Source organism: Caloenas nicobarica, chromosome 3 (assembly GCF_036013445.1).
Source record: "Caloenas nicobarica isolate bCalNic1 chromosome 3, bCalNic1.hap1, whole genome shotgun sequence".
Taxonomy (NCBI): Eukaryota; Metazoa; Chordata; class Aves; order Columbiformes; family Columbidae; genus Caloenas; species Caloenas nicobarica.
The window spans coordinates 118,879,896-118,951,984 of NC_088247.1; the positions used below are offsets into that span (position 1 = coordinate 118,879,896).

At 40.7% G+C, this 72,089-nt stretch overlaps 1 protein-coding gene across 1 annotated transcript; it reads right to left on the reverse strand.

The window, feature by feature from the left end:
- Positions 1-249: 249 nt before the first annotated feature.
- Positions 250-15,623, reverse strand: PAPOLG (poly(A) polymerase gamma). The gene is made up of 22 exons (XM_065631353.1): positions 15,604-15,623; positions 12,429-12,584; positions 12,286-12,352; positions 11,573-11,654; positions 11,380-11,489; positions 10,116-10,169; positions 8,966-9,077; positions 8,338-8,427; positions 7,586-7,724; positions 7,360-7,432; positions 7,157-7,277; positions 6,755-6,839; positions 6,312-6,365; positions 5,874-5,993; positions 5,445-5,554; positions 4,330-4,451; positions 4,070-4,239; positions 3,069-3,175; positions 2,753-2,991; positions 1,779-1,850; positions 1,111-1,167; positions 250-348 (listed from the first exon to the last, which is right to left on the reverse strand). The coding sequence occupies exons 1-22, from the start codon at positions 15,621-15,623 to the stop codon at positions 250-252; spliced, it is 2,259 nt and encodes a 752-aa protein (XP_065487425.1).
- Between the last annotated feature and the right edge of the window lie 56,466 nt (positions 15,624-72,089).

Sequence of the window (72,089 nt, forward strand, 5' to 3'; positions counted from 1 at the left end):
AGAGCTGTTTCAGCTAGTGACAGCTAAGACTTTTAAAAAGACTAATACAGATAACTGTTACAAGAACATGCAAAGAGTAATTCAAAAGGGAGCAAGTATCTAACAGTACTATAAAATAAGACCATGATTTTTAACTGGCCAATTGCAGTATGGCAACAGGAACCTTCCATACTTTGTTAGTAACTGCAATACACATCAATAACATGGACCACCGAACAGGTGATTTATCTTTACCTGAGGAGATACCGGTTACTCGTTAAGGGTAAGTTTGATGGATCTTTTAATAATGCGAATACTATTTGTTGGAACAGGAGATGAAGAATCTGGTAGTTCTTTACTGGAAAGCCTCTACAACACAGAAAAAGATGCCAGGGGAAAAAAAAAAGTTTTAAATTCATTAATTAAGAAGTAGCAGCAGATAAACCTATTCCTAGCTGAACATAACATTATGTACCAAAACAGTATTGCCCAAACCCAAATTATTTACAGAGAATGATTTTTTCACCATACCACTTGTTTAGTTACCACCAGTTTACATAGAAAGAGCATTTTCTCCCCTGCACATTTGTTTCCTGGCTCAACTGAGAGAATTATATTTCTGAGGAGGGGCATAAGTTACAAGCTGCTCAACAGCATAGTAGATGAAGCTCCCATTCTTCTCAGATCCATGGACCAGGAAAACAGTGTCTCTACTCTCCAGATTACTTCCAGTCTTATAACCCTTAACTTCACAACATTTTACATGACACAAGAGTTAAAGCCACTTACACACTTCAAAGCTTTCAAGTCTTCTCACAGAAATCAGCATACAAGTATTTAAGATAATAAGAGCTCAGATCTGCAAGGAGCACAGATCTTTTTGCTTAAGAAAAAAGGAAATCAGGAAATTGCGTCAGTGTTTGAGTGCACAGAAACGAGGTTTCTGAAGTTCAATAAACTTGGAAGCTTTGGCTTCACTGCCGTGAGTAAATCTGGAAGGTTGTTGTTCAGCTATTGAATTTGGTGGAGGCACAATAGGCAAAAGTTTACCAGCTATTTAGAACCACCACATCTAAAATGAAAATACTAGTTTTGCTTTACCTATGAACACGAAGGCACAATATATAATACCTGTGATCTTGATGTGCTGATAATTGGAATCAGCATGGCCTTTCCTCCAAGGACGCCCTAAAGAAACCAGAAGAGATTTATTAAGCAGTATTGTCAAACTGGTGACTTAAGAAACAGCAAGGTCTGACAGTTGGCATACTTAAAAACTGAATATATGCATTGACAATCTCCACCTTTTTTTTTTTTTTAATTAATTTTTATTTTTTTAGGCCCTATAGGCAGACATACAGCACTTCAGGTATTAATATTTCAACCTCCACTCTATCAACAAGACCACCTCTTGATTTGAGGTTGTTCCCTCAAGAGTTTATGCTTCAGTAGCAAGCTACTCTAAATATAAAGCTCTTTATCCTCCCTATGAGAGGGCAAATGCTTTATTCTTTATGGTAGTTTTAGTTTACATCAGTGAATGAAGTGGTTTAAAAAAAGAAGCTTACTTCAATCATGGCAAGATGCTAGATACTACCAGATCACCTAGTAGCAATATTTAAAATTCAGGTCATACAGGTGTAACATTTGGGAAATTAGGACTGAAATAAGTTAAACTAAAAAGCATATTTTGTTTACATTAATATACGTGTAGAGTATTTATGTGAGGTAGTTTATGCAAGAGAACAATCTGTGCAGCTTTTCAATTAGTCCACTGAATAAAATCACTTTAAAATTACATTTTCTGTAGATGATCTTCTGATATCTTCTGGACTGCCACCATCTTTAAATGTTGAATCCTGGCCAGTTAACTAGAAGAACAGAATACACAGACTCAAAGTAATTGCTATACTAAAATTACTTTTATATTTTGGCACAGCTTCCAGTCAACACATTAAACTCTATTAGTGGCCATTCTTAAAACAACATTTATTCAAGACTACCATTACCACACAGTAATCTAAAGTCTCTCAAAGTCTTACTACCCAAACCTTGAAATATTCAATTCTAGATAACAGTTCTGCAAGTCGATTCTTTACAGGTATCAAAATTGAGTTTATTCCTTGCTGTTCTTTGTGCCTGCCTCAAATCAGAGGTCAAGCCACAGGAACAGCTATTTAAGTAGATTTATGTACAGCAATAAAACAAATCGAGCATTAAGCTAAAGCTTCCACAAAACCCAGATTTAATGAGCAACTCCACACTGTCATTTCAGCAGTGGATGACCTCTTGAGTAGGTCGCCGATTTCTAAAGCAGCAAAACTCTCAATAGGCATTCAAAAATCATCTCTGGCAGAACAAATTTAGCTCATACTTTTACATTTATAAGATTAATATCCTCTTCATTTCGACATATATTTTTTCTGAATTGTTTTAAGAACTGCTTCCAAATGAGCCAGCTCATTCAGCAATTGGTCAGTGCAGTAATATATAAGTACAGTGGTATTTAGAGACTCTGCCCACAAGACCAGAAGCGGTCACTAGTGCCAGATCTTTGAAAAACAAAAAAACCAACCAAACAAAATTGTTTAATAGTTATACATTATATTCAAAACAATTTCTCATATCTACATCCTGATAAAACTATCATTATGCTTAAATTTAGATTCCTAAATCATTTAGAAATATATATATACACACACATGCATTTCTTCTCAGTTCTTTCATTCATTCTACATAAATAATTAATACTACTACGATCCCCCTTCCTTACCTTTTCTCTACCCATCGTTTTCCTGGGGCATTCTCCCGATGTAGGTGAATGAGGTCCTTTAGTCGTCAGTGAATAAGGTCGTTTAGGTGCAGCATTCTTAGGATCTGTAGTTGGAGTCCCGCTCAATTCTTGCTGTCCTTGGACAAAATGTGCTCTGAGTTGAGCAATTGTGCTATATCCTGGAATAGTGCAACCAATTGGAGGTCCCAGCGTTCTTAGTGAAACCGTAGCCTCCATTTCTGTAGGAAACACCCAGTTTTTAGAGGTCAGCCATGCAATTAAAGACTGTATTCCACCCACTACTTCTGATAGATACCTGAATCAATAACAGGAACGGAGCATCCCTTAGACACTGATGGCACAGCCACGCAATGTATCTTCTCTCTGTTTTTAGCACTATTAGATCTCTGATATACGACACTTCTGTAAAAGGCAGACACTGGAATTACAAAATGCTAGTCTGTAAAAATACTATGCATTTCCTTTCCAGAAAGTACATGCAAGACAAACATCTACCTTGTTACCTCATTGTCACAGCTCTACTAAACACCACAAATTCACAAGCAATCTAGCACAAGACCTTCATTTTGCTGACCTTCAGACCACAAATTTAAATTTACGCATTTTCTTTAGGGAGTCTCTATGCACTGGTACTGTTTTCCGGCTTGGTATATCCAGCACTCTGTGCTGCTTTTAATGAATGTATCTATTCTACCTGTATGTGCATCCTATTTTTTTTTTATGCTACTCCTACGGTAGCAAACAGCTTGAACACAGCAGCATTACGTATTTGGTAGTATTGGGCTATAATTCTCAAGATTACATATTCCTCCTGTGCTGAAGTAGCTTATGGACAGACTTCCCAGGAAGTGACAGACACTTTTAGTGCCAGAGTTCTCAAACTGCTCCACTAAGTCACCAGCAGCTCTAGAGATTCTGTGAACAAGATCAGCACTTCATCAGAACTTCATACTGCTTGACATTGACCGTACTTTTTGTTAGAAAGAACAATTACATACACATAAAATACTCTGGCTTCAAGCTAAACACTAACCTAACTAGATTTATATTCAAGACCAAATAATTTCTCTGGTATCGAGTTGTTCTTCATTCTTGCACATTAAATTAATTTTTTCAAGGATTTCTTTAACCTGTCTCCCACCATATGTCTAAAAGAAATGTCAACTTTGTTCCTGAAGCCATTAGAACCCTCCACATGCTTTTGATCCACACCAATTCAGACAAGAAATCCTGAACATTCACATTGTGAGTCAGTTAAAAGCAGCTTCTTCACAGTTCTAAGGTTACGGTGCTAACCTTTCTGTCTCTGCCGGAGATGTTTCCAATTTAGATATCTTATTTAACGAAGAGGAATTATACAGTGTTCTGGAGTCCATGTCTCTGGAACTGTCCAAACAGTTTCCATCTGAAGAAGTCCTTTTGCACTGAAGCCCACTAGCATTTTGACTAATATCTGGCATGCTTTGCTGAAACAACAGTTAAAAAAGAAAATGAAGTCTTCAAGTAACTATTAAAGCAAAAATATATTGCGAACAAGAGCCAAATTATTATTATACCTTCTTTCTTTTCTGTAAGGTTTCTGCAGGCAAAAAATAGTGGAGATGTTTTCTCTTCACATGAGCTGCCTCAATCTTCATCCCTTCCTTCAGCACGTTGAGGTTGCTAGCCTGTCTGTAAACTAACATGAAATTAAGTGTTGTAGCTCAGTGGGGATGTTTGCGTTAGGTATTTATCAAAGTTACATATGGTTTCTTTAGAAACAGCAAGCATTTCAGTCCGTCCAGCCTAAACAAAGAGCAAGAAGTTTCCAGCCTAACTGAACATGAAATGCTACCCAAGGACTCCACCGAGTCTCAGGAATATGAACGTGACCCTAGATGCACATTTCACATCCAGTACAGACCAGATATATAACAGCTATTTAAGTGCAAATATATGTGTGTGTGTGCTGTGTTACAGCTGTTTGCTAATCATGCAGCTCACATCCAAGTTGATTTTAACCTGAAGGAGATAATACTCCTTAACCATTAGTTTTCTGGTTGAGAAAACCGCTTTATTCTAGCATTATCTAACAACACTTGCAATATTACTACTTTGCTAGATGTAGAAATAACGTAACAGAAGATGAACATGAATGTTTACATGCAAAACCGCATATAATTACAAAGTGACAACTCACTGGCTTTCAAATTTCTGAGATCATGTAATACAAACTTATTTTGGAAAAAACACTATCAACGGGCATTAACGATGTATCTTAGAGCCTGATACAGTTAATTCCCACTTTCAAAGTCCAGCAACTGACAACTGGTTTTGATGAGTATAGCTACACCCAGTAAACGGCTTCTCCTGGCTTCGCATCTTACTGTCCACTTCATGGAATGCAGCTCCTTTGTGAGCGTTTACAGTATGATCTGCAGAACTATTATTTCACATGTGGTACACACCTGTAGTACACACTTTTGTTTCAAGATGGACTGACTTTGCCAAAGTGTCAAAAGTAGTACAAAGTAGTACGTTTTTAAAGCTAGTCTTCTATATGTTGCTCTCTATAGAAATATCTAATACCAGAAGGAAACACAATTCACTTGGTGAAGCAACCTCTGTTAGATTAAAAAAACAAACAACACACAAACAAATTCTACAAGACTAGAGCCAAATATAGGCTTACCTGTATCTGTGAATGACTGTATAACATACGTTAAATCAATGTTAACACTTTCGGCATTTTCCATTTTCTTAAATACAAGTCCAAGAAACCACATTGACACATAGCCATTCCTAAAAAGACAGATTCACAAATCCATCATTTATGCACAGTTATTTGGATGTAAACATCTACTCTTAAGAAGAGATCAAGCAAAACAGTTTAGTTGGATGCAGCAGTTAAAGGTTAGAGTCAGCCCATATTTAAGTTCTCAGAGTACTTCTCTCTGAAGTTCTCCCTTTTTTAAAAAAACCTTACACGCTCAGAATCTCACCTGTCAGAGCTCATACCTATGGAACTGAACATCTCTCAGAGATGAGCTGAGGTGCATGAATACAAACAAGTTACAATACATTGGCCAAATTGTATGTCCGAAAAAATAATGAAACTCACTGTTTACAGAGTTCTTTGTTGCCAGGGAAAGACTGTGGTTTCACATGTGCAATATTTATAAATTCATTCCTCTCCAAGTTTCCAACCAGCACACGAATTTTAGATTCAACAAGGCCAACCCTAATAATAAGAAGAGATGTTTACTAATTTTTAACTGCATCCAGCACAGTAGTTAATGCCTTTTTATAATACAATCTGCTAATACAAAAATGCTGACCAATCAACAAGTAATAAGTTTCATTCAGCTGAGCAGATACTAGATTTTTGTTTCACACACACTGTAGTTTGAGATGTTGCCTTTTTACGGTATTGATGGTGCTGTATTCCATGCCTAGCTGGCAGGGTTTGATACTCCATTTGTCAATACAGTTAACAAAAATAAAGTGTAACATCTGAGTTTCAATTATGTATTGAACCCACATTTAAAATAAGACTTACCACTCTAAGTGATGCTCTTCAGTAGAGGCACTAGCAGTCAGCACAATGTAATGTCTAGAGGGAAAATTAATATATTAGCTCAGGACTTAATATTTCAAGTGAAACCAAAACAGCCTTAAATGTATAGAATATGACTTCCAGACAAGCCAGATTGTATGCTGTGTAGCATTAATTGAAAAAAACCCTGATTACATCCTTTAGAATTGCATTCTGCTATATTCTAAATATCATACTTGATTTTTTTCTAAGAAAAACTGTGTCAGTCACATACCATACAGTTTTTCTATCTTCCCTATGCTTATCCTTACCAAAATCCATATGACTCTACCTCCAGGTTCTCCATAAACATTAATGCCATCTTCTACTTAGACTGCTAGTTAAAACTCACTGTGCTAACCAGTAGGTAAATCATTGCAAGTTCAGACAACAGATTTCATACTTACTTGTACTTCTGAAAGAAGTTCAGTGGTTCAAAGAGCTTTGACCAGTCTGATTTTCCTTGGAGGATCTCATTTGTCACTTCGAGACCTACAATTAAAATGGAAAACCTTATTAGCATTTTGGTTTTAAGAAAAGAAGAGCATGATCTAAACTTGACAAGATAATGGTTTTGAACAGTAATTGACAGATCAAAAAGCAAGAATTCTCTTGACATGATGCAGGTCTACTACAACTGGTTGTTGTAAAACTGGTCCCTTATTGCCTGCAACAGGTGCACTTCCCAGATATCTGTTCTACCTAGAAGGGCAGAACACCTCACAGAATACAACCAGTTCAGATAATGTGGTTTCATACCGCAAGAATTATCCTTTTTAATCAGTTAGTAAGCATGGAAAGAACTTTACCGTGTTTGAACTCCTCTACCATTACTGCTCGTGTTGATGTAGAGACGTTGTATGTCGAGTTCTGCTGTGGATAGGCTGGGGTGATGATGGGCATTACGTGATGTCGGTCTGATGGGTTCACCTATGATATTAAAATACATTCACTTAGTACCAGTTTTGGTTAGAATAAAGTTTAAAGGCTTCTGAATTTGAGGTCTACGTACCCTAGGGTCCCATACTGGTAAATTAAGATTGCTCTCCTCAGGTTGTTTCAGCAATACAGGATTTGGCCATTCCCTGTGTAAGAAAAGCCAGTAACTAACTGTCCATTTAAAATTCTGCCATGTAATTCAGGGCAGGATTGAATGTTGTCAATGTAGATCTTATATAAAGGACTCTCTCTAGAAGCATTATTTCTTTATATAAATTAAAATAAACAATAGCTCTTACCATTTTGAAAAAACCAAGAAGAACTTGTTAACAAGAGTAGAAGCCAAAGCATTCGGATAGAGTTGACATGTTCTTGCTACTAGCATTGCCCAGGAAACGCCACCAAGAAATCCCATCATGTTGGAGTAAATGCCACGTCCTGGAATGGATACACAGTAGTTAGCCTGTCATCCTTCAATACCCAAGTATATTCCTTTCAATTTACAGCACCAACTTCACAACCTATAGAACACTTAGTACACTTTAGCCTCAAAGTCCGTTATTTTTGCGGCGCAACAATTGGTCCTTACAGTGATGAGAAGAATCATCACCACACCACTTCCCAGAATCCTGCTACTTTGAAATTTGCCCACACGGCTACAACTACTGCTGCACTTCAATTTCCCTTAAGAAAAAAGTTCCGCCATTCTTCTACCACTTACTCTAGCCACATGCACAAACAGTATTTTCTTATTCCCTGTGTATCAAGCTTTTATACTTATCTAGGTATTTTTATCATTTGTAGTCAGGTTCCTGACAAGAAACACATCATCTTGTCTTGTAGGCACTCCCTCCTCTCCCCACTCTACCTCTATTAAAAAACACAAAATCTACCACATGGACAGACCATGAATTTAAACTAAACCTGCGGTTTAGTTTAAAAACTCTCATTTAAACATATATCTGAAGCTGAAGTACTTCTAATGGTTTTATTTATTCAGCATGTGGCGTCTCTGAAAAGTTTAAAGATCACAAACAATCACATTACTCACGTTTGGCCCACAGTTTAATTGCACGGAGCGTGAGCCGGAAGTTCTCTTTGTTTGGCACTAGATCTAGTATTTCATCAGTAACTCTGCAGCCTGCAAGAAAAAAAGTTCAAGTACAGAAGTTCCTAGTAACAGGTACAAGTCAGTTTTATGCGATATTGGATCAATAGATTACAGTTTAACCTTCGAGTCTGCAAACCCAAATTTGGATTACTTGTTCTGTATTACCTCCAAAATGATAGATTACACATAATATTTAGTATCACTTAAGGTAACTGGTGAGCAAGTTAGCCTTCAGGTTTGGTGCGTGTGTGTTTGGTTTTTTGTTTGTTTTGTTTTTAATGAACTACAACTCATCCTTCTCTATCAAGTGCTCTACCTATGCATCTGAAGCAATTTCTGTGGCAAACTGGAGCAACGCACACACCTTGATCAAAGAAACATGAATACAGATCTATCTAAACACACAACTCCTTGAAAAAAAAATTTTAGGCCCACTTGCCACCTCCTCAGATATCAAGTATACAAGAAATCAGTTTCTGCATCTTGTACAGAAGCTTAGGTTGTGTAACGCATATTCTATGCCAATTTTAGTAACACTTTATTTAAAAAAAAGTGTAAATATGATTACCATTTAAGCTCCGTATACATCTTATGTCCAGGCTTCTCAGACGTGAATCATCTCCGAGGTCAAGATTATCAGAAACAGTTTGCACAGACAGTCTTGCAAACACAAGATCAATCTTAAGAGGAAAAAAGTGCCAACTGTGAGTTCGAATGCTGCGCTGTTTGCAAACAGCACACTAATTGGGAACAGTCTAGTCTAAAAGAGTGGTTAACATTGTTATCTATAGTCACATAACTCTAAATACATCTCCCAAGATATTTATTTGCCAGAAAATTCAAGAAAATTGCTAGAAGTTCCATATTTTACTTATAAAACCTTCATTGCACCCCCCCTTTCTTTTTAAGCTAGGAAAAGGAAGAGGGGTTGTTTTAAGTAGAAAAGATACTTCAAACTTAGAATTTCTGTTAAAAGGGAACTTAAAACTATTCATAGAATTAAGACATAAGTTCAATCACCTCAACTATACTTCAGCAAAGGAGAGAGCATTTTCTTTATGCAGTAAGTCCTTTTGATCTTGAAGTATCTGGTTTTTAGTACATCTGAGGCAAGAAAATTATTCTGTGAATGTCTCTACCAGCTAAAGGCCACAAAGAGGTAATTGAATAAGTGTCTTCATCGTAGTGATACCAAGCAGTAACTACACCACACAGGCCTTTATTCGTTGTGTAAGATGTATTCAAGATCCAAGAATTCCTGCAGCTGACAAACCTTGGTGAGAGTCAATTGAGTACCCTTACTTTTCATTTTTCAGATTGTTTGTCTCACGACCGCTTTATTTTTGATTTGTGACAAAACATTTAGCCTGCTCACGTGATTCATATGGTGAACTACAGTACACACATCCCTCTGTAGAAAGCCAGGAAGAGTGAGCAAGGACACTGCCTCTAGTCGCACTCTGCACAACCCTTGTGAGATAAATGCTATTCAAGCAGGTTACCCTGATCTACAGCACAGATTTAGAAAAATATGTCCCTGATGTTCCCGTTCCTGCCAGATTTCCTAGAGGCTTATTTTCCTATGAGCTCCAATTCTACCGCAATATCTTCTTCCGGGATAGGTTACAGTCAAAAATAGCACAGTCACGGGTCCCTGGAAAAGTTGTCCTATTCCTAAGCAAGAAAAATTTACTCAAAGAAAAAAAAAACACGCTTACCTCAATGCCCTCAAACGCAAACTTGACAACTGGTACATACGCATCTTCAACAGCCTGCAAAGGAGAGGATAGCTGTGTAAGAAAACATTTTTTGCTCCTTTAAAGTTTCTCCTAAAATACGGAATTTACACTGCTAAACTACTCAGTATAAAGACTGAGTTGCTTCCAAACCAAAAAACTTGTTAAGAAGCAGCAAGCAGTATAGCGCTAATACAGCACTAATACTAGCTTTAAAAAGTTATTGAGCCAAGAGATGCAGAGGCTCATCATGTATCATAATAAACAAACAACACACAATTAGCCATCAGTATAAGCGGTTGTAAAGTACTTACCTTGGTAGCAAAGAGGAGAAGAGATTTCTGTAGCTATCTTACTACTGGTTAACATCCAGAGAAATCTAAAAAATTCTGTCCACATTTGACAGTAGGCACTGGTCTTCTGTATTTTTTTTTCTCCTGTGCCTGAGATGCTATCAGCTACCTTATGGGACAGTTCTCGGTTTTGTACACCGCTTGTTAGAACTGCACTGCAACCCACTGTGAGCCTGTTTTTAGGTGACAGTCATCTAAACGAAGGCTCATTAGCTATGCATATGATGTCTTTTAAAAATGCCTGCGCAAAGAAGACTAGGCTAAGAGAAACTTCTCAGGAGTTGTTTTACGTGCAAGGTACACAACATACGCACCCGAGAGCGATTTTACAAAGCAGTTTTGTACTTTCACAGCACAGCTGCTATTAGCTTTATGTAAAGCTGATGGTGTGCATCTCTTCTGCAAAATCTCAGGCTGAACAGCCAGAGAAGAACATGCCCAGAGAATAAACTAGAGATCCTAAAGTAGATCCAGAGGAACCCCATGGAAAAGGCACTGACAGAAGCCTTCCCACATCACATTCAGCTTCCTTAGTTTTCAGGCTGACTCCTCCTGCATGTAATTACCTTATTTCCAAGTCCCATACTACACCTAAGATTAAAGTAAGGCTCCTAGGGACAGCCTTGCTTTTTGGTACACCGGACTCATTCCCAAACCATGGGCAGGGGACAAGTGTATCACAGATTCTTATGTGATGTGCAGTGACTGGGAAAAGGAACCCAAAGCTTGACTTCAACATTTTCATGCTGCATAAAATAGTATTTTAGAAGGCGCTCAGAAACAATTTTTTAAAAAATTTTGGCTTGTAAGACATTCACTACCAATATGAGTCTTTAACATTTATATTCTTATTGTAGAAGTTGTATAATCTATCAAGGAGAGAGCTTACTCACTCTTAGATTTTTTATTTCTTCCTGATGTTTAAGTTTTGCAAGGAATGACTGAAAAAAATCTGATCTTTCTACATGGCTAGGCGCAACACAAACTGCATCGATGTCAGCACCTGCAAAGAGATTCCATTTCTTCTGTTATTGTTGGAAGTCACTTTCAAACATTAGAACTATGACCAGAAAATGGAAGTTCTACCTTTTGTGTGTACACCAAGCCTATAGGAGCCAAATGTAAGTACTTTGCCACCAAGAGTTGCTGCTGTTGAAGTGGGAAGTTTCTGTGGGCAGAAGAGAAAGAGTTTACTTTAGAATATAAGATACACATTGATGTACATGCAAGTTTAACTAGCATACAAGTTCTGCAGAAAGACTACAACATCCTCCATAGACAATATCTTTTCCTTTACGGAGTTATTAGTCTAATAGACTGATATTCTTTTTCTGAAGTGGGTGCTTGCAACTCAAAAAAAAAAAAGATTAGTAATGTAGCAGTCCTTTCATTAATATCCACAAATTAAGACCTATTATTAGTCTTCCCTGCAGCAGGCACACATAAATTAACACAATCTAAGAGCTATACAAAAGGCAAGTCTAGGGTAATAATTTCAAAGTAGATTGAGTGCTGTAGGCTGTTTGGGGCAAGATTAGTGCCCATTTACCATCTATCTCACCCCACAGTACATTGTTTCAGCTTTGTTAACTGCTACAAGTCAACTGATAGAGACACTTCACAAATTCATTCAGTGCCTCAAAGACTTCAAGTTCTTGTTCTGCAGTACGTTTTATACATTATTTCAATGACAGTTACTACAGCTCCGTTGAACTTCAGTATGAATCCTAGCAGTATGGCCTTTAAAAGAAACAAAAAGGCTTTAGCTATTTTGGTAAGAACTTATAAAAAGTCCTTACCTTGCTCTCGCCAAGTTCCAAGATCCACTCCTTCACCAAGTTATTAAGTTTTCCCAGGACAACCTGCCTGTAAAGAAAATGAATGTTAAGTGTGCCCTAAAAAAACCCACAAGAGATTAACAAATTTTACAGCCTCGTTATACCTGTGATTCAGTTCTTTTTCGTCTTCAAACACCCCAAACGGTTTCATTGCTTCAATTAACTTCTGCGTTTGAACGCGATCAATGTCCTCAGGTGGCGCCAAGCTAACTGGAGACGTAACTCCGTAGTTTCTTTGCTGGTTCTGGCGCCTGGAAGTACTATGGGAGAAAATAAAATATTGAAGACTTAAAAAAACCCCATCAAAACAAAAACAAACCACAACTGACTGGAAAACACCCTTCAGCTTACAGGTTTCCAAATAAACTTCTGCTCTTTTACCCAGAATTAACATAAATGAGGAAAAATTAAAATCCTGCTTATGAGTTTTAGACAACTTCAAGTTAGAATTCACAACTACTTTTTCAAAAAACATTTGTGGATATAAGAACATATCCAAGTTGCCACCACCTTAATACAACTTATATCCAGACAGTTAGTGGAATTCAAACCTTTTAATTTTATGGTGATCAGTTCTAAGGCTGATGCTACATACAGCAGAAGTTTGGGACACCTTCCAGTTTCCTATCAGTTTTGATTTAAGGATATTCCCATCAGCTTCCCGCTAACATTAAACAAGACAATTTAACGCTGGCTTCTTTTAGTTAAATGTGCTTCCACTGATTCTGGAAGGGCATTATAGTTAATTGTAGAGGGAAGACTTATAACAAAGTGATCTGTTAAACAGAGTTGATACAGTAAATTATTACCTTGCTTTTGTTTATGGAAAATATTAATGAAAACATCAAACCATGCACAGCCAATGTTGCCTCACGCTCTTAACACAGTTCTATCTTTATAGTTCAAAGGCTTAGCTGTACATAGAGAATCATTTTGGTTGGAAAAGACCCTCACGATCATCAAGTCCAACTGTTAACCCAAGTCCGGCACTAAACCATGTCCCCAGGAACCTCATCTCCGTGTCTGTTCAACCCCTCCAGGGATGGTGATTCCACTACTGCCCTGGGCAGCCTGTTCCAATGCCTGATACCCTTCCCAGGAAGGGCTGGATAGGTTGGATATTTTCCAGTATCCAAACTAATCCTCCCCTGTTGCAACTTGAGGCCATTTCCTCTCATCCTATCACTTGTTATTTGGGAAAAGAGACCAACACCCTCCACGCTACAACCTCATTTTGGGTAGTTGTAGAGAGCAAGGAGGTCTCGCCTCAGCCTCCTTTTCTCCAGGCTGAACAACCCCAGTTCCCTCAACCGTTCCTCATCAGACACCCACCTGTTTTATCTAAATCCAAGTGATGTATGTCAGCAAATAAAGCAGCACAAGTTAAGGGAGGTAAGAACTGCACTTAATGTATCAAGGGGCTTTACAGAAACACTAGTAGCAAAAGCAGGAGAAACATTAAAAGGTCCATACAACTCATCATGCTTATCAAAGAGTCCAAGTCCAGACCCCAAGGCTAAAGGGATTAATTATGCCATTATTCAAACTGGATATTTTTCTACTTCACATATTGACAACTTCAAATATTAGCTGGGTTAGTCAAGAGATATAACTATTGAAGGTATCTGACCCATTTCAGCTGGAATGGGATTATGAAGTGCTCACAGGACAGCTTCAACACTTTTGTTGTTGTGGGTTTTTTTTAAAAAACACAGCTTATTATGGCTCCTTATTTCTACTTGCTACCTTTACTCCTCCATTGAAGGAAGGTGGATTTCTCACAGAGCTTACCCAACTGCAGACATAGATTTTAGTAATCTAGGTTTTGGTGGCGTTTTGTTTTCTTCCTCTCTATTAACTCATTTTTCAAACTTTCTCCTACATGTTTTCCAAAAAGCTGGGGGGGTATTACAACTGTAGTCCTATCAATTAGTCTCCCCAGTCACAACAGCTGTTTACCTACAAGTGTAACTAGGCCTTGACCCAATTGCCTTGTTCATAGGCATTGTAAACTTCTACTCCATAAGTAAAAATATTAATGATATTTATGACATATATATAATTTATGATATCATTTTCATAATAAATACAGAAGAAAAGCCCATGTTTAATTGCTGTGCATTACATCTAAATTAAAACACCTGCAGCAGCAACTTCCTACATGTTTTAAGTATTACTTGCATTGTACAACTTGCACTTCAGAAAGTTTGCACAAAACAAGAATGAGGTTTAGACTTTGCTGGCATTCAGAGTCTTTCCAGTGTACAGAAGGCCACCATCTGCTTTTCATTGCCCCATTCTGCCTACAGAGACTATAATTAGAAATTTACCTAAAGAAAAACATCAATTAGATATATCAGATACTATTATAATAAAACTCTTTTAGTCAATAGTAGATATTTTTCAGTTGCTTGCATGTATTACTGAAAGTTTGATCCCACGACTTAAAAGCTGAGGAAAATGGCATTTGGAAAGTTTTATTGAAAGAGTAACTTATGCCCAATAGAATATGCTCCTCTTTTGCAATTAAAAAAATATATATTTAAAAAACCCACAAAACTTCTCTCTGTCAAGGGTAGCAGACTGCCAGGCATATACAAAGAAGGGATCTTAAGACATAAAGGAGCATACATGGCATACTACTTATTCATCCATCCTTCAAATGAGAAATATGTTGCAGTTTAATATTTTGCTAAGTCTTGCTATGATTTGCCCACTGAACAGCTCCAACATGTTTCTGTTCTGATAGATCCCAATTCTACACAAAGAAGTTAAATAGATTTTTTCCCCCCAGGTTTTGCCACTTATTTACAGTTTTACAAAGCCACCAGCATTTCTTCCACATACTCTGAGAGAAAGTGGATAAGTTTACACTATTGCAGTTCAGGGAGTTGCCTTCAGCCATCAGTGCTTATGCTGATGTATGAGAAGTCATTGTAAATGCTTTTTTTTTTAAACTTATGTGTCCAGCCTGCCTCAAGATGAGTAAAAGTGTCACTCAGCCCCTTCCACCCTCACTGCTTGGGAGGAGGAATGACTGGAAACCAGCTCCTGAACCACCAAAACTGAGAGCACAGACAAAAAATGTAAAATAATAATTTTTTAAAAACCCACAAACACAGAACAAAGAAAAAAAGCCAAACACCACACACACACAAGAACAATGTACAAAACCCCCACCCCACAAACAAACAACAACACCACCCCACAAAATACCACATACACCAAGCCAACCCTGCGACCTTCGCTTAAGTAACACCTGCTGCCAAGCAAAAGCACCTTTTCCGTGACGCCGGCATCCTGACAAAACCACAGTTTTGGGGTTTTTTTTTCCCCCAAGTTTAAGCTGGACAGGCAGCCTAGGAGCGGTGCCCAGCCCGGGACCAGCGCTCAGCCCGGGACCAGAGCTCAGTTTAAGAGCAGAGCTCAGCCCGAACTGGGCACAACCGGCCAAGGCGTTACCAGGCGACGGCGACAACACAAAGCAGAGAACCCCCCACAGAACCGCACCGCCACCAGGCGCTCCGACACGCGGGGCTCCCGCACCCCTCGCCTACCACGCATTAAAGCTTTATCATTTATTTGAAACACGACTTTTCCCTCAGGTTCCCGCTCTAACCCCCTCCCCGCAGCCTCCCGCCCCGTCAGGCCGGGCTGCCTCACGGGGCTGCGGCAGGAAAGCCCCTGAGGGCGAGGCTGGGGCAGGAGGGGCCGCCTCACCCGCACTTCTCCTTCATGGCGCCCGCAGCGCTCCCCGCGCAGCCCAACTGCCGCCCAGCGGCGCGCGCTGCTCCCCGCACCGCCCGCGCCGCCTATCCCGACCGCCGCGGGAGGAGCTCGGCCAATCGGGAGAGCGACAGCGCCCGGCGGGGGCGGGGCTTGGCGGGGGGGGCCGCCTGTCGCCCCCTGGCGGCGCGAGGCTGAGGCGCCGCTCTCCTCACGGGCACCGGCGGGGACCAGGCGGGCTGGGGCGCACCGGGGCGGACATCCCCGCCGTGCCCCCGCCCGGGGGATGCACAACAGGCGGGGGCGCGGAGGGGAGACGCCCCGCCCTGAGGAGAGGGGGGGCTCTCACCGCCAGGACGCGGCGAGGACGTTTTCCAGCGCTGAGGGAAACTCCCGCCGCAGCCCCCGCCGGGGGGCCGGCCGGTGAGCGGGCCCGGGGACACGCGTGTCCCTCCTCACCTCGGGGACACGCACCAGCCGCCTTCCCGACAGCCGTTCCGGAGAGAGGAGCGATGGCTTGTGTGATGTTGATTTGTTCGCGTCCAGCGAGTGTGGGACGGCGAGCTCAGCGCCGCTCGGCTCGAGCTGGTGCGGGGAGGATCGCGGTGTAGAATCGCAGGATGGCTTGGGCTGAAGGGACATTCACAGCCCATCCAGTGCCACCCCTGCCCTGAGCAGCGACATCTGCACCCGCTCAGGTTGCTCAGAGCCCCGTCCGGCCTGGCCTGGGATGTCCCCAGGGACGCGGATTGAACGCTCAACCACAGCAGGTAGTTCCGAGTACTCACCACAGCTTATTGCCGTACATCATCTCGGGCCAACAAGGTCCGTTGCATTGTCTATTACAAGCTGCGTATTAAAGCAACCAGAAGCCCCCGAGAATATTCTCCTGGCAATTCCCTGCTCACGATCGAGCCTGCAAAAAGTTAAAGGTAAAAACCAGAATGCTTCTGTAAAGTTGAATAAATCTTCAGAAAAAAATTTACTTCCCAACTGCCTTGATGTCTTGCTGTATAAGCAGCTTTCTGTTAGATCAACAAATACATCACTTCTGTACTTTTCTGGGGTGTCTGTAGTGCCTCTGTCGAACTGAAATACATTTTATCTTGCAAGATATTTTGAATAAACACAAACTTTTGTCCTGAAGCTCCAACAAACTAACAACACAAATGTTTGCTGTCCAGATGCGAAGGTACTTGCAGCAGGATAGCCTTACCTACCCTTCTCAAATAACTTCATGCTATGGAGAGTTAAAAATGACTCTATTTAGTGAATATTTGCACAGCAGTACTTGCACTAACATGCAAAGAACGTTGTAGAAAGAAAGAAGTTGTAATGGTAAAGCCAATTTAAAAAAAAAGTTCTCAAGCAGATTTATTTGGAGCTCTTTTTTTTTTTTACAACCCCTAGTTATGCCCTTTTTATTATCAGAATTTTATCATAGTTTTCTTTAACATTTTATGCTCATCACAACACTACTGTGGTCCTAGAATCAGGAAAACTATTGCTTCTGTGCTGACTCCTGTTGTTTTGTCCCAGTTTGCTACCATCTATTTGGGGTGAGAACAAACACCTGCTTTTATCTTTTACGGATTTAGATGGGTGATTAGTCTCTGCTCTTTTTATTTGTTACTGCTGCATCCTTTAGTGTCGCGACAGTAGCTGGATTTGCCCACAGGTGTAAGAGTTGGAATGTTTTTACTGGAGAGGTGACACCTTTCTCTAAATCACCAGCAACACTGAGGAAAAAATTAACAGGTTTTCAAGCAAACTAGTTTTTCCTCAGGTGCAATTCTGATGTTAAATGGAAATTAAGACTAATCAAGCTTAACTTGATTGCCTCAATCACGTAAAGTATTAAAGAGAAAAGGCAGTGGGTGCCTGGGAAATAAAGGGTGGTAACGATGGGCGAAGCGAGGTGGTCAGGTTTTAAGTTTTTATAGCGGAGAGAGCTCGAATTAAGAAATAATTTACTTTTAATGGAAATAGGGCAGTTATGAAGTGCTCTGAGAGCAACAGTTCAATAGCGTTCCTGTTATTTTGCTCGAGTTTATGTATTTTAGTTTCTAGTATTATCTTCTGAAGACAGTTGAGAGTTTTCCTCGAAGGACAGAACTGATGAGACTGGGTTGGCTGCTCTGTGAGTTATAGTTGTTTTTGTAGAAATCGAGTTTCTTTTGTTTGCGAGCTATTTGCGTAACATTACTTGTAACATGTAACTGTTGCATTCTACTGATAATAGTTTCTTTCTAATGTGTGACTGTTGCATTTTACCTCTGTAGTTTCCACAGTATCATGCCTAACAGTGGCTAAAACAGGTTGTGGCTTAAAATGTGTAGAATTTGAGGAGAATTTAAGGTAGTGTTTTCCTCTGCTATGTCTGTCATAATAACTTTAAAATACTTTTCTATAACTTATCCTAGACGTGTCTGGCAACCAGTTAAATATCGTTAGTTTGGACTTTTTGTATGCGTGTGTTTACAAGTTATCCAGATAACACACTGAAAAAGCGAAATCTGTTTTCTTAAAGTGATTTAGGGGGTGGTTTGGGTTTGTTTTGTTTTTTAAAGTAGTTGGTATGTTCTAAAGGAACATGCTTTGTAGCGTAAACGAGGTGATATCTGAGTAGTTCTAGTCTGTTAGTGATTTTATGGAGATGTGTTTCATAAATACTAATACATCGTCTGTGTGTTTCCGTGTTATAGTCTGTATGTTTTGTATTTTAATCTTATCTGTAAAATTAATGGTAGTGTGATGTGTTTTAGAAAGCACTTGTAGGACACCATGTGTTTGATAGACTTATAAAATTCAACAGCCTAAATACTTATTCTTGGCTAAAAGAAGCTGCATGTGTTCTGATTTTTGTGCTTAATGCACACTTCCAGTAAGTTGTTTAGGCTAATCTTTTAAATTTAAGTCTTTTGCTGTGTTAATTTTTTGGCTAGATATGTCAGTTCGAGTGTCTGATTGTGTAGCTATGTGGTCAGAAGCATTGACCTGAGGGAAGGAGAAATAACATATTGAGAGGACGATGATATTCTTTCAATATCCCCAAGTTAAAATCCTGTACACTATACAGACAAGATACTTCTTGCTTAATTAAACTATACTCTCATAGAGTAGTTCCATTATATTTGAAACTGGTCTAACAGTGAAAAGTTATGTACCAACTACTACATCTGACCCTTTCTGCTTCAACAAAAATTTGGCTGAAAGGTGAAACTGCTATAAAGGAAATATTTGCATGATAATAAAATATCCACATAACAGAGAAAAAATTGTCAGGAAAGATTTTATTCAAACTTTGGATTTTTATTACAAATGTGGAGGATCTTATCTGTGTAATGTACTATATTTCACTAGAGAAAGATTTTGTCAGCCATAGTTTGTTTATATACATTTAGGTACTGATGAATATCAGCTAAAAATAACAGGAAATTCAATTCTGGAAAGCTGCATTTTGTAACAAATGTTCTCAAGGCTTACTAATCTGTCACTTTACGTGGGAAGATATATGGTGAGAGATAACAGTGAACAGTAGAAGGTGAGGTTGCTGAAGACATTTCAGACGAATTTAAACAAGTGGATGAAGGCTTTTTAGTTGTGGTTTTGGGTTGGTTTTTTCTTTGCTTTTCATCAATTTATTTAAGGGGCATAATTCTATGAAACGTCGGGATTGATAACCTAACAAGCTTCTCAGAAATGTAAATATATAAAATATTTTAAGTCAGTTCTAACTGCTGCTGCCAAAACACTAAGCTTGCCTTGAAGGGCAGGATTTTAGAACTCTGTTATGGCACTGTATTTCTTTCTAGCCTGGCTGCTGCTGGCTTTTAGCTTCTGATACTGACAGATATAGCGGATTCCTGGCTTAATTGCCATCACTAGGTAGGATTTCGACTTGCCACTGTGCATCCAGCCAGCAAAACAACACCTCTGCTTTCCCAGGGAAGCCTTGAAACCTTGTGCCCCTTAATGTGAAATTAGTTACAGCTCTTCACCTGGTCAACAACAACAAAAGACTATGAGTAAACTTACACAGGCTTGTAGGGCAGGTGCAATGTCACCAGGAGATGGATGGGTCGCTCCCTCCTCTCACTTCAAATTGAAGCAAAGATTAATTATGGTGTTACCAGCTTCTAAAACAGGTTAGTTAATGGGAACTAACTGTGAGCTCGCTGAAGCATCACTAATCTTGCTGCTCTCAATGAAGTGTCTGTCTTTGATCAGCTCATTCTCTCTCAGCAGGCCAAAAAATAGCCACAGGACACGAGTGCTTAGTTTACAATCATGTTAATTTTGCTCTAGGTTTGTCTTTAGCTGTTGGAGATTAATGAATCAGAATGGTGTTTAAATTTACAACCAGTTCTCTTCTAATCACTTGGCAGTATTATTTCTAGCCGTTTTCTACTTTTGGTTGCCTGAGCCAAACATTTAAAGGACTCGGCTCTTCTGCCGTGTGACAGTGGGGTACAGCCTTAATGTATAGCAACTAGCAGGATGATAGTAGAGGGTGTTGAGGATGTTTTTCTTTGCCAGCTGTTTCCTATGCTGTGTATTTGTTGCAACCAAACCCAAATCTGCTGTTTTCCTTTCCTCCTCACTCATTTTTGCCCACAAAATAATTTTCTCTGAGGGGGAGGCTAAGGTGGTGAGTTTCAGTGTTCTTCTGAAGTGTTTGCATCTCCTATAGACAGCCTAAATGTTTTGGTTCTGTAAAGATTTGATATGGCCAGAATTATTTTAAGATTTGATTTGAACCTATCAAGGTATTATGTGCACGAATTTTTTTGCCATTGCAGTTTACCTTTAAGGTGGTTCCTTTCAGGGTGGAAAGTTGAGAGGGAAGAAGTACACTTTTTCTAGAGAAACAATCTTAAATTACAAGAAGAGAATCTTATGTGGTAGGAGTTGCTTCAGGAAGTTCCTTGGGTCAGAAATAGTTGCTAGGATGGCATTGCCCAAACTTAATGGGCTGTGCCTGTGGGGGTTTTTTTTACCATTTTGCCTTCATTTTACAGGCAATATTAATTTTATTGGAGTGCTGCGTAGGTTTAACTTGTTAATGTTTAAAAAGTGTTTCCTCTGACCTCAATGGAGTTTTCTACAGATGAATGTGCTGGATCTTTGTGTATGAATAACTTTGTATGGAGAGCAGAAACGTTTATGTTTCTCTTGATAGAGGAAGAGAACAAACTTTAATCTTTGCATTGTTGTTTATTTTTATTTTGGGTGGGGGTGGGAACCCAAGTCCTTGGACAGCTGATGTTGTGTAGCGCTGGTATTTGTTCTAGTCCATTATAGTTCGAACGTGGCTGTGAGCCTGGTTTTGGGCATTAAAGCCTGATGCTAATACCCTGATGCACTAACTCCTATCACATTGAGGAGTCTTCTCTGTCATGAATTCATTAGTTTCATGCAGAGATCGTGTATAATTCTGATTGCTGCTTGCAGGGAAACTTTAAAGAGAGGGAATGGATACCGATAATTACTGAAACACCTCAATTCTTTGTGAGAATTGGGAGAAATTTTCATATCCATTAACCTCGTAGTAAGACCTTGCTGAAGTGTGGTGCGTGGTGTGGTTTTTTTTTTCCTCACCTTTTAATGTGATAGCATTATGTTCAGCTTCATGCAGAAAGTTACCATCTGTCAAAAAATAGTCAAATTGATTGTAAACTTGAGTCAATGGCAGGGAACTCTCAGCAGCTTCATCTACCTGGTTTCCCATGTTCGAGGAGGCAGAGGCTTGTTTCTTTAGCTGGTTGTGTAGGACTGCTTCTTTTTAACCAGTTCCTGATATGACCCATTGTTTGAAGGGAAACAAAACAATGTAAAGCAAATAATAACTTACTTGTGTTTCCATTACAGCAGATTTATATTGATCCTTTTAATAATTGCTGCCTAGACAGCAATATGGATGGGCGGTGCATCCAAATGTGTATAATTTTTGTCTGGGTGGAGTTCTGTTGCCTCATGGAGTTCACTGAGGAAAATCCTGTTTGTTCACAGTGTTTATTTTCCCATACTGTCTGTGTGTTCCTGTATTCCTTATACTGAAATAGGGAGGGAGAAAACGAGAGGTAAATACAATCTTGTGATGTTGTCTGTATGCTTGCTTCCATTCTGGACTTTCCATTTGAATAGTTGTAGTGTTTTTCCTGGGTAATTATGAGGGGCAACTCCCAGAGGTTATATGAACCATACTACAGAATGATGAAGCGGGTGAGCGCTTTTAAAAATGTAGTGTGACTTAAACACTGGTCTGGCTTTTCCTCTGTATTTACACCTCCAAATTTAGAGGGAAAAATACTTTAAAGCCTACTGTCATATTCTTCTGAAGTGAAAAGATAATTTAGAGTAGTTGGAGAGGAGCTGGGAAAGAGGAGTATGGACATAGCTAAAGCTCACCTTCTTTTAAAGAGTTTAGTGGGTTTTGGCACCTGTACTCAGCCTGGTGCATTTTTCACAGGGCTTCTACATTGTAGTTGATAAAGTAAACCGTAAATAATTGTTCTTTTTTGTTTAAACATTTGTCTAATCAGGGAATTGGTTTGTGCAAGGTAAGCATGGAAGTAATGGTGATTTTCACATAAACAAGTAATTTTTTTAAAAAATAAATCCTAACTGAAAAGAGGAGAGAATGAAGCAAGGGAGAGTGATGAATAATGGGCTGAAAAACTTGGAAAAGAGGAGCATTACAGAACAAAGTCATTACAATGATGTAGTTCATGTGTGAGTATTCTTTAGGACTTCTTGCATATCTGTACATGTGGATATGCATATCCAATCACTTGCCTTGATGACTGGCAAACAAACATATGGGACAGAATCAACATAACTAGAAGTACTTTCATATTTGTATGTTATGCTAGAATTTTTCTAACACATCTATTAGGTATTCTCTCAGCTACAGGTAAAAATTGAGTGAGAATAGGAAGTGAGAACAAGAGGAACAAAAATGAACAGTGGAAAATGAGTGAAATGTTAATGACAATTGCTTGGAAATAAGGCAGTTCAAGGGCTGCCTTTAGGAATATAGTGCCTGGGATGGGTATTCAAGTGTGTGTGGGGAAAACACACCCTGAATACAGGGTTCATTCTCAGGTGCATCAAGTTTATTAAAATACAGAGGGTTTCCAGGTGGTATAAATTTATCTTACTCCTGGCTTAAATTTTCTCTATGCTGTAAGAAAGAAAATGGCGATTGTGCAAGTAAGCCCCCAGTCTACAGTCTCACAAATTTTTACTTTGTATCTAGCAGTCACGCTTACATCTTTATTGTACTCTCATCCACCTGGTTCCCCTTAAATAATGTATATTTGGTCTTTTTCTATTAACAAATTTCATTTTAGTCTGAAAGGTGTTCCTTCTCTTCCTTGCTGTTTACAGCAATGTAATAATAGGGAGGTATTCACAGGGAAGGTTCCTGTGAAGATTTTTGGATGTACTGTGTTATTGTTTTCTGGGATTATTGAAAACTGATTGAGTAGGAATTTGTTGACGGATAAGTTTTTCCATCTTCAGAGCACTCTGCTTTCCCTGAGGAGCTCTCATTTAATTGATAACTAGTTCTGGTAACCCTTTTTTGCAATGGCTCAGTTCACTCTTCAAAGAGAAGTCTCTAGGTGTTCTTTGCTATTTTGTATAGGAATATTCAATTATTTCAGATATTTAAAAAATAATACCAATTTGTGCAAGGTTTGTTTTAAATTACGCTCTCATCTGCCAAACTTCAGGGACGTTTAGCCTTGGGTGAAACCAGGGACTAGTTCGATCTCAAAAAGTCTTACTTTTAATGCTTAGCTTTACGTGATTTGCTATATCACCTGTGCAAAAAACAGACACAGAGATTAAAGTTACACAGCAAAAATCATACACATCTTGATAAATAGTTCTGGCCACATCAACATGACCATCCTTTTTATTAAACTACTTGTTCCTTCCCTTCATGGATGACCAACAGGTTCTTCGTATGAACAACGCCACTGAATATATTCTACAGTAAGGAAGAGTTAGTGTGATGATCCTAGAAAGCGATGGGTGCTGTGAAGCTGAACTTGTTCATGAATCCACAACAGTGTGTAACACTGTCTCTGAATTGTCTGGTTTAGCTTCAGGATTTCTTTCAATACTCACAATTTCTTGAGGCAAAAAAACAGGAAGTAAAATTATTTTTTTGAGGCATAACGTGATTAGGCATTTAGATGTTTATGTGGTATGTGTTCTCCACCCCTAGTTAGTCATGGCTGTGGAAAGAACCTACTTGATTCATAATGATGCTGTGCAAATCCAGTTATCATGTAATAGTATGAGGCAGAATGTAAATTCTGACTGAAGGTCTCTCCTAAAGGCTGGGTCTAAAGTGATAACATAGACATGGATCAGGAACTATTACCCTGTAACTTGGTGTTTATTTTCACTCTTACAGAAATAGCCTATATTTTTCACTAAGCAAGAGACAAACACATAGACTGACATACCTCTTTACTTGGACAGTAACTGCACAGATTGATTCCTCTTTTTTTTCCGAAACTACATACGTATTCATTCCATTTCTCCTTTCATGTATCCCATCAATGAAGCATGTAGGAAGAAAAAAATATTAATTACCGTCAACTACTCAGACTGCAAAGGTTTTCATAGTGCTGGTTTCATACTGTACTGTAATTAACAGCATTCAGGAGTGCCCGCTGATGGGAAGTGCAGAACTTAACGATTAGAAAAGAAACCTCAGCGCTGTTCAGCCTGTACCTCCAGGCCTGCAGCTTTCCGAAAAACATACAGATTTTTCAGAATGTTTCTTGGCTGGTGACAGATAAGGCTTCAGTTTCCTGAGAGAGGAAAGAGCATAGAAAAAGCAGGTTGCATAGTCACTAGTGGAATCCCTTCAATGCTGGCTAGATGATCTTGAGAATTTTAAAAATGAGGAGAATCTAATTTCACTGGAGCAGAGTTCATTCTTGATAAAGGAATTTCTAGAAATCAGTTCATTGTAACTATAGAGACACCTAAATTTTCTCATCTTTGATGGAGAATGAGAACAGACTTTTCTGAGTTCTTGGTAAATACCTGAGCTGATAGTGAACGTTAAACACATTGAGTGTAGTAGGAAAGAGGCTCTTTGGAACTTGCTTCCAATAAAACATTCTCTAAATCAGAGTAATATCATCACTAAGCTGCTTAATAATGAAAACAGCAGTCAAGGAGTGTAGTAGTCAATATCCTTGGAGGTGGGAACAAAAGGCTGAAGCAATGTAAATTAATTTTCTACACTTTTTAGAAAGTGATTATTATCTCTGATAACAGCCCTGTTTTAGGAAACCAAGTGTACTAATTTTGCATTTACAAAAGAAGAAAACAAAACTTTTGGCAATGCTAAACAGGAGTAGAAACAAAACAGACTGCTATGTAGGCAACTAAAGGTCTGAATAATGCAAGGAAGATGAAAGGCTATTTTAAAACTATATTTTTACTGTAAAAGATAAGTGTCAGGTGGAAGTAACTAAGAAAGTGAGCACCCTGCTTACATTTGAACAGGATTTGATATGGAACCAAATTCAGACTGAAGGGGTACGCTTTGGATGTGAACTAGTTCTCCAAATTCTGCTGGAAAACATGTTGCTTCTCCTTTAGCTCTTGTCAAATGGGAAGGAAAAGCAAAAGATGGAGTAATGTCTCTTAAAATCTCTCGAGGAACTGTATAGGTAGTTAGACACACAGTGACTCTTAAGACATTTTGGCTTTAATAGGGGATATGTGGCTAAATACCCACGCGGCTCTTTGTAATCCAGCGACCATGTTTTCAACAAGCCAGAATGACCCTAATAAACACTTTAAACCCAGTAACTTGGTGCTGTTAGAGGAAACTTGTCTGGTCGAAACCCTGACATTGGAAATTAGTCAAATTATTTTTTACCGCTTCATGCAGAAAGAATCTGGTTTTCATGAGGAAAAAGGCTTCTCTTTTTCAGGAGTATATAGCAGGTTTTTTTGATGTTCTTTCTTTTGAGAGCTGTAAGTTAACTTTGTGTGGGTTTAGTGTGTGTGGTGTGTGTGTTTCTTTTTTTTAAAAAACCAAACTTTTTTGGTCAGGTGAAATTTTTCTCTAATGTTTGACCTGAGATTTCTCCCCAAACTGTAATTTCAACTGTCATTCCATGCTGCTTGCTTAACATTTGTGCTTTTTCAGCTGAATAAGATATTTTGCAATTGCCATAAATCTCTTGTATATTGTTAATTAAATACCATAAGCAACTCTGCCTCTCTTGAAGGAGGCTGTAATTCTAAATAACACTCAGTTACTACGTAGAGTGACTTCTTCACGAGTATAAAGATGAGTATATTCATCTGTTTGCCAGAATCACATGGGTGCAAGGACTTGAGCTAGAGAAGCAGAACTCAGGAGTATGGACTAGGATTCAAAACCCGGCACCTTTAAAACAGTGCTAATTCTCAGCTGGAGTGTGAGAGACTGAGGCTGGTGATGGAGAGATTGCAGGTGCCTCACCTCATGGAGATCTCTCTTAATCTTGTCAGTCCTCAGGAGTCCCTGAGGTGAGAGACAGATCCCCTGGTGCCAGCCTGTGCAGCTGTTCTGCTCCTAGTTCCTCAATAACCATCAACTGGTATCTGACTAGTGCCTTGTACCATGTTATTTTTCTCTCTCTTGGAAATACCTTACTTGATACACCCTATGATTTAATCTGTGGTCTTTTCCCTTTTGTTTTTCAGGTTGAGATCATCACCCTCTGGAAGAGCTGGAAAATACACAAGTGAGTTTTCAGTCTTTTGGGTTTTTTTAATTCTTCCTCTGAGTCACCTTCTGGAAGATCATGTCGTCCAGCAGTATCTGCCTAGGGAGCTCACCAAGACTAGCTTCCTAACACAGGAATTTGAATTGCTTAAAGTCAGATGGTGAATTTGTCAGAATTCCTGAATAACTTCAAGGCATGTTTTCAGGTTTCACTGCAGATGAACCTGAAGAAAGTGTGTGTGTCTGTTTTGCAGCAGCAGTACAAAAGCCTTAAAATTTAGGCGGAAATCAAACAAAATACATATTGTGGCTTTTTTAAAGTAGAATTTGTATAACTAGAGACAGAAGAGTAGCGGGGTCTATTTTTATTTGACCTTAATATCATGTTTTGGCCAGCATCTGCAGAGTTACATGATTGCAGATGATCTGGATTTATGTTGTACCTTCAGCAGGGCAAGTGAGCACAGAGCTTGCACAGATTATCCCGAGTAGACACCTGAGTATCTTTTCATCCATCAATGTGTAAGGTTTATTTTTTACAAAGTGAGAAGCTCTTTTCTGAAGCTTCCTGGAGAGAGAAACAAAACAAACCTCTCTGTGATACTTTAAAAAGAATAATGAACGGAGTGTACAATCTTTGTCTGCTGGGGAACTGAATATAATACTTGCCATCCAGAGTGTTGATTTTTCTGGGGAAAGATACAACCTACTACTCCCTCTCCTGGCTTCACAGGGGAAATATATGGAATTGTCAAAAGGGGGCATTCTTGCTTTTTCAGACAAATGAAAATAAGTCATAAAACGAGTGTTATAGTTAGACCTGCCATTTAGAGCCGAAATTGCTCAAGTTGACAAAGTCTTTAGCCAAAGCAAATTTAACAGATGGAATATTAAATATCAGAAGTGTTTTGCAGACTAACTTAATCTCTTGTTTTGTGAACTGAGGTTTTATCTATCTCAACTAAGATTTACCCAAAGCTTTTATTAATTGATGAAATGCGCACTTCCCATGTGTGTAAAAAATATATACCCCCAGCTGTCAGTTAAATCTCATACAGAACAAGTCTCAATATATCTATGAAAATACATGCATGACAAAGTCCTGCCAGTCTGATATAAGGATTTACTACAACTGATTTTGTGCTTTGATCTAGTGTATGTAGAGTTGACAAGTAATAGTTGGGCAAATAATGCATTCTGATAAAAATCTCTTGAAAGTACAAATCCTTTTGTGTAATCAATCTAGATGTACCCCTGGAAACTGAGAAATGACTGATGCCTTGGGTAGCTCTTTCTCACTGAAACAAGAGCAAATCCAGGACTGACTGAGCAAATGGAGAAGGATGTTGGTGTTGAGAGATGTCAAAAAAGATGTTCACATCTGAGCTTGCCTGAGCAAACCTGTTAACAGGTCTAAACCTGTTAACAAACAGGTTCAAACTGGTGCTGATAATTCCTGTTTATAACTAAATTTTACTCTGCCTCTCACTGGTATTTGTGATATTTTTTTATTTGCTCTAATGAAGAAAATACTTGTTATGGTCTTTATGATTAGGTAAAGTCTTCCTATACAGATGATAATTAATATGCTTTACCATTAGTATTCTGGATTGACTGGGGAAAGCAAACATATGAACTGCATTGAAAAAAATCACATCTGAAGGTATTCTTTAGGCAAGAGAAAAACTATATAATTTCTTTTTCTTTGGAATTGTTTATCTAGTGAATGCGAGTTAAAAAAAATAAAGACTATCTGCCCTAAGCTTGTCGAATATTTTAGTTACCGTGTTTTTAAAATATGCTTTTTTTTTTTAACCAAGATTCTGGTTTTACACTTTGACATTTAAACTAAGTGTAGTGCAGTGTTAGGGTTGGGCTAAAGATGTTTCTCATGCTAGAAGGTATAGGAAGATACCAGCACAACAAACAGGTTAAGGGATCAGATCTCTTGAAGTACGTAGCTTTAGAGCAGCTGTAGAAATGGCCATAAAATAGTTCTAAAACAAACAAAACTTCAATGATTTTTTTTTTCCTGCACTACCAGGTGCCTCCCATGGTCACTTATGCTTGAGGAAAGGAGGTGCAAGGCACTACCAGATAGTACTTACTCAACAAATTTATAAGTAATCACTAAGCTGCAGTGAAATAGACAGTGTTTACACTGACAATTTTCTCATAGTAATGGAAGGAAAGCTTCAGCCTGAAGCACTTGCTTCTGAGCTCCTCATATCTCTACTTAGTCAGAGCGGGAGGTTAATTTGGAGTTAAATATTTGTGTCAAATACTCAGGCTCATTATGCTTAAAATTGCTAGTGTAGACACACTCTTCATAGAGACTTGGGCCTGGATATTTGAAAAAGATGAAAAGAAGGAACAGAACAAAGGGTTATAGAAAAGCAGCTCTAAGTATAAGGAAGAAATCTAAGTGTAATCTGTATTTGTCAACACAAATTAAATGCAAGCAGATAAAAGAATCCACTAAGCGAAACAATGGCAAAAAGGAAGAAAAGGTGGACGGAAAAGAGGAAGGTGGTCAGTCTGCTCCTTTAGAGAAGTGACTGAGTGTACAGTTGTTGGGATTCCTTGCAAACACGTTCTTCCCTAGTGTGACCATTTTTAGGACTGCTGACTGTTGGTGGGATTCTTTAATTTCATGGCTGTTTTGTTCTATTTTGCACTGGGTGGTACTCTTTAGGGTTGACTGCAGCAGGATTTAAATGCAAAGACTAATTTTGTTTTGAGTCAGATGATACCCAGGTGTGTGCTTTGCCCATAGTTTTACTCTGCTGCAAATCAATAGGTCTACTAAGATAAGTGATAATTTATTACTATAACTTATTAGGAATCTATTGTTAGCAATGTTTTGGAAAATGCTGTAGTAGAAACGTGGTTGTGTTTAGAATATGCTTACTGGTATGAGGGGGTGTAAGATATTTAGCCATTAAAAAAAGGCAAACTATAGATGATCTTCACGCAATATGAAATATAAATCAGGTAATGGATTACTTATAGGCTACCACAAACCTATGCTTGTATGAGAACAAATGAAAGTCTCCTCTAACAAGAGACTTGCTATTTCACAGCAGCTGTTTGTTCCTGGTCCTTTTCCCTAAGATGGTAACTTGCCTGTCACACCTGTTGTTGAAACTTGACTAGTTTAGGGTTTGATTCTGCAGGGTGCTGGGTGCTCTTGCGTTGATCCTGTTGTGCACTTGAGGCTGTGGCTCCAGTGGGATAGCTGGTGTACTTGATATCAAGTGTGTAGCGTGGTCAACCTTGGGCAAGTCAGGCTCTTAGTAGGCTTTTTTCAAAGGTCCGTCCTATTTCCTTGTGCTCTGGCTTTAATAGTGTTTTCTGTGTCACCAGAAACCAGTGAAGCTTTTGGCTGCTCTTTGAACAGTTGCACTATTGCTGAAGATTCTGCTCTGAAAATGACAGTGAGTTTGAAACAGTACAGCTGCCTCTGTAATTGTTTTATTGAGCTGTAGCTTGTCATCTCTGAGATGGTTTTGACTGCTTGAATTTGCGCTTGGCTTTAAAGTTCCTGGGGATATGTAGCTTATGCATAGACATGTTGTGGTCTAGAGAACTGAGCAGCTCAGTTATTTCAGCTTCAGGTATGGAAAGAATAGGAACCTTGCACGCTGTCTTTGTAGATTCTTGTGGTGCTTGCCACTGTCCTATACTCAGACCTGGTTCCAAAATTCAAAGGAGAAGGGAAGGAACTTGCTGTGGCTGTAGGGAGGTATTGATCAGACCATATGCTAAGAAGGTAAATAGGCCACACAAACAGCCAGGTCCTCAAAGAGGCTTTAGATGCCTGGTTCTTATTTGTCCTAATCAATGCCTTTTTGAACAATACAAGGGTTAATATTTCTCGGCAGTGTAACATACTCCAGTTTAAGTAAGAATCAGCATGAGAAGTTTCGATACTAAATTTGAACTTGATTCTCTATAGAGTTCAAATTTAGTATCAAAACTACCAAGTTTTGCATGTCAATTTGGCTGTGAATTTCCACGTGGGCTGCTGGACAGGTTTCACTTAAACATACTCTTGTAGACCTTGATTTCACTTAAAGGTTAGGAAAAAACCCAAAATCCTTGATAGGGAAAGCCAGGGAGTTCAAAAACCAGTCTTTGAGCTTGTACCTGCAATGAATATAGAGAAAAAATTTGTTAGGACAAAACTTTATTAGAAGAATCAAGAGAAATTAAGCTGATCTGTTCTTCAAATTTCCACACAGAAACTACTCATCTGATATCTCACAGAAGATGAACACAAGCCAAAATTTCCTCGTCAAGCACCTACTTATCTCACAGGTAAGAGCAAAAACTCCAAAGTATTCTTGGTGTTCAGAAAAATGCAGACTCTGTTCTAGAACTATTGGCTTTGGCTTCAAGTATTTGTGCACATATGAAGTAAAAAATGAAGCAGGGAAGTGCTTTTGGTGTTAGAGTGGGTGGCAAGAAAAGGTAAGCCAGAGCAGAATGATAAATAATGTGTTAGTCTTTGAAAGGAGAGGTGTTGTCTTGTTCCTGACACTTTGGCTGTCAAGACATTTTACTGATTTGACTTTGTGTTGAAGAACACACAACAGTTACTTAGTAAGTGGTTTTATAGGGAATCTCACCTGTGTTACAATAAACTGAGCTCAAAGATAACATATCTTTTACGCTTTTTGGATGATAACTGTGAAAAATTATCTAGTGAAGGTTAGCAAGCTGTACCTGTGGCCATTTTCTCATGACCCCTGTGTGATAAAGTTTACTATCTTGGATCATGATGTGTTGTCAAATGACAGGTTTGCCTGTCTGGCCAACAAAAAGTAATTGAGGAGTGTGATGGTTTCACAATCCATGTTTCACCAAATTTGTAGCTTTTTGAGCTGTTAGACTGAACAAAATAGGTCACCATTGACAGAATAAGGTTGGCTCTCATTTTTCTTCAGTTTTTGACTGTTTCTATGTGTGCACCTTGTGCCTAAAAGCATTGTATAGGAAGCACATAATTTCCCGGAAGTCTTGCTGTTATAATTCCACTTATAGCCGCTGTTAGTATTTTTTGTGGTTGCTGTTCGAAAATCTGTATCTTGAATCCCAGATCTGCATGAATATAAACAAATAATGTGATAGGCTCCTGTAAGTGGGGAATTAGAAAATCCCTACCAGCTGGAACTGCTTAGTTGTGGAAGCTTTGCTGACCTTGGGTTAGCTGTCCACAAGCCACTTATTTTTGTAGGTTTCTGGCCAAGATATAGAGCAGCAAAATTGTTTCTTTCTTGCTCTGTTTCTCACCCCTTTCCCTTCAGCAGTGGTTTCATTTTCTGTACCCACATTGTGTCCTGAAATAATAAGTAACTGGGGAAAAAAAACCCAAACCAACACAACAACCAAACAAAATCTGTGGTGGGTTTTTAAATTTTTTTTTTAAGTACTCTTTGGGGCTTTGGGGCAGCAGCACCTGTGTAAATAGGTCCTTACAGCTGAATTTCCCTGGAGCTATTCAATACCTGCTGGCTGGCTCGCTGATTTTTAGACACCTTCATCTGCTTGAAACTTCTTATCTTGCCACTTTGAATTAATATAGGTCTAACAATAAACCTGTAGTGAAGTATGAAATCTTAGATAGGCTGGTTTATATCTATCATACTTTTCTAGGCAAGATATGTACAGAAAGAGAAAACGTTAAAGAAAAAAGGCTGCTTTGGCTACAGAAGATGACTTATTTAAATCCCGTAAGAAAAAAGATTTAACAGTGGCACTATCCAGTAAAGTGTGCTAAATACTACTTTTTGAATGATGTTCTGACCTCGGGTTTTGGGGCTTGACAGAGAATTGCAGGTGAGGAGGGAGAGGTGAAATTTTTTTTTTTTGCTTATTGAACTGCCACTTCTCTGTGCTTTAGGATATTCTCATGGGTCTCAGAAGCATGTTCTTCAGGAAGTCTACTTTGTCTTTCCTTCCATTGGAGCTGGACACATGTACTGTTTCAAGTCCTGTTTCCCTGTTATAGGGCACAGAAGTCATTATTAGGAAACAGTCTGTGACTGTTCTCAGTCAAATGCTTTGATGCCAGGGTGGTGGCATCCTGTTTCAGGCAAATAATTTGATAAATAGACTTCACTGTAACCCCAGACCAACACAAGCACTGGAAATCCTGCATGTCCATGTACTGGATAAAACAGAGCTGTATTTGTGCTATGGCAGCAAGATAATTTGTTATCAAATGCAAAGGGGGGAAAAAAGCTTTAATTTGAGGTACTGGATGAACTGAAAGCCCCTAAGATGAAAATGTTTTTTCTAGTTAAATATAGTAACTATGGTAGCACAGCTGAGATGAAACTGTTGTTCAATATGCATAAAACAATAGAAAAGGTGCTAAATGAGCTGGAAAAATTAGGAATGATGGAACTGGTGTGGGAACCAAATGCTTCTCCTCGGCATGAAGTGCCTGAACTCCTTGGTGCGGACTCTGTGTAAATATGTTAAGGGCAAAGGAAACAATTATAATATCAAAGGAATTATGAACCAAGATCTCGAAGTAAATGGAGTGCTTAAATATATGCAAGAAGTGAAAATATTATTACATTAGCACTGGTCTTCAGCAAAGCATATACAAGACTGAAGCAGCTTTGTAAAGGAGAACATTTGTGGGAAAAAAAAATGTGATGGATGGAGTTTAAGCTTATACCTTGTGCTTGAGTGTTTTGGTGTGAAATAAAAGAAAGCTGGATTTTTTTGAAAATGTTTTATTGTGTTAGAAAAGGACTTTTTTCCTGCTTCTGTTTTGATATTAGGAAAAGGTTTGTACAGGATACTAAGGTACGCTTTTTTCCAACCTGCAGTTATTATGGATTTTCTTAAATTAAAAAAACCACAACCAAACAACAAACAACCCCAACTTGAAGCAACTCTGAGGGATTTACTAGCATATTACTTTGTCCTGAGGCAGGATCAATTTTAGTCATTATTCAAGACAGAAGTTTGTTTGGCTTCCCTTTAAAAACCTTTATGATAAAAACTAAGTCTTCCTGCCTTCATCTCTACATGTTTGACTATCTTTACCCGATATGTAGGAATCAAAGTCCAATATTTCTTGTCTTCTATGTGTTAAATAATAGGGGAATTTTTGCAGCAGCCTTTTACATAGCGGAAGACTTACAGTGTCCCCTCAAATGGGCTTTATTGCGCTAAACAGCTTTGCTATAGTCGGCATAAATAGAAAAATGTACTTTAGGGAAGATGAAGCTGATACTCGGAGCAAACCCAAATGCTGGTGTAGAAACACTCACCCTGTTTGCTTATCAAATCTTGTTGATGCAAGAGTGTTTCATTCTAAATATCCTCTTAAAGGACAGGAATAATTTTGTGGCTTTGCAGCACCGCTTCTATTGTCAAAGGGCACAGCTTCCTCCGCAATGTGCATGTGTGACTTTTCGAAGTTTGTGGCAAGTGGCTTTTTGCTGTGGTCTGTATTGGCCAGGATACAATCCTATGTGCTTTTCATTTCCACATTAGAGGGGAGGGACTAGATGAGTTGTTTCATGAACTACTCTGTCAAATAGCCTGAGAGACACCTAGCCTCCCTGAGGGCTTTGCACATTTGAATCTCATCTATCAAAGGAAAGTCTGATATTTTCTAGGATGCCGCAATTTGTGGAAATGAATGAGCTTAATTAAGCTCATGGGAAGCTCTCGCAAATGGCTAGAGATAAATATCAAATGGGGTCAATACACTGTCATGAGACTTTTGGCTTGTTACTGGATGTTCCCATCCCTTTGGGATGGCCTAGAGGGCAAGGACTTCTGAGAAGATTGGGGTCGGCCATGATTAAAGCTATATTTAGAAACTTTTTTAATTGCATAGACTTCAGGCACATTAGAGCTGGCTGATTTTTTTTTTTTTTTTAATGGAACAGTTTTCTGTTAGAAAATGCAGTTTAGTGGAAATCAGAATGTTTCATGGGACGACGTCAATCTGACTGTAGCTTTTGACAGGAAGAGAGAAAATTAACTCAATTTTTCTGTGTTGTAGTAATATGAGAATGTGTCATTTGGACAATGTATGCGTTATTGAACTGTTTGACATGTTTCATGTTGAAACTCAAAGCAGAATGAAAGTAATCATACCGTTCTACCAAGATATGAGTTCAAGTGTATGATAAGAATTTTATGTACTAAACATTAATTTGTTGTCGGTAATTCATACTAAAATAGAACACGTGGGTAGCCACACAATTTTTCCCCAAATGTCACTTCCATAGGAAGTTATTTGTTTCTTTTATCCTAGGTTGGAATAAAAGAAAAATTAAAAATACTGGAATTTCTTGGAAAACAAATTCTGTTCAGCTTGAGGGACACTTGGCAGATTAAAACACATCCTGATTGTTAGGGAGACCAGATGAAATAACTTGGAAATCTAACCCTGGGGAGAACCTGGCCTGCTGTTCCTGATGGGTGGCTGGAAATCAGGAGCAGACACTGAGACATGAGGAAATAACCACAAGCAAATGCAATATAGTGGTCCTGGATATACCCTGACACTTTTTAATATAGATAAATTCCACCAAGAAATTCCTCTTGGGTGAATTTGACACCTGTACTTACAACTTGTCTGATTGTGTTCCTTGCCAAGGGGCACTGAGAAATGTTCTTTGGGGTGATGGGATCAGCTCCCAGATTTACTGCTGTAACTTGCCAGCCACTACAACGGGTTGGTTGGTGACACGTATTTATTTACTTCTTCACTGGGGAGAGAAGCGTCCTTGCTGCCTGTCAATTTTGAGTTCACTGGAGATGGTAGGTGAACTGCTTAAGACTAAAAACCAAATGACTAGTTCATTATTGTAGCACTAGAAACAGTTGGAAAAGGAGTAAAAACATAACACAAGATCTGAGAGTATCTTGCGTTAGTCTCTTGTTTTAGCTCGTACTTGGGATTTCCCCAAGGTATTTGTCACAAACAGCTAAGGCTCCACCTGCTAGTGCTGTTTCTTGAGAAGAATTCCACACCTAGGCTTGATTCCTGGTTGGATTGGGGAGTGGGTGGCTGCTTTTGAATTTGCATAGCACTTTTGGACATTCGTGGTCTTGCTTCTAGCTGTGTGGTGTGAGGAAGGGTGCTAATGTGATGTACCCAGGCTGGATTGGAACTGGATCATGCTGTGTCCACACTTGCTAAGTGCAAGACAACCTCGTGGAGTGGATGTCTCTACCTTCATTCTTCTAGAAAATCAAGTGTGTTGCAATTACAAACTTAGTTTAATATGTTGTCAGAAGAGGTATTTTTAGCATTATGGCTTATTTTTGCTTCCCCTTCTCAGCAGCATGATTGTGCTGCATTCATAGCTAGAGTATGTCCAAGTGACTTGCCTACAGTAACTGATGCCATCAAGTGTAGTTTGTGTCTCCAGAATTCCAACAGTTTTCTAGTGTCTAGCTCACGCTCTAGAGCAATGGCCACAGAATTAATAGCATAGTGCTTATTCACCACTTTAAGGGATTTTTGCTTTTGTGCAAATGGTAATGTGTTCTGGTGGGTTTTTTTTTCTCTGAAATGTGCTAGAAATGCAAACAAAATGCATCCTTGGAGTGTGCTCTTTGATAACTAGTATCCACCACTCATGTGTAGCTGTGTCAGCAGTAGCAGATTGCAAACTCCGGTATTTCCATTTACAAATCTACCTTTCAAGCCATGTTCCCCCTTCCCAGAGCAGTTCCAGGTTGGTAACTTTGCTGCTGCTTCATCAGAGAACGACAGAGCTCCAGCCAACCGCTCCTGTTTCTGTCTTGGTAATTATTGGTTCTTCATGCACCTGACTGCAAAGCAGAACTATGTTCTGGACTCACAAGTTAAAGTTCTCAAGTGATACTGTTGATGGAGGAATAATTGCTTTTTGCATTACATGGATGTGCAGGAAGTTTTTTCTTGTTACATTTTTCACATAGGAAAATTTATATAATACAACTTAATATATGCTACTGCGTCCCATCTTGGGGGATAAGTATGTCATTCCATGTGCTGTAGCTAAACATAAATGAACTGTTATTAATGATCGCTGTAATGTTTTCTAGCAGTTAGCTGGCTGTGATTCTAGGAATTTTTTCTCCACTGTGTTTTGAAGGGTTAGGTTATTTAAACTTACTATCAAATAGAATCAGATCAAAGTGAGCTAATTTTTCTTAAACACTAATCATTTTAAGGCTATTGAACTAAATATAGAGGCAGTTCATTAAATCATTAAAACAGCCTGCAATAATGCTCACAAAGTCATTATAGTGCTATTCCCTAGCCAGAGAGGTGGTGTTGCCTTAAGCACAGTTTAATCAAATTAGATGGTGGGCTATGTCCTGGGGTTTCTCCTATTGATATTCATTAAAAATACATGATTTATCACTAATCTCTGTAAGGTATATCCTACTCCTCCAAATGAATTTTGTAAATGTCAGGGGGAAGAAAACAGAATAGTTTATTGTTATAAGAATTTAAGTGTGGTGTGATCACATTTACATTTATATACTATGCAATTTAGTGATAGATAATAATTTTAATGTGCCTTTAAAATTTTTGCCCTTAGTTAAAAAGGTAACAAAAACGGAAAACTCTCAGGAGTAGCCACTTTATATTTTAGTAGTCTATAGGCATGTGAATTAAGTTTAGACTTAATTATTTTACAGATCATCACACAGTTTGCTTTTATGGTTTGTCCGTGAAAGTTCACTGTTTAATTTCATCTGCTCCTTTTGGTACAATTTTCAATGTTTTCTTTTTTTAGAACACCTTAGTGCTCTTTTGATTTTTCTTTTACGTATTGTTTTAAGTTGGCAGGAAACATTAATGAGAAGACCACACACAAACATTCCCCTCTGTACTGTCACGAGTATTTTTTTTGGTGATTTCTTCATTTATATAATGCTTTTTAGTCCTCTAACACTCTACAAATGGGGTAAATTATGCCACCTAACACCTAAATATGCAGCTGATAAATGATGCAGAGTGAGGCTTTACCTCACTTCAGACCAGGAAGAAACACACTTCTGATTACAATAGTAATTTGGAAACAGTACAGTCTAATTACTCAATCCAGAATTTGCCCAAGTTACCCTGATTCTCGATAAGTGCCCTGTAAATTTACATCATTTTGGTGGTGTTGTCACTTAAGAATCTTTGATAGTGCTGGAAACCTCAGCTGAACATCCCCAATGATTCCTCTGCTGTTCTGAGAACTTCTTTGTGTTGAGTCACTTCTTTTGCAGGAAAGTGCCACCTACTGAAGTTGGTTGTGGCTGCTGCAGCACTTATCCAGGATCTGAGTCCACTGGGGTCAGTTTAGAGGGGAAACAAAGCTATGAGACTTCTAGGAGATGGGGGTCAAGTTCTCTGTGTCCTGAAAATCTTCTGTCAGAGCTCAGAGATCGCCCAATGCCACTTAACTTACAGGCTTTGCTATACGGACACAGACTAGTAAAAGTATTTAACTGATTGTTTGATATCAATCATGTTACCACAGAATTGCCACTTCACTGAGACTGACGGTGAGTATAAAACATAATAGTTTTGTTGCAATTACTGAGGTGGAGTTGTAATTACGGAGGTATTCATGTAACAATCTTTGCGCTAGGAGCTTCAGATGTGGTTTTAAACCACCATCCCACTTGCATTTGTCAGATGTACCAAAAGCTATTCTCAGTTACACCGAGGTAAATGTGAACAGATTGCTGTCACTGGCTCTGCTGTGGATTTACACTGGCATGTCTGGAAAAAAGAGCTTATTTCTGTACATTTTAGAAATTGAAAACATTCTTCAAGGCAAATAATTACTCTGCTGGACACTTGAATAGCGGTGGCTTTAGTTTTGTTGGGCTGTAGCTAAATAAAGCTGATTCCAGAGCAGTTGAAGCCTCTCTAAGTTGGTGCTGTTAAGTTCTCTCTTGCCACCCTTACACTGCCACAAGAGTTTGTCTTCTGCTAATAGAAGTAGGTTCAAGAACCTAAACCTGCAGAAAAGCTTTCGGGTTGGCAGCTGAACTCAAGCTGTCTTACTGTGGGATTTGACAAATGCGAGTTCTAGGTGCAAGGAGAACGGGGATGTACAACAACATGGTGAGCAGGAAGGTCAGGGCAGCGCTAGGAGGGGTTGGAAAGGTCATAGAGCTGTAGTCTGGCTTAAAGTACAGTAGTGCTTTTGCTCATCTTATTTCCAAGTGTGTGGTGGTTGTGGTGGTGGTGTTGGGGTTGGTTTGTTCTGTGGTGTGGGGTTTGTGTGGTGTTCTGTGTTGGTTTGTTTGTTTTGGGTTTTTTTTCCCTTCCTCATGCTGAAGCACCAGTTCTTGGAACAGTGAGGTTCTTGAGAATCAGAGCTTTTGTCCCAAACTTTCTAGCCCTGCTGGTATTGTGAAGGAAAGCTTGATACTGTATCCTAAACACAATGTGGCTCCATTGACTAAGACTTGAGAAGAGTTCAAAAGGTACAGTTCAATTAGAAGAGATCCCCTCTTTTCTTGACTGGCTGCTAATGTTATGCTTTTTAAACCAACCCCCTCGTATTTTCTGGAATGTGAGCTGTGATTTCTCTTTTTTTTTTAATGTGGTGGGCTGACTAAAGTGGATTAGGGGAAGCAACCACAGAGGTATCCAAACAGCACAGATGATTTGTGTCTCTGTAGTAGGTGCTGCTCCTGCAGCGTATGTGAGGGGCTCTGGCTGCACACAACCCTGGCAGAGCTTTAGCATAGGTCTGGTAATCAGCCCATGAGCCTTAATCCTGCAAATATACATCACACGCTTCACTTTATACTTGTGAGAAGCCCAAACTAAATGAAATCCTATTAAACTGTGGGTCTGGAGCTAATTAAACCTCTGTCTTTCAGTGGTTTTTTTAATAATCATTATTTCAGTGAGCTTACATATAGTGTACAGGTAAGTACACATCATAGGATGGGTTCTAGCAAATTTTTAAAAGACAATAGAACTTGTGTTTTCCTATAATAAATCAGCATAATAAAGTGTTGATGAAAGACACCATCTAATTCACCTAGTTTTACTTCAGTTTGAAAACTTTTCAAAGCAAAGTGTGAGGTACAGTAGGGCAGCTGTCTATTATCCATAGGATCTTCAGCTCCAAAGCCTTTAAGGTGAAAATGTGAACAAAACTCTGCCTTAATTATTGGCAACAACTAGCTTTGCTTTTCAAAGTAATAAATGGGGGATCCTTACAAAGTCTCTGCTTAGGTAGCTAAATGCATAATCCACCTGGGATATTGTTTTAAAATTCATTTCATCTTCAGTAATTTGATCAGAGAAAGAGTTGTATTGGTCATTTCTCTTGTGTAAGAACTGTGTCGCACCTAGGGGCAAGGAACATTTATTTTTGTGATTAATACCTGCGAGTTTCATGGCCTAATGAGAAAGCCCTAGATGTATATGAAATGAAATTGCTGGTTGGTTCTCCCCACCATTCAGTTCATGTAAACACTTTGACTGTTATCTTTCTCTGTTTGGGTGTAAAGATCCTGTATTACCCACTGACACACCGGTGATAATATTTGTATATGTAGTTGCAATATTAAGGTATGCGAGTTCCAAAGCAGCTATAGTAACTTTAGGTGGACACGTGTATGCAGTTGTGTAACATATTACATTTCCCAAAGATGAATAGCCCCAGAATTGTGAAAATGAAAGTTAATTGAAGTATTTTGCCCTGCTTTCCCTGGCACCCTTCTAACCTGACCAAGAAATCTAGTGCTAGGTTTTGCATTGCTGTATTAAGTCTATCAGGTTTTTTCAGTGTTATGACTTACAACATATAGCACATTTATTGTGGATGTTTATCAGCAGATCTATCTTAGCAAAACTACGCCACTACAAAAACAATGCTGGTGGAGACAGTGCCTCTTGTTTCCATTTAAGATGCTGCTGTTACAATTCATTAGAAGGCTTAATTTTTCTCTGTGAAGAAGAGGAAGCACTTCAAAGACTGTGGTTGTCTATACTACCGTGTCCCAAAAGAAGGACAGAGCAGCAGAGAGAAGCAGAAGCTTCATTTGACCAGCAAGAGGAAGCAGTGATGTTAGAGTCTCTGAGGACTTTTGCCATGAGGTCAAGACCCGAGACTGGGAGTTTAGGGTAAGGTGGAGTTCCCCTCTTGTTTCAGCATACGAAACCTGCTGCTTATGATCTATCACGTAAGCATGATCTGCTGTTGGCTTTCCCCTCCCAAAAAAGCTTCTGCAAATAGAATAAAACATTCTTTCCTGATAGAGCAAAAAATATAAGTATTTAACAAACTTACTTGTACTGTAGTTAACAACTTCTAGGGTAGATTTACCATCCACCCCCAAAATAAAGACTGGTATTTCCACTAATTACATGATGATTACTTACCAGCAGGATAAATTAGCCCCTGCTGAGCTCCAGGCTGCTGCAGCTCCTCTGTTACCTATGCCTGAATTCAATGCTTTAAAGCTTACTTCAATATTTCTTTCACAAGTAGTACCTGTCTGAAGGCTCCTAGATATAACCATAGACATGTATAATTTCAGTAGAATGCTGCCTTCTGGGCAAGTACAAATCTCTTCCTTCCCTCTATATTTACCTGAGAATAGAAAGTAAACATGCTTACAGAACTTTCTTATTGTGTGTCCGTAAGAGTAGTAATATCGTGTGTGTGTGCACACATCTGAATGCACAAACATAAAATGAGCTCAACTTTTAAAGCACCTGTGTATTTGATTGGTGAACTGGATATTTCCCTGTGAGTTTGATATTGTCCTGATTTTATTCTCCAGGGGATTTTGAAAGCGCGTCCAAATGCTTATGAGCATATGGACACCTTATGTCCATAAACTTTTCTATGGTGTGGTGGTAGCAAAAGGCTAACTGTCTAGTTCTCAGAAATCAGAGTAGCCATTTACAATAATTATGACATTTAAATACAATAGGGTCAGTAGTTCTAGTCTTGTTTTACTTCACTGTGTCCTAGGAACCCTGTCCATGTTCATAGCTACTTTTTTGTTGCTTTTCTTGCACTTCCTCATGCGTCTCATCTTTACTCACCATGACATTGATATCACTTGACATGCTTGGCCAGCATGCAGCATCTTTACTTCCACTTTACTGTCCACACTTGTGCTTCTGCTCTAGAACAGTAGAAAAAGGAGGATTCCTTCTTTCTAGTGGCCTATCCCTCATGATTTGACTGTCTTATATATGACTTCATGCCTGCTCAATTCACACTATATTTACACTGTTTCTGGGAAGCACATTCTGAGTTACTGTCTTTTTGAGTAGCCATTCTGAGGGAAAGATGGATATGAACACTCCAAAAACAAAAAAAAAACACAAAAAACCCCAAACAAAAAACCACAAAACACTGCACACTGACCAAACAAACAAAAAACCTGCATTGGGTCCTGTAGAGTTTGTTCTCATGTTCCTTCCATCCCTGTCTGGGGAGTAGCACACAGAGCATCCTGAGCCTACTACTATCTCACTTCTGTTTTCTATATTTGTTGGAAAATCTTGTTTAGGTATTAAATCTTCATGCTGCCACACTGCTGTCAGAAGCTAAGTATGATCCTCCTATTGATTTTATTGCCTGTATTTCAAAACTATAGCATAACTTCTGTATCGCATAGTAAAAGTATTTTGGGTACCTATTTCTGTTTAATTGTACATAATAGGAATGGAACAAGAGCAAACTGGGGTTGAGTTGAACTGACCTGCCACAACTGCATGTGAGCCCTGGCTGAGCCCAGGTTTTAGGCTTCTAAAAGTGCTTGGTGACTTCTGGCTCAGTCTTCCACTCCTGGACTGCAAGTAACCAAACTTTCCCATTCAAGCAGCACTGCAGCAGTTGCCCATTCAGTTTGGGTGGATGCATTTTCTGACGTAAGTCCTGTCCAGCTCTTGGGACGGAAAGTCTATATTTTGCTTCACCGAATGCCCCTTTTTCATGTGGCAGCATCCCAAGGCTGCCGTCCTTGTTCCCTGTCTCCTTAGGAAGGCTGTGCTGCACTGAATTAACAATGTCTGTATTGCAGTTTTGTCTGCTCTTCACACCAGTGGTTTGCATTGACAGGCTCAAAAGAAGTGGTGTCAAGAAATGCTAATAACCTCTGACCTCAGCTGCATTTTTAGCTGTTGTATCTTCTGAGTTGCTTTTCAGGTTCAGCTTGTACCTCCTGCAACAAAAGCAAGGATGGGCTGTGGATAGTTTTGCAGCTGTTTCCTGTTTCAACTTGTTTAACTCTACCATGTTAGTGCTCTTTAGCAGACACCTGAAGATACAACTGTGCTCTGCCACTGCTGCTGCCATGCTGTCTCCTGTGCCCATGCACCAGAGTATCATCAATTTCGCTTCTGAGTCCTTTGGCTGCTTTTGCTGATGAAGTTAATGTTCCTTTTTGTCAGGCTGGGTCCCACAAAGCATTCTTTGCCACCTGTGCTCACCATGCAGTGAGGTAACTGTTTTTCCACAGTAACTCATGCCTGTATCTGTCTTTGGCAATGAGCATGGTGACTACCTTTGCCAAGCCAGGTAGTATTTCTTGATAAGTACTTTTCAATGGCTTTGTAGAATTTGTGTCTATGCAAAAGCACAATTTCTCTGGATTTTTAATAGCCTCCATGCTGCTTATCCAGTTTGCAGGCTCTGACTTTAGCAACGATGCCTTCTTTAGCATTCATTTTATTGCTCCCATTATTTCCCTCTAATGTGATGGGTACTTTGTGAAGCAGGTGTTGTATTGGTGAGATTGTTCCAGTTATTTTCAGGTGTAATGTGCCTGGGCAGCACTCAAATAATTCAGGAACATCTTGGTAATATCAGAGGGATGCCAGTCCCTTCTGAGCTTGGCTTTTTTGAGTGTGTGTATGGCTGGTGATGTCTTCAAAGGTGCTTTTTAACCAGGTGTTCTTCCTCTTTAGTCTACTTGCAGATTGAATGGTATGGTCATTGCACTGCTATGTCATTTCAATTTTGCTTTTGTGGTTGCAGTATTGCTTTTTTTTTTTTTTGGCATAATGCTAAAGAAGTTCTCGTAGCTTAGTACTTTATCTGACCTGTGAGCAATTTGGTGTCGCTTTCTTTTTGTGCACTGTTGCTTTGTCCTTGACTGCTGTGCTATTTCAGACTTCACGAATCACTTAACCTTGCTGGTTTGCGTCACATTAATATCACATGTGCCCAAAAGTTAAAAGCAATTGTTTTAAGAGTACTAGGAAAGCTGTAAGGCTTCCAAAAGTAGAAAAAGCCAGAGTCAAGACTGCCTGGAGAACTTTAATTCAGGCCTTTTGTTAATAACAAATATAATGCATGTTTGAATTAAATGGTTACATGTTTGAGTCCTCCTTGTCATCGTGCTCACCTGTTTCCTTCCTAAAGGAAGGTAAAATATATACAATGATAATTTTGTAAAAATATCAACACTTTAATTTTGCTGTACTGCTACTACAAGTTGCCTAACAGAGTAATTTTGTGGTGAATTCAGGATATCAGCCTGTTTTTAGGGCAGCATTAATTGGCTTTAATCATGTAAAAAGACAAAAGAACCCAAATCTTTGAAACCATGCTTTGCTTCCACAGCTCATGAATAAGAGAAATCTGATGGTGGGGATACAATAGTATGTGGCCGTGTAATTAAAGACTGTTTCAGAATGCCCCAAAGGGCCAAACTCAAGGAATTACTGGTGATCTTCATCTTTAGAAGAGTGATCAGTATGTGTTGGCAGCCCCTTCCAGAACTGGGAAGACTTCTGGTCAAGTGTTTGCCTACCAGATTTCTGGTGAGAGTATCATTCTCCAGTGGGAACACTGAGAAGAATAGCTCTTTGTGGATTTTAATCTGCAGTTGGGATCTCTTAAGCCAGTGGTTAAAAAATGAAGACAACTGGTTTCCAACTTAACTAAATTATGCTGCTTTTATCTAGGTACAGCAGAGTCAGTATGACAAAAAAGGGAAGTGAATTATCATGTGCCCTAGAACTATTGTTGGGAAAGGAAAAGATTTGTAGATGCTAGTTAACGTACTTTGACAACTGTTTGCCAAAGCCATTCATTACATCTGCCTCTGCATTAAAAAGGGCACAATATTTCATTTTCCATTTCCTTTCACAAATAGAAAATTAATTGCATAGACTTGCAGAAAGTGCAGATATAACTCGTTAAGTATTGTTAAGGCTGTCTGTGATAAATTTATCAAGCTGAGACAGAAAGTACTCTGAAATCACCATGGATCTGTCTTAATTAACGTTCTTTAAGTGACAGGTACACCTGTTTGGAAATGGGAGGTAATAGCAGACAATTTTCTAGAAGTGCAGTAATAGTGGTCTCTGGTTATAGAGGAAGTTGGAAAACAAACTGTGCTTTGATTTGAGCCGTGTTACTACCTTTCAGAAATCAAAATCAAAGTCCTGTCTTGCAAACGAATTATTCCATTGTATCTGTGGAAAAAAAAAATATATACTGGACTCTTATGTCCACAAGATAATGGTTACTGCACTGTTGGTTAGTGATGTAATCAAGCAGTCAATGGATTCACCTTCACCCCATAGAAAGTCCATCTCTATGACACAGTTATGACATATTCTGTTTATAGAACTCTCCAGCCATAAAACTATCTTATAATCATTATCCATCCTTAGCAATATTTGCTGATACAGCTTATCTCTGCTGGTGCCATGCTGTGCACTGGAGTGGTGCTCTGGAGACTTAATGACAGTAGAAAGCTGAGGGTGAAGAGAAAAGGTGACACAATGTACAAAAAGAAACAGCAAACAGGAGAAGGTCAGGGGCGTGTGGACGTGTTACTGCGATGTGCTGAGTTGCCTTGGCAAGACAATACCACAAGACAGAAAAATGAGGAAGAAAATGGAAAGTACTGTTCTTGTGACTGAAGGCAGCTGGACTTGCTGATGGGTACCTGAGCACTGAGAAGAGTTTTCAACAAGGTTATTTCACTCTGGTTTTCTCTGGATTCAGGTTGCACCTTGGCTGTAGATTCCATGGGGGAAGAGAGTAAATTGACCTGTAGCTGGAGGTTCTCTGACCAGGCATTACACGGCTGCTTCCCCAGGACTGAACGAAGTTTGGGTGAGGGCGAGTGTGCTGAGCACCGGGTTGTCTGTCACTGTCAACCTACGGTAAAACATTCCCCACTGAAAGACAGGCTTGACATGGATTTTACCAGCTACAGCTGTTAAATTGTGGTTTAGTTGTTATATTATCAACTGTGGTCTCAGCTGCCACTTGAGTGTTAGAAAAGGTTTCAGGGACTGTCTGCTTTTAGAGCTACTTGTTCCAGGACTCGCTTTCAGCTGTTAGTTTATAAACAGTTTTAAACTTCTGCTTTTCTATGCGCTTTTCAGACACCATCCTCTGACCTGCATTTCACCTCTGCCTGCACTCCTGTCTCCCACCTCTCTGAATTTTCAGAGTGCTGAGTTCGGCCCTTTATTTTTGCCAGTGCTCTTTAGATTTAAACTCTAACAGAAAATAGAACTTGGTTCAACTTTGCCAAGAAACTCAAACTTTCAAAGAAAAGCAACCTGCGAAAGTTGGTATCGGCCTATTTCCTTAGCTCAAATAGTTCCAGAGTTTCTTGAGCTTTTCTGCTAAGCTATGCAGATATAAAACATTCCTCCCGCAGCCTGAGCATGTACAGACCTCTCAGTGGTGGAACATGATGGAATTCGTGTGATGCACGGTAACTCATTCCAGTTGAGGTGTCATTAACAGCAAAGACATGTTAAAGTTTTCACTAGACAAGCCTCAGCTTAAACTTCAAAATGTAAATGTTTTGTTTTTCCTGAAATGTGTAAATGTAGAACTGTTCTTCCTTTAGTCTGCAATGGCACTGTCAGTGGAAGGAGCTCACAAAGACTAATTGTCTTAGCGCACCAACTCTTTTGGTGATGATCCTATTTATTCTTTGTTTAGACCCTTGTCACAGCCCTGTTCTGTAGGAAAATACACAGTGGTCCTAAAAGAGGGTATATTTCCCTCCTTTCTTCCATTTCTTTTTTCTTTCCCTGCAGCAGCTCCAAATCCTACTCTTTGCTATTCACCACTTTCCCATTTTATCTGCTATAATGCTCTCAGCAGAACGGCTGATGCTGACCTCCTATGTGCCATTGTTATGCTTCGGTACTAACATACCAAGATAGGTGAAGGAGTTTTCATTTCTTGGTTGTTATTTGAGATTCTAACTCAGGTAGGTTTCACTGCCTTAGTTAAAACTCTGGGCATGAACTGAAGCTTCTCTTTTACAGTCAAACACCAGAAAAAAAAAGTTCAGAATTGGGATGTGCTGTTCAGGCTCAAAAAAAAAAAAAAAAATACACCAAGTAGGAAGAATGGAGCTCCTGGCTTTGAATTTAGCACATCAGCGGTGTGTGGGCTTGGATTTATGAGGCACCAGCCTTATTGTTCTCCTGCACTTTTTGGTAGTGGTCATGTTACTGCTTTTTTTTTTTTTCTTTTTTGTATTGATAGAAGAGCTTGAGGTTTAGTCACATGTGACTTTGACCTCTGCTAATGTCATTCCTAGATTAGATTAGAGATTAGGCTTGTGATCTTCTTTTTTGTTCCATGTTTCTCCTCCTGATTCCATATATTTGAGTCTCCTGACTGCCAATCTCTTTAAGATCAGTTTAAAATCTACTGCATTCAGCAAGAAACAAATCTGTGGCTGATTCTGTGTCATCTGAGCAGTTGCTCCCTTTCAGTCAATGATTACCCAGAATTTCCTGGGATGTACATCCCTGTCTATTCTAAAATGCTCAACCCTTTCCCTTTCAGCCGCTTAGAAGACAGTGGAAATTGAATGGAAAAAAAAGAAATGAGGATCTATGAGGAGTTGAATATTTTTGTCAGATGTGTTAGAGCTGCTTTTCCATAGTGGGCTTCTAAATCAGTTTCCCAAATACTTGGCTTAAACCTTCGCTACATCCAAAAAACAAGGTTTCTAAGTCAAGTTATGATAAATTTGAATGTCTGTTTCTGGTGTCTAGCTTCAAAACTTGGCTTCTTCAAAAGAATATTCAGAAAATAGAAGAATGACCTGCTTGAGGAGTACATATGTCTCTGGCTTTTGTTGCTTGTATTTGTAGATGAAAAATATGGGCTTTGGATCATAGGTACGGGGTACAAAGATACAAGGCTAAGTTCATTAAGAGGATTGGTATGCATCATACAACAAAGTGAGCTCACGTAAGCCATGATTCAGCATAGTGCACAAAACATCTAGATAACCTTAAGCAATGGACTGATTTCAGTTAGATCCTTGTCAGGGTTACAGTAGTCAATTTAAGGAGCAGAAGAAGCAGTATGTAACTCCTGTGACAAAGATTTTTATGAAATTACTAACTGGTAATTAATTTTTAGAATTTCAAGCGGAAGCATAGTTCACAGATCCTCTCTGGTCTCTTCTCCACATGAAATACTCAATACTTACAATGAGCCTTTAATGACTGGCCCATATCCTACAAAAGCTTAAGTGAAACTGAAGAAGATTCAAAGAAACTGAATGCTAATTAACTACCTAGAGTATAAAAGAGTTGCTTAAGTAAGGTTTTGTTTCCTATTAGCTAACTCATCTCAAAGGTGTTATCTTAGGCTGGTGTGTGTATATAAATACAAGATGGTATAAAAGTGCAAGCTTGGTGTGATTTTTTTTTTTTTCTTTTTAATCTGAATGATTTAACAGATCTAAATCGTTATGTGCAAATAGAACCGCTGGTGTAATAGGGCCCTGTTTTCACATTGTCCATCCTTATTCCTTCATAGGAATAACTGAAAGGGATTAATGTCCCCCATTGTAACGCAAAGGCAGGGTGAGGTGCCCTCTCCTGGTTCCCTCCGTGGTGGCCAAAGGCAATACTGTCCCCAGCTGCTCAACAGTCTCATCCACTTCAAGCAAAAGTAGCTGGTTTTGCTTAACCAGCTCCAACAGCTGGCTTGAACTCACCTGGCTGTTATTTTTTAACTTTTCTTCTTGTCTGACATGCCTTAGAAAGTGAACATCTGATCTCTTCCGCTGGCAGAACCACCTGTTGTGTGTGGACATGGCTGAACATGGGGAAATGGATCTGTATCGGTCACAGCCTCATCTGTAGGGAGACAGATATTTCTGCATCGGACACGTGCACTGTTGTTCAAAAACATCAAGTGAGAGCTCACTTTCTGTGCAAAGCTAACCAACTAACCCCTGGCAACTGTCTGGTTCAAGCTGGTTTTCAGTAGGTTTTCTGAAGAGTCCCTACATGAATCTCTCTTCTCTGATTATGTCTCAGCTTTACAAACAGCACTGAAAAGCAAGCTGTCACAGAAGAAGGGAATTTTTCTCGTGTCCTGGTATGTTCCAAGTCAGCTTGACACAAGATAGACAGAGAACAGAGGTGGCCACCAGACTATGTATTTTTGCAGTGAGGGAGGAGGCAAGATTTCTCAAAACCTGTTCCCTTTTGCAGACAGCAGGAGTGTGCAAGAAGCTTCTAGTTTTGGAGATCACCAGCCTGCCATGATCCGCTTCCCTCTAGAGATGAACAGAATGAAGGGGGAGATCAGTGAAGACTTACTCATCCCCGAGGACAGAGCAAGCTCCCTCTGGTTCACAACCCATCGTGATTCACCCAGCCATGTTTCTTGCTTTTCTTGCATAGAACGGATGTATTTCACACCAAACTGTATTCTGAATGGAGTTCAAAACAACTATAATTGATGGGGTTAATTATTTGTAAAATATATTTTTCTGTTTGACAACTGAAGCTCTGAATGTCATAAAGCTACTACTTTTTTATTTTGGAAAGGCTACCTCTTTTTTCCAGCAGGAAACAAAAGCTTATGATACAGAATGTATTTCTTTGAACTTCAACTCTATAAATAGCTCTCCTGTAGAGTACCTAAAGTACATCAAACTACTAGTTCTAACAGAGGAAGTTTATGCAGAGCTACTTATTAATTTGACATTCGTGTCAATGCTCAGTGTGCTTCACTCCATGATATATCAGTGGAGAAATTTGCACAGCTGCGTGATGTGACTGCATGTTAACATTGCTGTGTGCAGCAGGACTGGAGTTGTTTATCCGAACCTGGGTTCAGAGCGGAGTTTTAACCTCTCTAGGTCTGTACCGCCACTGAAGTTACAGCAAAAGGTGGAATAAGACACAGTATTAGTATACTGGACTGACAAATTCAAAATATATCTCTATCAGTATACAGCAGCTAGCAGGATAAAGGAAGTTGTGTTCCAGTGGTACATGCAGCAGCATCCTGTTGTGGAGAGAAGTTGTGACCACAATTCTCTGCCTTGTTTGGGCTGGCTGCCTTCAGGTATTTTCTATCAGTATCTGCCTTCAAAATACTTTTCTTCAAAATACTTCTTGTCTTCCAGCATCCTCTGAAGTCTCCTTTGTCTTCAGGTTAGTTATTTTTCACAAAGTTCTCCAGATTTCAGGAAAAACCCAGGGGATAATTGATAACCCACTGGACCTGAGGAAAGCTGAAATAATGATTTCACAACCTATTTTTGAGAAACTAATATTAAGGATTTAGTCATTCTTACTGCGCGTGTCTTGAACTCAGTCCAATAAGCGTAAATGACATACAAGCAATGGAGAAAAGGTTGTGCTCTGAAGGTATCCATCTTTTTCTGTTTATGTAGTATGTTTTTTCTCTTTAAAAAAAAAATAGTTGCTGTAATGATTTTCATAATCACATTGTGGGGTCACCTCAGATCGTAGCGGCCAGAAGTATTTTTCTGCAAAAGTTTAATTTTTCAGAAGATGGATACTTAGCACAGTTTTGTTAGAATGCCTCATTTTTCTTAGCTAAATGATGTTGTGTGCTGTTTATAAACTTTGTAAATATGGCCTGATTGTACCTAACTAATCAATAACAGCTTCGTCATCAGTTTATTGTGCATGTCACAAGGGCAGCAAGTCCTGTGTTATGTTGTGGAGAAAGAACAAGGCCTTACAGATGGGTTTAGGGAGGGTGTGAAGGTGTGAAAGGACCTTCTGGGCATGTGGCTGTTTGTGTGTGATGCTGATGATGGCTTAGTAACAGAACTGGGGCTGCGCGGTAGGAAATAAGGATGAATAATTGGGGAGGGGGAGCTGGAACAAGGTGTTTGAAGATGTGATGAAACAGTGAGGGACGTTAGGGGGAATTCAAAGCACTGAGTAAAATGACTGGGGCAAAAGGCAAGAACGTCACCTTCGTAATCTGTGTGAGGTGGGGAGGATCAAGAAAAGCCTGAAGGGAAAAGGTGGGCAGCAAGAAGGGTTATTGTGACATGCTGCCTGGAAATAGGCAATGAATGTTTTATTCTCTGAGACCAATTAGCTCAGAAGAACCTAAAAGGATGGGGAGACAGTTGACTAAATGTGGACACCTGCCTTGTAGGTATTAATACCTTACCTTATTATTTAAGTTCCCTGTGTAGTAAATGGGGGGAAAAGTACTTCTAGAGCATGCTGTATTTTCCTTTCAATTAGGCTGAGTTGCATTTCCAAGAGGGTTTTTTCACTTGAACTCTAAAGCAGACAGTATGTCAGAGGTGGGTGAGCTACTGAAATATATATGTGCCCATAAATGTGTGTAAGTATATATTATATATGCTATATGAAGATTTGGAGTGTGGTGGGATGAAGCCCTCAATCCTGCCTGTGAAAAGAAGGTGGTGTGAGTCTTGTGATAATTAATGTTTGCTCTGGCACCTTTGCACCCTGGTTGTAACTCAAAGTGTCAACGTATGGGCAGAGAGAACTTTTCCCTATCCATAGTGCTTGGTGGTGTAAAAACCACACAGTGCATGTACAGTGTGGTGTTTTTTGGGCCTACCAACCTCTGTTACAAGTGGATTTTGTTTCTGAAGGCAGAGCCTTTACAAAACTCTGTGATAGTCCAGCAGTTTTTAAAGTTCCCCTTTGTTCAGCAGGTCCTGTCCCACACAAAATGTCCTGTAAGTTGCTGGTCAGCTTATAGTACCAGATTGTTTTGTTTGGTAGCACTTAAATGTAAGTGGAGTTCTCCTGAAAATAGGATAACAAAACAAAGGTTACCTAGCGCTTTTTAGATAGGCGGCTACTTGAACCCAAATTTCACTAGAAGCGTGCAGTGTACCTGAAAACTAGAAAGCAAGTGTCTCTAGTTGATCAAACCGAAACTGGAGGAACACAACACTGTGGTGATTGCAATTGTATCACTGCATTGTGTAATAACTATAATAGTGACAGTATCTGAAATTGTAACCTTTAATTACCTGTTTCTACAAACTCTTTAGGAAGGAAAAATAATACCTATTTCACACATGCTGTGAAAATTAAATTTCCCAAATGACAAGAGCATAGAAATATCTCTGCAATGTCAAATCAAACTCCCTTCTAACCCAATATTTTGTCTCCAAGGGTGACCAATAGCAGTTGCTTAAGGGAGAAAAGATAAAATGTGGCAAGCAGACTGTCAGGATTATAGTTTCCTACTTTCAATAGTCTGCAGATTGAGAATTTTCTGGGGCTGCATTCAAAGCATCTTTAGTTTCTTTAAGTTTTGTAGGAGGTTCTTGCGGGAGGATTGGGCGGGCAGGTGGGATCCCTGATGTTCGCCTTTTTGCACTGACTTGTCTCCTGGCACTTGCTAAAAGTAGCACTAAAATCAGTCCAGGTCCCTCAACTTCTCCTGAGGGGGGAATGTGGAGAGAGGTGAAAGTGTTTACCACAAATACATAATTTTCTTTTCGCTTCATTGTTCTTTCTCCAACTGACTTGGCAAGTGTGCTGAGCAGGAATGATCTGCGAATCGATCCCGAGGCAATCAATGCCACGGCAGCTGGCCGGAGCTGAACACCGATGCGTTGATCGCCTCCAAATCGATTCGCACACTGCTCTTGCTCAGGTTACCTGCCATTTCAGGAGGGGAGGGATGGGGAAGCGAGAAGAAAATTGCACAAAAGTATTCTGGGACCTTTCTAAATAGGCCACTTACTTGTAACCCTTCCTCTCTTGTACGTGTGTTTATACGAGATGTGTGTGATAAGGTTACAATGTGGTGCTTTGTTTGCTGACTTAGATGTTGCTCAAAGGGAGCAGAGCAGAGCCCTGGATGCTGACTGGCAAATTGTGTGGAAGACACCAAACACTCCTGCATCTTCACTGCTTTCCACCTTGCTTGTTAGGTATTTAAACTAGTCAAGCGTTGCTGTTTGGATGTGTGCGAGCTTAAATAATCACGCAGGGCACTGTGGCACGGGGAACTGCGGCTCCTAATTTCTGAACGCTCCTCAAGATGAACAGTTTTTTGTTTTGCTTTAATAAGCCAGAAATTGTGCATGTCGAAAGTGCCTTTTGTACAAAGATCTCAATTTACTTGGCAAACTTCCACACATTAAGGCTCCCTGCTTTGCTGTCAAGGAGTGAGGTATTGTTATCTCCATTAAGAGCAAGCGAGCCAGGAATAAATACCTAGTCTTGTATTGCTACTTGCTTCCTTTTTTATTTTTTTTTTCCTTCCTCTTCAGATGGATAGTAGCCCTTAATTTAGATTATAGATTGTTGGGCCAGAGATGGTTCTGGCCCCAACAGAACAGGGGAAAGCACCTCATCCCCATGCCGAAATGACAACCTCTCTGTTTTTCTTCAAGTGGCTGGCTGTGACCTGGTTCAGTGCCGTCCTCGGGGATTCTCTTGTCCATGCAACAGTTGCCATGGTCCCTAGGGGAGCAGTCAGCAAATAATTTAGGGGCAGGACCACCCAGCAGCCTCTTCTCCCTTCCTGTCGCTGTGTTGTGCCTTTTGCCAGGGTGTCTTGCGTGGGAGCATGGATACGTACACACAGAGGATAATCCAACAGGGAACCTTATCCTGTGGAATGGTTGCAATGAATTGGGTCCTTTGACTTCATATATGGTACATGTCAGTTTGGGGGGAGAATAAATGCAGTTGGCTGAGTGACTCACTCAAAAAATGCTGAAAAGCAATAGCAGATCTGTGACAAAACTTGAATATCATAATGCTCCAGATCATCTTGATTTTTGTAATAATGTGAGTGCTGGATGATTAAACGTATTCAAGAACTGTCACTGTTCAGGGCTCTGTATGTCCCCTTATGGTTCAGGGTGTGATGTGGGGCCTTATGTGGCGTGGGGCCTTATGTGGCATGGGACCCACGTTCCTCTTGGAATGGAAGGTAGTAACGGCATGCTCAGAACAGGTATGGCCATGTCAATAAGGAAGAACTAGCATTAATTTGTTTACTACCCATTAATTTAAGGAGTGCTGATGCACTTGTCTATTTTCAGCAGTCCAATTGCAGTTAATAACAGCAAGTAAATGTTGTCTGCTGCCTTAGGAACACACTGGATCACAAGCAGAAGTTGTCTTTTTTTTACTCAGCACCTGATATGATGAGGCCTTATTCCTAACTGGGGAACAAGAGCTCAAAGGTTGCTTCTCCCATGCCCTCTCCTGCTCTGTGATGAAGCTGGCAGAGCCAGATAGGCAGCTGCTGCTCATTGCATTCAGGCAATACTTTGCAGCAGGAGAGGTCCAGGAAGAATTAAATATCTGAAACAGCAGAAGCACAACACTTCTTGCTGTTCTACAGAGTCGTGTATTCTAGTGCTTTGTGGAAATTCTAAGAGGACACAAGATAATCCGCTGTTTGTAATCCAGAGTTATAGTGATTTTTTTTCTGTGGTGTGGTGGTTGTTTTTAAATTACATTTCCTCTTTTTCTATATACCCTTAAAGTTTTAAATCTGTAGATGGGACGTGTATCAAAGGCAGGCATTGCTTTGAACGGGTGGGCTGCACTAGAAACAGGCCATCTTCACAAACACTGCGTGGATAGCTTCAAAGCTTGTGACTAGGAAAGATTTGCGAGTGTTCAAATACTGTAGTTGCATGATGTGAAGGAATGGTGCCTGGGCAGTGGTGTTGAATTTAAGGAGATAGAGCAAACTACTGGAGGGGTTCACTTATCTGGCACTTGTGATGATGATGCTTTTTACCTGTAGCAGACACCTCTGAATCCCACATGGATGGGTGTCACTTATTCTAGCTGGATGTGTAAAGGAATAGTGATGGGCTGTTGAGCTTTCAGAGACATCTAGAACTACATTTTGTGTTGGCTTTCATGAGAGATTCCTACCTGTTGTGGTTACGTCTCAGCATAGGGCTGGCTGGCAACATCTGGAGAGGGCTACCATGGTGATGCTTTGAGTTATGTGCCAAATTTAGTGTTCAATATAGGTATGGAAAATATATGATAGCCATGTATATGGCTTACAGTCTCCCAGCCCTTGGAACACTCATGTAATACGCCCTTTGGAACTGGAGTTGCTAAGAGGTTGGAAAGGGACGATTGTCTTACTAGGCTGAGAGTCTGGAGATGCTGATGACTGCGGAAAATGAGGGTGGGTGGTACAACAAAAGCTGTCACAATTACCTAGTTAATGGTACTCTTGTTTAAAGTGCCAGTGTGCTTCACATGTTGCTTTGTTTGTGTGATAGGGAAACAAAGCCGGACACCTTTAGCATCTTGAGAATGGTTCTTGAAGATTCTTCTCTTATGAGGCTTGCCCACATCTGATTTAATCCAGTTAATTCAGGCTCCAGGGCATGTGTCCATGCTAAAGTGCAACCTGGGCCATTATCACCCTGAGCTGCCCAGCTCTGGTATCTCAGAAAAGCCTATGGGGCTTTATTGAGTAAACCTAGTGTTGTCTGGAGTTGGGCCAGGGTCAGAACAAGTAGCGATCTTGTTTTCTGGCCCCTTCTGACTCTTACAATCTTTTATCCTATATTGACATTGCGAGATGTAACTTTTTAGAATAACCTTCTAAGATAGATGGACTCTTTCTTGGGCTTAGAGCCCTTCAGTTATGGCCTTTGTTGGACTCGGAAGGTCTGTTTGTGTTTCCCATCTTTAGGATATGGGGATGAAAGATAAGACCTACAGATTTCTGCCTTCTGGTTACACCCTTAATCATTCCCATGTTTGGCTGTTGCTTGGAGGTAAAACCCCAGATCAGGACTCTTTTTTTTTTATACTAGAGAACAGGATCTATTTCTTCCCTCTTGAATGTGGTTCCTCTGCTGTCCCATGAACACACTTGGCTCTGACCCCAAAAGGCGACTCTACTTTTTTGTATTTCTGTAGCCTTGATGGAGCTTCTCCTCCCGTAAGCCTTTAGTGAACAACTGGGGGAGGCAGGCAGGGAAGAAATAAAAGGAGAATGGGGGGAAGAAAAGCTCGATTAACTTATGTTCAAGTTCTGACTTCGGCCTCTCGCTTCTCCAACTGGGAGCTGGTCCTTCAACCCTCATAGGGGACCTCTGTAGCTCCTGGATTCTCTCATTATTTCTTCCATTGAGGCCTCTTGTTTAAATTGCCACATTTCATTCTTCTCACTCAATCTGGGAGCTGACACAGAATGGCAATGCAATGCCACCTGACCTGGGTGACCGATAATGGCTGAGAAAATTGTACATTCATGCCCATAATCAGACTTAAGAGATGCAAGGAAATCAAACTTAACCTGCCACAATCCCCATTATTTCTATTTCTCAGTCTAGTAATCCTACTACCTGGCATGGAAGGGTACACTGATAACTTTAACAGTGTTGCACAACACATGCAGTGTCTCTTGCATGCTGAAATGTGAGGATTGTCAGGATAAATGCGGATGGCTTAGAAAGCACGGTGCATGGACATGCAGTCCCCCCTCGGTGTGTGTTTCCAAGGACATCTTCCTTCTAGGCAGATTCTCGGTGAGATGTGACCAAGCGTGCTGTGCTGGGGATGGAGGGTTGGCTTTGGGTGCTGCTTCCCTGAGCTTTGAACCACAGCAAAGTTATGGCTGCAGGTGTGAGGGACCTGTTTGATCTACCAGCGTTTGCTTTGAGGAGGTGTTTGAACCTGAACCCAGGGTGGGAAATGTCCCAAGGCTCCCTGGGACCAGAGTTGCACCACGAGATACACCCTGATTTTGCACAAGTTCCTCTGGGGTAGGACAGGGTGCACTGGAGGGGGAAGAAACAGCACGTAACTGCTCAGTGTTGATACAACCTCCCAGTTATTATACTCCTACAAGAGCAAAAATGTAGTGGTGGAAGAACTTTGTAGCAGGATTGTTCAGCTTTGGAAAACTTTAGGTTGTCCCTCTGTGTGCTGATCTCAGATCAGCATCCTCTGCTGGAGAGGAAAATTCCTTAGTGGTAAGAGCAACAGTTAAGTGTCCAGTGCTCACGCTGATGCACTTGTAGGTCAGCACCCCAACTTTATTCAGCCCCGGAGTCCTGAGAACAGGTGCTGGGCTGACCGTGTGCCAAGGAGCTTATGCGGCCACAGCAGACCTGCTGTGCTGAGGCGCCGCTTTAGCTGCTCCTGGCAGCCAGAAACACCCGGGGGTGCCCCTGGCCCCCGCCGAAAGCGCGGGGCGCCCCGAATCCGCCGTTCCCCTCCCCTGGCGGGGCCGGCAGTGCCGCGCTCGGGCCGCACGGGGGCGCCGCCCGCCCGCGGAGCCCGTGGCCGCGCCGGGACCAAAGGGGACACCGGGGCCGGGGGGCTGCGGTGACTCATGGGCGGCTCTGCAGCTCGCCGGGGAACGCTGTGGAACCTGCACGCCGGAGGAGAAACCCCGAAAGGGACGGATTTTTTTTTTTTTTTTTTTTAAGAGTAAATGAGCGTGATGCTCTTGGGCAGGATCCCAGCGGCAGCTTTGCCAGGCCGGACTGGGCCGGGGCGGGAAATCGCTTCTGTTTTCATTCCCCTCTTTGATCCCAGCTCGGTATGTAAAAGAATCGCAATTAGACTTAGGCAGCACCTTTTACCCCACAGCATCCAAATTCAAATACGAACCAGAAGATCAACTTCTTTTTTCTTCCTCTTTTTTTTTTTTTTTAAAAAAAAAAAAAGTTGAGTGGGTGCTCTGGCTCTTCCCTGCTTTTCCCTTTGCCATCTCCCTTTCGTTGGTTGTATGGGCTGAAGTCCCCTGGGTGGCAGCCCGAGCTACTCATTCATCATCATAACAACCGTTTAGTGTAAAATTAACAACAACTTAACTACTACAGCAATAAACATGGTCCTGCATTACCACAGATTGATGAGGATTACTTAGTTACAATCAGCTGGGGCACAGACAGGGGAGGAGAAAAGCTGCCAAATCAATAGCTTTTCCCAAGTTGAGAACTTAACCTCCTCCTTTTAGTGTTGCTGATGCTCGGGGGCTGCTTGTGGCTGGGTTGGGAGGAGGAAAAGGAAGAGAGAGAAATATCCTCCCCCACCCCCGGAAAGTTGGTACTTAATATTTGCTTTCTGGGAAGAAGAGGACAAAGTCTATTTCTTAGCGTGTGTATCTGTTCACACACCTGATTTTTTTCAGCTTGTGTCTTGAAAAAGGCCCGATTGGTTGATTATCTAAATATTTTGCCTTTAATTCCTTCACTGTTAAAATTCACAGCTTAACTTTCTCAGATGCTGCCGCGAAGGCTTATACGAGCTGAGAATCGATCCCAAAACAACAATGCATGAGAAAGAGAGGCTCTCAGGCAAATCGGTCCGGATTCCACTAATACAATGTGTTGGGTATCTGGGTCTCATTTCCCATGTAAACTCAGAAACGCTCATCACAAAAAACAAAGGACAAGGGGAAAACAGTAGTACACCTAGAGTTGCATCCAAACAAAAGAAGAAAAAGCCTAAACAAACCCAATGTTTTCTATTTCTCCCTGAGCCAAGTAATCCCTTTGATTACATCTAATACCTGCCAAAACCCTGATGGTATGCCCACCCATCTCACTGTGTGATAATGCCACATTGTGAAATCTACCCATTAATATTAATTGTCAGCTAGAGAATCGGTCTGAACTGCTAAAGCTCAAGGTTGCCTTGAGAAAGCAGGGCATGATTTAACAGGGATTTCAAGATAATTCTTATTCTTTCGTTCTCTATCTCACATCCATAGAATGTTAAACAACAGCCCTAGAAGGCGATTCCAGTTTCTGCCTCACAAATCTAGTCTTAAACCACTGTGTACTTGGGGTCTCCACCTGCTCACCAAAATATTACCTTAAATTGCTTCAGGTAGGTACACTGTACTGCACTGAATCCTGACTCCTTGCTCAAGACAGATGTGCCCTACCACAAACATGTTACTTTTCTTCTTTCTTTCCATCGCTTCCCAAATATCGTCTCAATAATGGACATGATAACCCTTGAGAATTACTAGAGAAGTCTTTTGGAAACTTTTTTTTCCCCCCAATATGTCATACACATTGCAAACTCAGTTGTTGAAGATGGAAAGGAGAAAGGAAAAAGTGCAGAAAAAAAGTTATAGTGTAGCAATGTAGCTGTCCTCCTCAAGTTTTGAGGAACTACAGCTGGAGTTAAGACAAAAAGGTCCCTGTATCCTCTGAAAAGAGAGAGAAGTGTCAGTGAGAGGATGTAGAATGAATATGTGTCGCCATATATCATGTTAGCTCTTGCTGGCTCGTTTCAAGCCCTGTTTTTGGAATAACAGTTATCTGTTTTAATGCCTGGCTCTTGTCATTCACCTATAGGCCTCAAAAAACTTTTCAGACTGTTTTTTGGCTCTGTTGACATGCAAAAAGTAACCCCAGGATCCTGCTGTGGTCCAGACACAATCCTACAGAGGCAAGTTCTGGTCTTGGACAGCCTGAGCCCTCCAGGAAAGCAGGGATAAATTTTGATGTGTGCTGTTCTCAAAATGGTAACAGCTCGTAGCCTGACACTAGATATCACTGGTTTTACATGGACAAGGGATAAGCCTTAAATGTTGGTCTTGAAGACATAAACATTTGTGTTTCAAGCCCTAGTTGAGCTGCTTTATCTGTCTCTAGCATAGATGCTCTATGTACTAGTGGCTCGATGTAAGCTGGTACTTCTAGGATAGAGTAAAAAACCTATGCAAACGAGACTGTGGCAAAGCTACCGAGGCCTGGAAATTCAGGTTCCAAAGTCTGCTATTCCATCCTTCCCTCATTCCTTTGCATCTGGCTATTCTGTAGCAATTTAGGTAATGAGGCTCTTTGAAATGAGAACAGTCAGATGTATAAATACATGAATATGTAAATCAGATTTGCACTATCAGAGGCTCATATCAGTATAGGTAAGCGTCAGGATATGTTTCTTTCTTTGTCATTTTTCTTCCCACCAAAAACCCTGTGTGGCTCATTTGTCTCCTTGGAGTAGGACTTGGGTCTCTCAGGACCCTACCAGAAGAGCCTTTTGGTCATTTTTTTGACAGTTGCCGCTCCTTGCAAAGGTACAAACCAGCTCCACCTAGAAAACGCTTTGGCACGGGCCTTATAGAACGCTTGAAAATCTGCATCGCTTCCCCAAGAAGCTGCCACCCCGCTGCCACCAGCTCTTATGTCACCAACAGCCAGCCTGGGCCTGCTCTGTGCTACTTTCGCATCCTCTCTCTGGTATCAGCTGAGCGACACCAGCAAGAAAGAAATGCAAAATAAGAAGTGGAACAAAGGACCCCTTTCCTGCAAGGGCCGAAGCTGACGACAAGAGTCCTGCTGACTTCAGCACCGCCAATGTTGTTAAGAATAGGTCTATGCTAAATTCACTGTTGCGTCTGCAGCTTGTGTAGACTTAATGCACGTGCTTGGTGAGGGGAAATGTACAGTTTTTGGCAATTGAAAGTTTAATCAAAAGGCCACTTTTCCTGTCTGTTATTTTTGGGCCCAGCCTCCCGAGGGTCAGCTTGATGACATTTCATGCTGCTTCTAATCAATTTTCTACCGGGAAGCAGTGTGAGAGCTGCCTGCCCGCGAGCTGGATTGGTATGGGGCTCGGCACTGGGAACAGAGCTGGAAAAATATGTTAGGGATTTTGGGGCATAACCAAATGTTTCCTAATCTGGACTGCAACTCTGTCAGGCATGTACCAACAAGCAAGTGTCAATTGGAGCTGAAAACCAGCAGGTTCTACTACAGTGTAACCTGTAAATCCACATCTTGACAGGCATGTTGTGGTACGCAGAGCTGTAGTCTCCGGGAAATATGGTAACGCAGGAATCAGACTGTGGAATCAAATAGTGTGATTATCGTTGGGTTTTTTTCATTGTGTAGACAAAGGAAGTACATGGTAGTTTGTACTTACTATTTCCTATATGACTGTTTAGATCAGACTTGATTTTTTGGGAGCTTGCTGCTCTGGAGGATTAAATGATTTTGAAAACATAGGCACTTTTTCCCCTGGCTTGTTTCTCCCCCCATATTCTTTCCATCCTGTGTTTGTTTCTTCCATGACTGGGCAAACACAGACAGGTACATACTCACTCCTGGGGGCTCTGTTCCTCGCTCCACACACCTTGTAGAGAACCACAGGGAAACCACATATAAGAAGAGGAAGAACTGAGAGTGGCGGGGTCAGAGCTGGAGCAAGACTTCTCAGCAGGGCTGGCAAGACTGAGTTTTGCTACTTCAGCCGTGAGATCTTGGGACCGAGCTTGGTGACCTTGGAGCTGTCAAGAGGTTGGAAGGTGAGGGAAGGCTGCTGCTTTTCCAACCCGGGCTGCAGCAGCCACCCCAAGCACTCACCCCATGGCAGCACCAGCAACCCTGGCTTTAGCAGACTTGACAGACCCTTGTCCCTTGAAATACAGGAATCTGTATTTATCTGGAAGGCTCCTAAAACATCAGGAAGAATCAGCAGGCAATAGTTGAGCTTGGTGCTCATGCTTTGCAGTGTGCTTTTGGCTAGGGGAAACTTATGTTTCTGGGGATTTCTAGCCCATTTGCAGGCAGAAAATGCAAATTGCGCAGTTCCACAGGCTGCACCGATCTCTGCTGTTCAAGTAGTTTATCCCTATACGGTTCTTAGGAGAACCTGTGGGCTTGTAAGCTAAAGAAGTCCCATAAAAATAACAATAGAGCTTCCATCACACGCAGTTACGATTTCTCCCATGTCCAGGGCTGGTGCTTTTGACCAACAGTTGTTATTTGAGAGGTCAGGTTTCCCTCAGCACGGGCACAACTCTTAGGGATGCTTATTGCCTGTATTGGCAGTGAGGGATCTGCAGGACGCTGGGTGGCTGACTTGATCCCAAAGCTCGTTTCTGGGGTAAGGAATGAGCTTCTCAAGGAGTTAATAGTGGGCAGTTTGGGATGGAGCTCATCATGTTGTACCTATTTTTAAAATCAGCTGTTTTAGTCTGACAAAGAAGTAGTAAAATATTACTTTAGGATATATATGCTACTCTTGACAGTATAACATCTGAGGAGTGTTGTTGTAGCCCACCTGGGAGGGCAGCTCTTTAGTGACACAAATAGCAGAGTTCTGATGGTTTGGGCTTTTCTCAGTAGAAGGAATTACTGATCTGTCCGCTCCTCTTGCAGAGCAAAGCTGGGAGAAAACATAGTGTTCCAGCATTTCAGCTGCTTCAGCGGCAAGTATTAGACCAAACTTAACCTTCATCAGCAGTTTAATCTAATGGTGTGGTTCTGTAACTGATTTAAATCAGTACTGCCCTGGTTTGTTCTCTTCTCCGCCCTGCAGCTGTGTGCTCTTGTGTGCCGCTTCTGATGCTCGCCTCTCCCTTCCCTTGCTTGATATGCTTTGCCAAACCAGCAGAAAACCATCTCGGCAAAAGGTAGCAAACATTTTTTTGTCGTTGGCTTGGAGAGCTGAACGAGGTCAGCAAGATAACCATGCCAAACCTGTGGCAGAAGCACCTCTGGTGTGGGCAGGGGTGATTCCAGAAGATGGGTGAGCCACCCGAACAGCTCACTGCTGCTGGGAAAAGTGTTCCCAGAACTCGTGTGATGCCACCTCTGGGGACAGTGGACTTGGCTGGCCTGTGGTGTCATAGCTTTTCCATATGGAGATTCCCAGAGGATTCCTTGTCATGGGCCTCAGTGACTCGCCTGAGGTTACCAAAATGGGCAGCGGCAGACCCAAAACTCCAAATTAACTGCACAGGAACAAGCCCTTTCTTTTTGTAGTTTAAATCAAAGTTTTATTTTGATTAACAGGAGTAAAAAATGAACTCGATGTATCTTAGAATAAAGGTACTTGGACAGCAACATCTTGGACTAAAACCTCTTTTTCTGGGCACCTTTTGTTCGAGTTCAGGTACAGCGGAAAACCACAAAACGCAGCCTTTTTGGTGACGGGAAGGGATGCAGTTCCCCTGAATTTCCACTGGGCTCCTCTGCTGTTACAGTCAACACGAGTGCCAATTAAACGCTTCCCAGTCCGAACGGAGCTGGTTTCCAGTTGAGATCCCAGCCTGCAGACTGGGTATTGTTTCTGTCCAGGGGTCTGTATTACCAAAACTGACAGGTGTCACCGGGGTTACTCTGTTCCTAGTACTGTTTTGAATTTAAAAAATAAAATCCTGAAATACTAAAAATATCTGAGAAGAAGAGGTGTTTCTAAGATATTAGAAATCCTGTTAGGTGGCATCGTTCTGTTTTTCAGGCTGTCCAGATGAGAGGGTTATGGACGATGCTGAAGCCCAGAATCATACAATGACTGTTGTGTCACACTTACACAATGACCACCGTGCCCTCTGCTCAAAGCAGGTTTCTTTCCCTATTCGCGTTTATTTTATGCCTAAGTGAAACAAGACCTTAGTTTTGTATATTCTCTCTCTATAAATATTTCTCTCTGTTTTCAAGTGTTCATGAAAAATGTGACAAGATGTCCACCAAGGTCACAAATGTAAGCATAAATAGCCGCAATTTCACATCAGTAGTTAGCAAACAAGATACCCTCGAGGTAAGGAGGCTGATAAAAAGAGGGCAGTGATGTATTAAAGATGCATTATTTGGGGGGTCTATGGATATAATTTAGGCTTCACAACAAGGTCAGACTGATTTAATTCTCTCTGCAAAGGTCAGTCTGAGGCCTGGCTGTACTAACCCCTGTGCTCTCCATCTGTCTGCACTCCAAGCCAGACACTTTCAATAGGTGATTGTGTTGCTCATGGCTGGGTACAAACACATTGAAATTACCTCCAGGTCTAGGCCTCTGAAAGTGTTTGCTTGAAGCCACCGCTGCCCCTGAAGTAGCCGATACCTATGGAACTTTACATTTGCTATTTGTGATTTTTTTCTTTTTTCTGGTGTTGCAAATGGCGAGGAGTATTTGGCTTCATAATTGCATCACTGTAGTGTCATAAATTCTTTATGCGGGTTTATTCTATGACCCTTGAAACGTGATTTTGTTTTTGGCACTGGCAAAAGTGAAAGTTACGTAAAGAAAAAAAAAAACCACAACAAACCACCCACATTGCAAAAAGAAACACCCCAAATGACGACAAACCCCTTACTGTATTTACTTTCTCCAAAATGAGGAAAAATGAAGAAACCAGTGTTTGGGGACATCTTAATTTGATAGTTCAGGTCTTTCAAAAATCTTCCTCTGTAAGCAAGGGAATTCTTTAAAAATAATTGACAGGACAAAACAAATATGCAACGTGCTGATATCTGTTAGTCATTTTCTTGCTGCTTTTTTTCACTTCATGTAAACATTTTTGAGTTCTCTTTTCATTTTAAGTAGGAAATGGATTTATTAATCTGAATGAAACAACTAAAGAAAATGAGGCTAGTGAATGCTTTGAGCTTTCAAAAACATTTAACTCTTTGAAATAGCCACACACGCTTTCATGAAAAAAGATCTGTAAGTTTAATGGAAGACACGCTTAATTTTAAAAAGAGTAAGAGTCCTAACTTTTACCTGTATGATTTGGACTAGAAGGAGGTGATGAATTGTTATTGCTTTCATTTTAGGTGGAGCTATAAAGGTAAAATTATATAAAATGGTATGAAATAATTGAATGTACTATGCTGAAAAACAAAGCAAACAGAAAAGGCTCCACAGTGTGCTCTTTCTTTCTAAGAGTACTGTAAGCCTTCCTTACATATAACACTTACATACACCTGGTTACAGTAATTATTTTACATTCATACAGTAAACAGCTTCAAAAGTAAGAAAGGGGAACCTGGTTTTGAGCCAACAAAATCCAAACCAAGGAATTTAGAGCTTAGGATGCAGCTTTCCACAGAATATCTTGTCCCATGTTGTCTCGAGTCTGCCTACTTTAACAGAGAAAACTGCAAGAACAGATGATAACAAAGTAATTTTAAGTCAGATTTCTGCCTCTATTCCTCAGTTTAAATAATACCTTGGTAAACAAATGCTGATCTTAAACGATAAAGGGTTTTTTTTTTTTCCCAGGTATCTTACGAAATCGGCTACCGCTCTTGTGCCTGATGTGCGCTGATGAATCAGAGATAGTATTTGGTTCTTGAGGCTGTTTCAGCAGCCCTGCTTTTCTAAATTAGATGAAGGCAGGGAGAGAATCTATGCAGAGATCACAAAAAGGTTTAGGGAAGCGGTACAGTGTAGAACCCTATTTTTTTTTTTTCTTTAAGAATATTTGATGCCTGACTCCATGCCCCTGTGCACACACTTCCATTTACTTTTGAAGAGACCCCACTGGTGGCCAGCTCACCTTCTTCCTGGGTCCACGGGTTGCTGGAACACCTTTTGGAAAGTGGACTGATGTGCTTGGATTAGTCACTGCAAATCACTGCGGGGGTGACAGCAGAAGTTTCCCCCCAACAAGATGAACACGCAGCCTCTGTGGGCTGGTAGGTGACCTTGGGTTCTTTTCACCGAGTGGGTATGCTTAAAGTAATGACTATTTGTGGTGTTGTTGTCTAGCTATAGGGGTATTAAGGTATTCATTACACCAACTGTTTGCTTTAAAACACTTTGCGGGTGAGCTTTTATTGCTCAGGAATGGTGCCAGATGGACAGTCCGGAGGAGCAAAGTCCTCGCGCTATCTGCAGAACAGGTAGGGCACAAGCAGCACGTTAAATTTTCCTCCTCTATCTCCCTCTGCCCCCAGCCTGCTCTCAGGAGGAGGAAGAGAGCACCCCAGAGTCTGTGCCCCTTCAAAGGAACCACCAGCAGGGCCACCTGCTGAAGTGGTGGATTTGGAGACGTGTCTGACGCACCTTCACGGGGCTTTTCCCAGAGACCACTTGCGAATCAGGCTCTTGGCTGCTTCTTAAAGCATATGCTTTCCTGGAAGTGGAAGCAATTTTTGGAGCAGTTGCTCTCTACTGCATGAATCCACACCAAACAAGCTTTACAGATGTTTGACTCCAGCAACTACAGCTGTAATACACCTTTTTGAATCAGTTCTATCCCTTTAATTAGGGGAGGAGTGCAGTTTCTAACAGAAATTGAGGACCGGTGAGGAGCTGGTCATGTCCATCCTTGTGTCAGTACTGCAGAACAGCATAATTATTGTGCGCAGTTCCTTAATGACAGTCCCTGTGCTAAAAAGCCATCAGCTGTGTCAGCTCTCGGGAGATGCACTCATCTACCTGGCTGATGGACTATTCTCCAGAAAGCCTCAGGTAGGGTCTAAGCCTTAGGCTAGAATGGCTTAAGTTTAGAATTGGAAACACCGACAAGCCCTTAATATGACATTATGGGCAACTTCCACTGTAGGGCCGTGTTCTGCTGTGGTAACTTCTTAACTGGAGAAGGACCACTTGAAGTACAACAGTTTGCTTGTGTTTTGCACACTCAAAAAAAGGAAAAAAAAAAAAACTGGGAGTTTCATGATTTTTCTCAGCGTAGCAGGGAGTTCTGCTGCAAGGATTGGCCTTGTGCTGCACTCTGAGAGGACTATAGGAGTTAGATGGAAGTGTTCGTGCTTATCTCATCTCAAAGCACCTATCTTGCCCTTTGAAACAGAAAAATGCCACAAAAACGGACAGCTACGTTTTCGATCGTGCACTCCTAGCATTTTTTTTTCGCGCGTGAGACATGACATGCTCTGTCGAGCCACTGTATTCGAACTTCCCCTGATATATTTCATTTTTATTAGCGATGGAGGACAGGTGATTTGAATCTTAATACTATGGGGTGATCTGTATGAGAGGGGTAGAACACCTGGGCGTGTGCTGTGACACAGCCATTGCAATGAGCTTTGCATGTAAATCTCAGGCGGTTTGTTGTGCCCAACCCTACTAGGGGTGTTTGTGGAAATTAAAATGTGAGGGGTGCAGGCCACTTTTATGTATTTCCCTTTCCCTCTGAGTTTTTGATTCCCTTCTTCCTTTAAATCATATTTATACTCTTGCCAGGTTCCACGGGAGCAGAAAAGCTGCTCCTTGTGTTATTATTTTTAAGCAGTGCTTTTGAAAAGTCAGTCTTTTAGGGAGGAGAAAGCATCAGGCATTAGGCAGATGAAGACAATTCCTGTGTTGCAGAATTGCTGTCTAACATGTGCTTGTATTGCGGGACAGAACTGTAATAATTCTCAACTCCTCCTGTCCGCGTGCTCCTTGTGAACTCCCTCCAAGTCGCGATCTTGTGTTTCACATTTTTCACGTGCCTGAACCTGGGTCCTTGCTTTGAATGACTCCCTGTGCTCCAGAAACGTTCTCCCCTCTGATCCATCGCTGGCAGGAGCAGAGCGTTTGGGGCAGTTAGGTAAGAAATGGAATAAACAGGTTAAAAAAAAAGAAAAAGAAAAAGCCTGGGTTCCCAGGTGTATGAAGCTGAAGGACAGCAAAGAAATAACTCCGGCTGAGTAGGGAAAAAAAAAAATTATCTTGTGATGGACACCAGTGATGCAAAATACTACATAAAAGCTGGGGTAACATAAACCTTCCCTCTTCCCCTCCCATGCAGAGAACCAGAGCAAGTTGTATGTGCTGCTTCACCCCTATTTTGACATCTCAAGGCACGCACAGATCTTGAGCTCAGCTCTTTATCAGGGACAGTTCCCAGAGTATGGTGTGGGAAGCAGGATCAAACTTTTAATTCCTGAAATGAAAAGGAAATTTTGTTTAATCGGGGGGTGGGAAAAATACTTTGGGATATTTGCAGACAATGGAAAGAAACAGCGTTTAAGAGTGCGGACAAAGTCCTGACCTGAGGCGTGAGGAACTGTACAAACAAATGCCATTCGTACAGCTAGAAGTTTATAGTGTTCCGGAGTGATGTTTATGTTACTATAAAAAAAGGTGAGAAAATATATTCAGTTACTTTCTGTTTCCCCCCATTGAGCAGATGGCAATTCATAGCTCGAATTGTTTTTTAAGCCATCTCACATTTTTACTAATAAGTACAATATGCTTTTCAACAACAAACCACACTCAGGTGCTTCTGCAGAGGTTACGTGATTGCTCAGGTAGCTCAGAAAGCCAAGAGTTTATGAATCTTGTTGTGTTATAAGGGCAAATGTTTTCCGGTGACTTCTCACGTGGTGGAAAACATGAGCTCAAAACTCTCCTACTTCTTGTTTCGAATTATTTCTGATTTTCGAGGCCACAAATAATACAGCGTACTTAATTGAACTGCCTAGATGTGAGATTGTTTCCACCAGTTATACTCCTGGTGGAACGAACTACACTTTTTAAGGAGGTGGATATTCTTTATATTTTAAGCGTATAATGATATGTGCAGATGGCCACTGGGAAAAGCAAAGAAATATTCAGCAGTTGTATTTTGGGAAGTTTTGGTGCTTTAGTATGAAAACTGTTAGTACTGCATGCATTGGAAAATTCTCACTGTTGCATTTGTGATCTTATCAAAACCTGTTAAATTATTTGAGTGCAGAAATAAGGAAGAGTGGGTTTCATTATTAATTGACACTCATTTTTAGCTGGCATGTAGTGGCAGGTCCTCCAACCAAACCTGCGACATAGATTAGAGCTGAAAGTTTGGGAAATGTTCTAAATCTTTGTAGCATTGCAGAAAGGAAGTGTAATATTAAACTGACAAATTGAATATATCTTTTTTTTTTCTCAATGTAATTCACAGTTTCTTCCTATTATTTTTTACTACCCGTGGAGATAAAGCAAAACAAATTCCTCAAAATGGAGAGAAATCTATTTCCAGATACCTTTTTCTCTTAAATAATATATCTCTTATACATATGTACTGTCAAATACCTATCCATTTCTTTTCTATGCCGTGTCTACAGACAGAAGTGTTGGCTATGCAAATATTGCAGAACCGACTTAACATACGTGCTGTGTGCCTGGCTATAGATATGCAGGAAACTCTATATAATAATTGAGTCTGCATATATTATCTTGTAATTATAATTTTACATAATCTGTTATATAATCTCGAGGCTGGTATGCGACGAAAAAAATGTGGTTATGTCAGAATTCCTAGGAAGAAAAATAAAATTATCGCCTGTAAATGTAAGTAAATGGTCCCGGCCAGGGAGGAGCATGCAGGGATATTAAAAGACAGAGTTATATCTCAATGCGAAAAGCCATGCCGGTCGCTATTAAAAATTTAATTCTCCCCTTAGGAGGAGCATTGGGAATAGTTTGGCACCATCGGTTCTGCTGGGGGGGGTGGGTTGTGCTTGGTTTTGGGGTGGGGGGCCCCGGGGTGCTGCTCCTTAGAGCCACCGTGAGGAAGGGGAGGAGAAACCAGAGCAGAATTCGGCAGATGACAAAGTGGCGTGGCTGCTTTATCGCAGGAGCTTCTGCTCGTTTCCAGCTCTTGAAAGGGGCCGAGCAGCCCCAACAACCCCCCTGGTGCGGAGCGGGGCGAGCGGCGGCCGGAGCAGCTGCCGGGGGGTCCCAGTGCACCGGGAACCGAGCCCACCCTGGCTAAACCAGAACAGCCCCTCCCGGGGCCACTGCCACCGCCGCAATGGAGGGGGGGAATGGGATGGGGGACCCACCATAAAAAAAAAATATATATCTATATATCTATATATCTATCTCTATATATCTCCCAAGCATGTGGGAGGGAAACAACAGAGTTGCAAATAAATAAACAAAATGCAAAATAAATAAGCTGAAATCACCAGGCGTCCATTCCCAGTAAACAGCATGTTTTATAATTTCCAGGTGTTGGGGAAAGCCGTTGTCTTATAGTTTATAAATCCCTGCTTGTGGGGGGAGGAGAGAGGGGGAGAACCTTTGGAGGTGAATGAAATACCAAATCACGAGGCTCTATGTAGATTTATGATTGCATAAGAGGCTCGATCATTTCCATATATTGAAATATGCTGTCCTTTCTGCGACTGCCCAGCCCTTGGAGGGAGAGAGACGCTCGATTCGCCTTGATCAATGCTGGCTGTGAAGCAAGGAGGAGGAGAAGGGGGGGACCAGGCTGGCACCAGATGGAGCAGGGTCTAGGGAAAGGTCAAGGTTAGCTCAGGCTGCTATTGAATCGGTTGCAGCCTCACAGATAGATCTCTGCCTCGGAGGCACCCACTGGGGCTTCTCAGAATCAAATCTAATAGAAAAGGCAGTCACAGAATGAAATCGCTTCATCTGAATGCTAAAATTGTTATTAGGCTACATTAGAGAGATACCGGGCACGTGATTACCAAAAAAAGAAGCATGCCTAGCAGTTTGCGACTGAAATAAAAGCTGTGAATATGTTGATACCATCAGCAACGTGCAAGGATAATAGATAACAGGAGAGAGGGGCAGGGAGAGACGTGTGTGAGTGTAACAAACAGATTAACGTATTGATGCGCGTGTACGTATCTGTATAAAATTATTTGTATATGTGTCTGCGCGGGGGTAAATTCGTACGTATGCAGATAGCAGCACTTGACTTCTTGCGCGTCCTGCAGCGGCCGCGGTCCTCGGCGCTCTGAGGATGTTTGTTAATTGATTTAGACGGCAGCGACAGAGCAAGGAGCAAGAGCTGACTTGGAGGAGGTTTGCCGGTGGGTCCTGGGCGGCCTCCGCCTGCAGCCACCCTCGCTGTGTGGTGGGGGGCTGTCGCTTGGATTTTTGATTTTAAGCCCTCGGGGAGGCACGGAGATGAGGTCTTGTTCGAGGCCTCACTTATTCCTTCTCATCTCGGGCAAAACTCTTTCTGTGGGAAATGCCAGGAGGCGCGTCCACGTGTGCACGCACCCCGTGGTCTGGACACAAGAGCATGATGCGAATACATGTGTTTGGAGCAGTGATGCTGTCAACTGGCTTTCAGAGAGCAAAGTGAGCTCTTCCCAGTTACCATCTCCTCCGCATTCCTGATTCTTTAACCTCCAGCACAGCCATACCTTGAAGAAGGATTTAGTCTTGTAAAAGAAACGCTAGCTACACTAGATTAAACATGATGACTGCACTCTAAGGGTTAATAAATTTAGAATTAACAGATCATCCCAGCTTGATACAGCTACTATAGATGATTTAATATGCAGCCTAAGCAGGTTGACAGTCAGCTCACAGATGCAGATAAGATCAAACAGTCTCTTGATTCAATAGATTGAATGGTTGTACGGAGTGTCTGGAAGGTGAGTGACAGTACGTATATGGCAGGGGTTCTGGTAGAGAAGGGCTGCGATTCCCTGCTGCTGTGCACTGCACTGGGTTTCCTTTTCTAGCAGTCAACCTTTTCTAGCAATCGAACCTGGAGTTAACATGAAAAAAAAAAAAGTCTCAAATATAGTTCAGGAGAGTTATTTGAAGTTTTCAGCAATGAAGAGCTCTGTGCTTTAATAGTAATCGCCATTACTAGCCTGCACTTCAGATTCCTCCTCTGCGGACAAGGCCATTGCCACCCACCCTGTCCCACAGGGAGGCTCATCTCTCCACAGGCTCCATCTGTCAGTCCACACCAGTCCCCTTCCCTGGCAGACTTAAATCCACAAAAAAAGAAGGTATTTTGGAGGCAGAACCACGACACCTCACCCCGGTCACTCTCTGAGGCTTGGTGGGTACAACTGTGTCCTGACATCCAGAGGCTTTGGGTGTAGGAAACCTCGATGGGTACAGAGTGACAGAGGCAATACCCCAATTCCCCTGCTCGCTTTCCAGCTCTCTTGCTTTTCTGGCTCAAAAGTTAATGCCTGTAGTAACTCTTCCATGGTTTATGTTTTCCTTCTTGCTCTCCTGTCCTATTTAAGCGGGAATGTAAAACGGTTCTCGCGGAGGCTGGTGAGCAATGAGATGACAGAGTGGTCTCTAACAATTTTTATTATTTGATCAAGAGTAAAAACTCCGCCTGAACCATTAGATTTTACCGTATGAATACGTTTCCAGGCAATTTTAAAAATGCATATTATGTATTCAATAGACCATCTCAGGTCTGAATTGTATCTTATTGTGTTATATGGGGCCACCACTATACTGATAGGAATATTTGCATTAAAGGTACTGCACTCATAAATTAGCTGGATTGTTTACTTTGGTGGGTTTTTTTTTTAAATACCCAAATGCTCAGTCCATGCTTTTGACAAATGCCACGCAAAATATTGATTTAGCAAGTAATGCTGCTTTGAATTGACCAGC

Coding starts and splice junctions, on each gene's coding strand:
- PAPOLG (XM_065631353.1), bottom strand. CDS start 15,623: ATGCCGGCGTCACGGAAAAG. Junction 12,585..15,603: donor ATGCCGGCGTCACGGAAAAG/GTGCTTTTGCTT, acceptor TTTCTCCCATAG/TACTTCCAGGCGCCAGAACC. Junction 2,992..3,068: donor CGTTCCTGTTATTGATTCAG/GTATCTATCAGA, acceptor TGTTTCCTACAG/AAATGGAGGCTACGGTTTCA.